This window comes from Hemiscyllium ocellatum, chromosome 6, assembly GCF_020745735.1.
Source record: "Hemiscyllium ocellatum isolate sHemOce1 chromosome 6, sHemOce1.pat.X.cur, whole genome shotgun sequence".
In the NCBI taxonomy this organism is placed as follows: Eukaryota; Metazoa; Chordata; class Chondrichthyes; order Orectolobiformes; family Hemiscylliidae; genus Hemiscyllium; species Hemiscyllium ocellatum.
This window is the reverse complement of record NC_083406.1, coordinates 36,901,010-36,973,098: the sequence shown is the minus strand read 5'-3', so window position 1 is coordinate 36,973,098 and position 72,089 is coordinate 36,901,010. Positions and strand designations below refer to the sequence as shown.

The 72,089-nt window shown below is 39.8% G+C and overlaps 1 protein-coding gene across 1 annotated transcript; it reads left to right on the top strand.

Moving 5' to 3' along the window:
* The first annotated feature begins 29,344 nt into the window (after positions 1-29,344).
* LOC132816678 (SLIT and NTRK-like protein 1) lies at positions 29,345-32,435 on the top strand. The gene is made up of 2 exons (XM_060826535.1): positions 29,345-30,112; positions 30,924-32,435. Exons 1-2 carry the CDS (start codon positions 29,419-29,421, stop codon positions 32,315-32,317), a joined length of 2,088 nt encoding a protein of 695 aa, XP_060682518.1. The 5' UTR covers positions 29,345-29,418; the 3' UTR covers positions 32,318-32,435.
* Positions 32,436-72,089: the final 39,654 nt, after the last annotated feature.

Sequence of the window (72,089 nt, the reverse complement as noted above, 5' to 3'; positions counted from 1 at the left end):
CAATTCAGACCTGATAGGAATCTTTTGCTGTCTTGAGTCTGAATACCAGCAGGAAATGCAATGGCCTGCCAGCCCAGATCCTCAAGAAAATCTTAACAGTTTGGCCGAAGCTTGGCATTGTTTTGGGGATTTGAAGTGGACTGACCTGGACTGCCTCTGTTCAGGATACATCTTGTGTGAGGCTATGCAATTACCTTCACTCAAGTGGTGTTCCCTAAGCTCAGAGGTAAAAACAATGACTGCAGATGCTGGAAACCAGATTCTGGATTAGTGGTGCTGGAAGAGCACAGCAGTTCAGGCAGCATCCTAGGACCAGCAAAATCGATGTTTCGGGCAAAAGCCCTTCATCAGGAATAAAGGCAGAGAGCCTGAAGAGTGGAGAGATAAGCTAGAGGAGGGTGGGGGTGGGGAGAAAGTAGCATAGAGTACATTAGGTGAGTGGGGGAGGGGATGAAGGTGATAGGTCAGGGAGGAGAGGGTGGAGGGGATAGGTGGAAAAGGAGATAGGCAGGTAGGACAAGTCCGGACAATTCATGGGGGCAGTGCTGAGCTGGAAGTTTGGAACTAGGGTGAGGTGGGGGAAGGGGAAATGAGGAAACTGTTGAAGTTCACATTGATGCCCTGGGGTTGAAGTGTTCTGAGGCGGAAGATGAGGCGTTCTTCCTCCAGGCATCTGGTGGTGAGGGAGCAGTGGTGAAGGAGGCCAAGGGCCTCCATATCGTTGGAAGAGTGGGAGGGGGAGTTGAAATGTTGGGCCACGGGGCGGTGTGGTTGATTGGTGCGGGTGTCCCGGACATGTTCCCTAAAGCGCTCTGCTAGGAGGCGCCCAGTCTCCTCAATGTAGAGGAGACCACAACGGGAGCAACGGATACAATAAATGATATTATTGGATGTGCAGGTAAAACTTTGATGGATGTGGAAGGCTCCTTTAGGGCCTTGGATAGAGGTGAGGGAGGAGGTGTGGGCGCAGGTTTTACAGTTCGTGCGGTGGCAGGGGAAGGTGCCAGAATGGGAGGGTGGGTTGTAGGGGGGTGTGGACCTGACCAGGTAGTCATGGAGGGAACGGTCTTTGCAGAAGGTGGAAAGGGGTGGGGAGGGAAATATATCCCTGGTGTTGGGGTCTTTTTGGAGGTGGCGGAAATGTCGGTGGATGATTTGGTTTACGCGAACGTTGGTGTGGTGGAAGGTGAGCACCAGGGGCGTTCTGTCCTTGTTACGGTTGGAGGGGTGGGGTTTGAGGGCGGAGGTGCGGAATGTGGATGAGATGCGTTGGAGCGCATATTTAACCACGTGGGAAGGGAAATTGCGGTCTCTAAAGAAGGAGGCCATCTGGTGTGTTCTTGGTGGAACTGGTCCTCCTAGGCGCAGATACGGCGGAGGCGGAGGAATTGGGAATACGGGATGGCATTTTTGCAAGAGATAGAGTGGGAAGAGTTGTAATCCAGGTAGCTGTGGGAGTCGGTGGGTTTGTAAAAAATGTCAGTGTCAAGTCGGTCATCATTAATGGAGATGGAGAGGTCCAGGAAGGGGAGGGAGGTGTCAGAGATGGTCCAGGTAAATTTAAGGTCAGGATGGAATGTGTTGGTGAAGTTGATGAATTGCTCAAACTCCTCGCAGGAGCCCGAGGTGGCGCCAATGCAGTCATGAATGTAATGGAGGAAGAGGTGGGGAGTGGTACCGGTGTACTTACAGAAGATCAACTGTTCTACATAGCCAACAAAGAGACAGGCATAGCTGGGGCCCATACATATGCCCATGGCTACTCTTTGGTCTGGAGGAAGTGGGAGGATTCGAAGGGGAAATTGTTTAGGGTGAGGACCAGTTTGGCCAAACGAATGAGAGTGTTCGTGGAAGGGTACTGTTGGGGACGTCTGGAGATGAAAAAACGGAGGACTTGGAGGCCCTGGTTATGGCAGATGGAGGTGTAGAGGGACTGGATATCCATGGTGAAGATGAGGCGTTTGGGGCTGGGGAAACGGAAGTCTTGGAGGAGGTGGAGGGCATGGGTGGTGTCTCCATAAGACATAAGACCATAAGACATAGGAGTGGAAATAAGGCCATTTGGCCCATCGAGTCCACTCCACCATTCAATCATGGCTGATGGCCATTTCAACTCCACTTACCCGCATTCTCCCCGTAGCCCTTAATTCCTCAAGACAACAAGAATCTATCAATCTCTGCCTTGAAGACATTTAGCGTCCCGGCCTCCACTGCACTCTGCGGCAATGAATTCCACAGGCCCACCACTCTATGGCTGAAGAAATGCCTCCGCACTTCTGTTCTGAATTTACCCCCTCTAATTTTAAGGCTGTGTCTACGGGTCCTAGTCTCCTCGCCTAACGGAAACAATTTCCTAGTGTCCACCCTTTCCAAGCCATGTATTATCTTGTACATCTCTACTAACCACGGCAGTAGGGGTGACGGAAGTCACTGAGCGTGTGGCATCAGCGATGATGTGAGGGGCAGAAGTGATGTCACGCGTGATGCATGAGGAATTGTGAGGGGCGGAAGTGGTTGTGGGAGTGGTCATGATGGGGGCGGAGGTGACATCATCAATCCACATGAGGGTGGCAGCTGTATCAGCCACATGGCTAATGGCGTCTGAGATTCCCCGAGGCCGGGGAATCTTCTGGAATGTTTGAATATGCCCTATTGTTGCACACTGTGTTGCAAGTCCACAAGTACAGGCTGGTTGAGTATGATCAGCACGTTGTTTATTGTGGACAGCCAAAGACATATGATGCTTGATATTATCAAGCTACTTTGATAGTCTCTGGTCTAGACTCTAATGCACTGTTCATTTCTATCACATAGCTCGGAACATCCAAGCCAACACAAATGTTGTACTTGTTATATTTTACAAAAGAAACTCAAGTAAATTTTGAGACATGCTACTAAAAAGCCATTCAACTGAGATCAAAAGCTATCCCACAAATTGAATTACCTTGCTACCTAAATCTCAGAATTATTTCAGAGCTACGTTCTGCACTGACCTTGAGTTTCTTCCTTCATGCTTAATTTTAGGCTTCTTTGAACAGTTACATTGTACACCCTGCATTGGAAATGACAGGGCAAGCATCAAAGAAAATTCTATCTCACTTTCCTTTATTTCATACATAGGACATGGCTATCATTGTCCAAACCAGCAGTTTTGCCTATCCCTAAAAATCCCGAAGAATATAAGCCACTGTTATGAACTGCTACACTCCATGGGAGTTAGTTCTACCCTCAGTGCTATGAGGAAAGGAGCCTCAGGACTTAGTGAAAGTAAGGATGGTGTATGTGGCTTTGAGGAGAACTGAAAGGTTGAGAAACTGCATGAAAGAGAAATAATCCTCTATCCCACCGTTTCCATGGTGCTATTTGTGGTATGCCTTTGATTTCATAAATTGTCTACAAGCAAAATTGAACTATTAGATTAGATTAGATTACCTACGGTGTGGAAACAGGCCCTTCAGCCCAACAAGTCCACACCGACCCTCCGAAGAGTAACCCACCTAGACCTATTTCCCTACCCTATATGTACCCCTGACTAATGCACCTAACACTATGGGCAATTAAGCACAGTGAATTCGCCTGACCTGCACATCTTTGGATTGTGAGAGGAAACCCACGCAGATAAGGGGAGAATGTGCAAACTCCATACATTCACCCAAGTCTGGAATCAAACCCAAGTCCCTGACACTGTGAGGCAGCTGTGCTAATGATCGAGCCACTGTGCTGCCCTTGCATTCTTTTAGCTACCTGTCTCTATAAAAAGAGTTGTATTTTATATTCATTTTGTCAAAATTTAAGTGGCCATGACTTTGCTTTTCATTTCTTTTCTGGTAATTTTGACTCTAGAAATCAGTTGGTCTATTGCTTCTGATCTCTTCCCATGCTGTGTTTGACCAGTAGACCTTTCATTCATTTCAACCACTCCTAATCCCAGATTCACAGGTAGCCCTCATAACATGGATCTTCCTCGCAATAATAATTATCATAGAAGAAATATAGGAGGTATTACAGCAATCTTTCTTTCACAAGGAGGTTTGTCATGATCTGGAATAGATAGTTAAGAGGTTACTGGAAGAAAACTATAAAATAATTGAACATGTTTGCGAATGCAAGTTTTGCAGGTTAGATTCCCTACAGTATGGAAACAGGTCCTTCAGCCCAACAAGTCCACACTGACCCTCTGGAGAATAACCCACCCAGACCCATTCCCCACCTAATGCGCCTATCACTATGGGCAATTTAGTATGGCCAATTTACCTGACTGCACATCCTTGGATTGCAGTTGTTGGGAAAAATATCTGGGGCTAGGATCACAATTGAATGGTTCTTCGAAAGAATATTACCAAGAAAAATGAATGGTCATGAGATGGTGATGAATATCAATACCAGGTTATAGTCCAACAGGTTTAATTGGAAGCACTAGCTTTCGGAGTGCTGCCACCTGATGAAGGAGCAGCGTTCCGAAAGTTAGTGCTTCCAATTAAACATATTGGACTATAACCCGGTGTTGCATGATTTTTAATTTTGTACACCCCAGTCCAACACCGGCATCTCCAAATCATGAATATCTACAGTCACATACGAGAGGTAGTCAAGAAAGAATGGAAGAAACTGTACTAGAGAACTGTGCTACAGAGATCAGGATTATTCCTGGTAATGTAAATCAAAAAAGTTGCAAAAGCTACCAGAGTCCAGCAATGGTCACTCTTAGATGGGGGAAAAACCATGGTGTTATTTTCCCAGGTGACAAATGTTGGCACCAGGTTTGACTTTTTAGAATGGATATTTGTGAATGAGAATGCTTTTCTCAACAGTGTGTAGTGTGCAACATAAGAAAATAAGGAATAGAACCTTATATCTTTCTCCGATATGCACAGGTACTCATGGATATTCAAAATAAGTGACATAGCTGAAGTGGGAAGGAAAGAGGCACTACAATGGCAAAGAGGTATGAAAACCTTTGGTACTGTGTATAGGGCATTACGTTACAAGAGAACTGTATGTGAATGAGGGCTGGGGGAATGTTTTATATTTCTCCCCTGTGAAAAGGCAAAGTCACCTTTTTGATCTGGTCAGGAGACAATTTTGCTGGAGACAAGGCACCCTTTGAGATCGTGAAATTGCATTCCTGTGCATAAAAACACACAAAAACACAGTGGGACTGTCAAATTTGTCAAATGCTTAGGCCCCACAAAAACAAAAGTGTGGATGTTTAAAAAAAAAGACAACTACTTATTTCATAGTGCCTGTCATATAAAACCCTTACAGGGTTTGTATTACAAGACAAAATTCCTAAATTACTATTTTCACAATGGGAATACCTTTTGCTGGATATTTCAAACTGCTTATTGGATGGAATTTTTTTGGCTTATTTGATTTCATACTTTGGTGATAAGTTTGTTTTTGCAAGTGACTAGTTGATGTAATTTCAATGTTTATTGTGTCAATGAGAGTGCTTTTTTTGGATAGTGACATCTGCAGACTAATAACTCAGGAGACATCCAGAAAGAAAATTATGTTCATGTTGAATAGTACATGTGTTAGCATGGAGAGGGACGGGCAAGGAGTGGTAGCTGGGGCATCTGGGCTAGATTGTTCAACATTGTGGATTTATTTAGTGTGGGGAATTGAGGTTAGAAAGGTTGAGGACTCAATGAGATAGGTATAAACGCACAGATTGTCATGCATGAGCTTGGATGGGAACATGAAGAGTAAGGGGATAAGAGTGGGAGGGCTTTTATTTTCATGTCTGTTTCTTTATTTTTAAAAACTTGAACAGTGCGACTAATCCAGCTTGGAAACTGACAGCCTCTTATGCATTTGTGGGTTGTTTGTTCTTAACACCAACACTCCAGCCCCCACTTGCCTGCCTTCCCAAGCCAAAAATATGAAGTGTGGGTGTCCATTTTTAAAATGTCAAGTTTGCAAAACCAGGGTTTTCTCTTGACTCTATTTACCCTATATGGGAGCAAAAAGCTGGGGATCTTTCCTTCTGATTTCCCTTTGTGTTCCCATGAGGTCACCAAGTATTGATGATATTGCAAAATAATGGGTGACTACTAACAGAAAAAAAAAGACAGTGACCAGCAAGGTTTGATACATGCGGTCAGGTAATAAGCTGCACGCTGTTGGAGTTGAATCGTTTTCTGTTAATATTGGCCGGTTATGGCTAGAGACAAGACTGGCCCCATGTGTGTCATCAATTGCACCCTGACTTTCAGAAAGCTATCTGCCCACTGGAATGAAACAGGCATAACATTCATCAATTGCTGTTTAGTGGAAAAATGCAAGGTTAGATAAGATTGATTTGGAGGTGCTGGTATTGGACTGGGGAGGACAAAGTTAAAAATCTCACAACACCAGGTTATAGTCCAGCAGGTTTATTTGGAAGCACTAGCTTTTGAAGTATTGCTCCTCCACCTGATGAAAGAGCAGGTCTTCAAAAGCTAGTGCTTCCAAATAAACCTGTTGGACTATAACCTGACACGTGTAATTTTTAACAAGGTTAGATAAAACATTCATCATATCATTTATTTGTGGACTGATTGTAATTTAGCTGATTTTCCTGGTGCGCATTGTAGTAACTTTGAAGGAAGCAAAGGTAATATAAAATAACAATAGTGGTCATCTCCACAACATGGGCATTGCTACAAGTCTTCCTAAAAGTACATATATTGAATTAATGGATCTAATATCCAATACGTAAAAAGGTTAAGATGTTGTGGTCTCCCCCATAAGAACCAATGAAAATAATGAGTGCAACTAAGTAGCACACAGCCTAAGTACAATATCAACATTTTACAGTGCAACGATAATTTTCAGACAGGAAAGCAACAAAATGATGACTCTCAAACTGCTTGATAGTAGTGCTGCATTCTTCTTGGAATACACTGTAAACGTTTTCACTGACAACAATTTTCAATCAATTATCAACACAGTGATGTAGGCATTCCAACATAAGTAACAGGATGAGTTTCCTGGTGATCTACTGAGTAACTGGCACCAGCAGAAGTTGACTTTATCTAAATATTGGCAGATATTGTCTGCACTACTGGAGGCAAACCTCAAGGCATCAGCCTGACTTAGGGAACAGATAATGATGTGGACTCAAGCCACATGGAGAGATTGCCAAATCCCCTGAAGGGTGTATCCTTGGATGCTTCCTTAAAAAGGAGGCCCAGAAATCTACAATGTTAGTACCTTTTCAGAGTTCAGCTCCTGACCTAGGATTTAACCCTCAATTGGATTGTAATTTGCACGTATGCATGAGTACTCAAAACCAGCGTACTGCGTTCAGGGTCCCGTCCACCTGGCCTCAAATTTGGTTTATCCTACTGAGTAAGGTAAACATCTCGCTTTAATAAAGTCTGTCAGAAACTGATTGAAATAGAAAGAAATTTATGTTAGGCAGAAAACATGCAAAGGTTGAATTTTACATTCTGAATTTCTCAATAAGCCTATGGTAGTTACAGAGCAGCTACCAATTAAAGAACCATCTGTAAAGTATAATCCACCATTAGTATGCCCAAGTTATACTGCAATTTCACACTAGATTTCAGAAACAAAACAGCTTTGAATAAACTGTGCTTTCAGATAGGGCTAGAGTTATATTATAATCTATGTAAAGTCCAAGTGAAATGTGTTTTCACTAATTTCATACAAATTCGCTCCAGAATCCAATCATGTTGATGTAGTTAAACTCCTCTGTCATAATGCCAAAACATACATATAGCTGCAGCCAAAACTTAGTTGCCTAATAGCCATGGCCTTTAGTACCAACTTTGTGCCACCATCACACTTTGTACAAGGGATGCAAAATACAATAGCAACATCTAGGGGCAGCAAATTGGAACTGTAACTGGGTCCTGTGTGTCTTTTATATCTGGTTAGCCAGCTGGGCAAGTAATTCTACCAACTTAATCTTTTGTGATTGCAAAACGTATTAGAATAACACACAGTGCTGCAAACTGCTTCTGAAGATTACATAGTGGAAGCTTGAAGTTGATCTATGTTCATTTGGACCATTCATTCAGACACTTATTAACAACACTTAGCAAGACCTCCAATGTCAAAAGGATTGAGAAGTTAGAAACACAGAAACATAGGTTGTTGTATTCTCAGTTTCCTGATATTTTCATGCTCTGAATAACAGCAGTCTTCATTCAGTTCTTACTATCCATATAGAAAAGAAAGTTCCTCTAACTCATATTTTTGATAGACATTTCATTAATTGAAGGATAGAGTTTTTACCAACTGAGAAAATTTTCTCACCAGTGATTGTAAAATTGAAAGTGCATTTGTAGAGAATTTCTCAAAGCACAGAAAAATCCATTTTATTAACAGTACCTTTGGGACAGCTCAGAGAAGAATTTTGAGTTAAAAACTCTAAGACAGGTAAAGGCCAAAAATAAATAGTTCTCTTTTCAGACATGTGAAATTCCATTGTTTTCTGCTCATCTTCCAGATTTGTATTTTCATTCTGAACACAAAGTGTGAGTAGGTTAACCATTATTCATGCACCCCAGCCTGTTGTATAGTTGAATTGGATCACTAAAAAAAATGTTTTTCATTCAACTTCATTTACCTACAATTGTTCTGCTGTCCTGAATATCCCTATCCAGCAAAGATCTTTTTCACAATTTAACTGACCTAGCATCAACAGATCCTCGGGAACAGTGCTTCAGATTTCCAATGCCTTTTTTATGAAGATCGATTTTTTTTGGTAACAAACCTGACTATCATGGTTCCAAATTTAAGGCCATGCCTCCCTATTCTAGATATCCTGGTTCAAACAAGTAGTTTCAATCTGCCCTATTAATTATTTTAATCTTCTTAAAAGGATCAATTAGATCGAATACACAGTAAAAATTACAAATTTTTATGAATCCAGAGAAAATCAAAAACTGTCTCATTCTGCTCTGCAGTTTGTGTAAATGATTGAATCCAATGAAATTAACCCAGTTCCAATGACTGATCAGTTGACTAGGAACAACAGGTTTGATTTAAAAGGTTTCGAGATTCATCTCCACGGCAGTTATGAGAGTTGATCTATCACAATGGTTGGTATCGATGAGTGTTCTTAGGGCAGTAGTCTTATATGGCTGTCCTCTCATCAGACAGAAATGGCTGGTGTTGGTCTAACTTGGAGATCATCATGTCACAGGCAATGGGTGGGCAGGGGGTTGAGAAAGAGAGTCGTTCAGAGTAACCTCTGTTGGTGTGGGAACTGAACTGATTCTGTTAGCATCACTCTGCATTGAAAATCGGCTGACAGCCAACTGATATAACCATAGTTTCATGAATTAATTCATTGTCAAAACTAGTATTAAATCAATGATATTTAGATTTTCAATCTAAATGCTCTCCCAACTTTTTCATTTGGCTCCTTGCAGCAGTATTTCTGGAAGATTATTGTCAGCATCAGAATTTGCTTTATACTTTTACGTGCATTTTACCGAATTGAAGTTGGTAAAGTCTGTTTCTGTATTTGATAAGCTTAGCTTTTCCTGAAGGTTTCTTGTGTTGTAGTGGTAGAGTTTCTACCTCTCAACAGGCCAGTGTTCAAATCCCATCTGCTCTAAAGGTGCATCATAAAACTTCTGAACATGTTGATTAAAAGTATTTACCTCTCTAACTTTAAAAAATAAACTGCCTCTAAACTGTTATATAAGGTGTTCTGCCCTTGCTTTAAGTTAGGTATAATCAGAAGCAAACTGAATCTATTAGTGTACAGAGGACAAGATCAGATAAGAGAGTAAACATTTGCACACTCTCTTAGGTAAAAGAAAAATTAGACATCTGGATCTCTGGACAGCCGTTTTGTCAGATACCAATAATTTGTAATCAAATTTGTTTCCACAGTATCCATTACTTCTTTCAGTTCAGTCACCTATTTTCAATCAATTACAGTATGATTATCACAGTTAGTACCTAATGAACTGGAATCAAGTTTCTTGGACTCCTTTCATAGATTAATACTTTACTGATGCAAACATGCTAAGTGGACAAATCACAACTGTGAGAGAAGAATTTAGCAAGAAGGAAGCTTCCATCAAATCAATAGTGTACTTCTCATTTCAAGAAGCCTTGAGCACGATACTAACATTATTGGTTATGCATTCCTACGAAGCTGCAAGGAAATCACAAGCTCTGTGGATGTGATGCTCATCCTTTGCAGATGGGGAAGAAGAAACGCTAATGACACCACAAATAAAATTTAATTACAGTCACAGAATAAGCATCATAAAAGATAGGATATACTTCCATAAGTATTTGTAATGGTAATTTGGTTTATCTTCCTGTAGCTATGGTTAGTGTCTCTTGTGTCTTTTGCTTATATGCCTCTTACCTAATAAGAGTATGGTCTGTCATGCATAACATTCTGTCTAGACAATATTATCTGTCATGCAAAAGATGCACATGATTAGTAAGGAATATTTTATATTGATACATTAATCAAGTATCTAATCTTGAGCTATTATTATGGAACAAACTAAACCAGAGGGTACAAGAAATATGCACCCAATTATCAGCCAAATAATACAAGGAACCATGACAAGATGTGCAATGAATATTGCCTTCTTTAAAAACAGAAGAAAATCTAAATGATAAAAGTTTGAAGACTGAGTGGAGAAACAGCAGGAAAAATGTGACAACATTTCCAGACCCCTCCACGGTACATTCACCATAAAAGGGTGGACTGGGAAATGTTACTGAAAGGAATGTCAATGGATAAGCAATGGCAAACATTCAAACAGAGAAAGGGTGAACTACAAAAACTGTTTATCTCTGTCTGGCACAAGACTGTGAAGAGAATTGTGGCCAAACGATGACTTAAGAGGGAAGCTAGAGAAATCTTAGATGCAAAAAAAAAGACAAGCACGTGGCAAGAGAAAACAATAAACCTGAGCATTGGGAACCTTTTATAAATCAACAAAGGAGGACTGAGGGATTGCTTTATAAGGGGAAAATAGAATGTGAGAGTAACCAAAAAAGGGAACAAAAAATCTGTGAAAAGTAATGTCAGTGCTTTACAGTTAGAAATGGGTGGAATTTATAATGGTTACAAAGAAATGGCTGACAAACTAATTTCATACTTCACTTCTGTCTTCAAAAAGGATGACACAAATAATGCAGTAGAAATGATCGGGATCACAGCGTTTTAGCAAGGAACTGAAGGCAAACTGTATTTGTAGATAAATGATGTTAGAACAATTGATGGGATTGAATGGTCTTGCATGGCCTAATAATCTACATCACAGGGTATTTAAGGAAGTGTCTCTAGAAAAAATAGATGTAGTGGTGGTCATCTTCAAAGATTCCTTAGATACTGGAACAATTCCTACAAATTGGAGAGTAGCTAATATAAGTCCACTGAAATAACTCCACAGAGGCCAGTATCTCATCACCAAATCATCTTTTATTTACACGTCTTTGACACTTATCCAGCTTCCTCAGAGCCAAGCCTCAGGGCAAACAGAAGCTTTGACACTGCTGTTTATATATATTTTTTTAATTTTTTGGCGCGTGTGTGTAGGTGTGAGACACAGTGAGAGACACAAAGTGCATGAATCTTTATTCAATTTCCACCACCAGGAAGATAGGAAAACACCCGGGTGGCCAGTGACAAGCAGTGCCCTTCACATCAAAGGGCAATGCTGTGTGATCAAACAGTGAAGGGGAGGGAAGGGATGAAATCAAAATAGAGTTGGAGGGGGAAATAATGCACTCCACTCCCTGCGGCGCCCACCTCTCCCTGAACAACTCCAGGGTGTTGGTGGACACCGCGTGCTCCTTTTCCAAGGACACCCGGGCTCTAACGTAACCACGGAAGAGGGGCAGGTAGTCGCTCTAACGATCCCCTCCATGGCATGTTGCCTGAACCTGTTTATGGCCAGTTTGGCCAGGCCCAGGAGCAGCCCCACGAGGAGGTCTTCAGACCTGCCTTCCCTCCTCTGTACCGGGTGCCCGAAGATCAGGAGCATGGGACTGAAGTGCAACCAAAAGCAGGGGAGGAGGTTTTTGAGAAAATCAAAAAGGGAGTGCAAACACCCACATCCAATATACGCATGGTCCAAGGACTCCAGAGCGCCACAGAACAAGCAGTTGGGCTGCGAGTCCGTGAACCACCGCAATCTGCGGTTGCAGGGGACCGCTGCGTGCAGCACCCTCCACCCCAGATCCCCGAGAGAAAGGGGGAGGACTCCTGCGTAGAGAGCCCTCCACTGGGGATCCCCACCGTCCGGTGGCAAATGGGCACGCCAGGGCGTGTCCGGATGGTGGATGAGGGAGAAGAGGTGGATGGTGTGCAGCAGCAGTCTATACAGGGCACGCCTTTTTACCCCCTGAAAGGGAACAAAATTAGAATTCCGGAGGCGGCTCAGGTTGTGGGGCACAGGCTCTTACGGGAAGTACGGGACCTCGGGGCCAATGTGAAATTCAGTCCGGGGTGGGATGAGCGCGGACAGGATCCCACCACACACCTGAGCATCCTCCAACTGATGCACTACGTCGGGTCCGAGCACCGCCGTGTAAGGCGTCGGATGGCGGTGGCCACGTACCGGATGTCTACCACTGCCCTGCTTGCTATGCCCTGCGTCTGCGTCCATTTCTTACACTTGCTTGTTCAGGACCACAGCACTGATCCGAATTTTACACTGCACAGGACTTGACCTTCCATTGACCATGCTTCTTACTCATGCAAGACCATTCCCACGGTTCCCACACTAAACTCCATCCCCTTAAGTAAACTGTCTCTCTCATTTAGCAGAGCTTTGTTTCCAGCATTGGTGTTCCTGATGCTGTTTCACCCTCCCCCACTAGGTCCGGGAACATCAGACCTAGTGCGGAGTCTTCTTTCCATTAGTACTTCTGCTGGAACTATCCCTGTCTTTACATGAGAAATGGTCCGATAATCAAATAAGAACTGGAACAGTTTGATATCTAGTGAAGCTGCAGGCTGTATTTTTAAGCCTGCCTTCAAAGTTTGGACCGCTTTTTCTGGATAAAGGATGGCATGGAGTTGTCCTTATATGTTGAATACTATTTGACTTCAGGAAATACTCAAGTTCCCTTCTGATAAATAAATGCACTTAATCTGTGCCTAACACTTCTGGGAGTCTGTGTATTGCAAAAGATACATGCAATTTTCTATTGTTGTGCTCACGTTTGACAAATGAACTCTTTGTACATCCAACCTCTTTGAGTGGGTGTCCCCAAAGAATAAGACCATTGAAGCCATGAAAGGGTCAATGTGTAACTGAGCCCAGGGATTACTTGGCCATTCCCATGAATTTGAGGGAGATGCTGGAGGTAACTTTTGTCATTGTTGGCAGTCTGGGCACTGCTGACTAATGCAGTGATGTCCATATCCAATCCTGGTCACCAGACAGAACCTCTCATCAACATCTTCATTTTGGAAACCCCTGGATGACCTTGCTGGAATTCAGCCAGTATATGGTGGTGACCTTTGCTCTTGCCCCCAAAAATAATATGCTGTCTTCTACTGTGATCTGGGCTGTCCAGGTCCAAAAAGGTTTCAACTCAATTCTGGTTGAGACAGCACATTGGTTACTCCCATCACCATAGCTGCTTCCATTTTGCCAGGACTGGATCTTTCTGCACTCAAAACCCTGATATTATCAGCTATGAGTGGAAGTGTGCTCAGAAAATTTAAAGCCATTATGGGCTTTTCCAGTGACATACCACCAGCAGTATAACTGCCAGTGGGATGTGGCTCAATCTACCCATATTTGCTACTTGGCCTCCAAGACATTGTTCTAACTTGGAATTATATATTCTTATTGTTAGAGACTACCTCTGAATTCAGCCTGAAGCTATGGGCAGCACTGCCCTGTCCTCTTTAAGTCGACCTAGCAGAAGTCTGTGGTCCGTTACTATTACAAATTTATACCCATAACGGTATTGGTGGAATAACCTAACTCCAAATATGATCGCCAAACCTTCCTCCTCTATTTGGGCATATTTACTCTCTCCTTTAGACAAGGTTCTGAATGCATACACTATTGGGCATTTCTCCCCATTGGGCCACCCATGAACTAATACATTCCCAATGCATGTCAAGCTGGATCTCATTTGGGATCATCACGTACCTTTGAGGATGATAGCTGTTTCTTCATTCCCTGAAAACTATTGCCTGGCTATGCAACCTTTTCCAGAGCTGGTCCTTTTTTAAGAATTGGTGCAAAGGTGCCAGGGTGGAGGCCCGGGTGGGGGCCAGGTTATGTATGAACTTTCCATGACAGTTCAACAGCCCAAGGAAAGACCTAAGCTCCAGTACAGACATGGGAGCTGGGGCACCTTTAATCATCCTCACTTTATCTTCCAATGGGTGTAACCCAGCCTTGACAATTCTGTAGTCCAGGTAGGTCACTTGGAGTGTCTGAGCACACATTTTTCCCTTCTAACACATACGCCCACCTGGTACTATTGATCTTCCCATTACTGCCATATCATCTAGACAAATAGTGACTTGGGGTAGACCTTGTAAAATGCTCTCCATTATCAGCTGAAAAAAAGCTGACATTACCCCAAATGGCAGTTTTGTGTATTGGGATAAATCGTTATGGGTATTAATTGTGCATACTTCTGGGAATCCTACTCTAACCACAATTGCAAGTATGCATAATTCATGTCCACCTTGGTGAAAGACAGCCCTTTGCCAGCTTTGTGTATAAATCTTCAACACGCAGGATGGAGAATCAATCCAGCTATGAAAATTAGCTTGTTGGTTGGTTAAAATCCGCACAAAGGTGAACTGACCCTTCTGGCTTCAAACTCGGTATGATCAGTGCTGCCCATTCCACAAATTGGACTAATCTGATGATTACTTTGCTTTCCAGCCTCCTGATTTCCACCTCTACTTCTGCCCAAAATGGCAAATGACACCAAGCCGGCCTTGCAGAATTGTAAAGTCCATCCTGGTCAACATGTCAGGTGGGTTTCACCCCTTTGATAGTTCCTACACCTTCCTGAAGAACTTCTGGGTATTTAATTTGGACTTCACTGAGGAAGCCATTTACAAACCAAAAAAATGTTGAACCAATCTAGACAATACTTTCTCAATCAAGATGAATCTATCAAGCTTGGGCCCAAGCCTTTTACAATAATCAGTGGTAACTGAACCCGCTGCTTCTCATAAGAGACCAGAACTGAAATTGTACCCTTAATCTGGTGCGGGTTCTCAGTCTGGCTGAGTATTTATGCAAATTTAAGAGGTGGAGTCCAGAGCGAATTTTGTTAAAGACTGGTTCTGCGATCACTGAAATGGTGCGCTGGTATCGACCTCCATTAGAACTGGATGACAATTTAATCAGACATTTAGTTTGATTGGTTCTTATTTGGATGTTGCTCAGTAATTTAATTAATTCCACATACCAAATGGTCTCTCAACATCTCATTAAGGAATAAGCCAACGTCTCATGCCTCTGCCAGTTGTCTTAATCTAGTCAAAAATCCCAATACAGATTCTCCTGGTTCTCAAATTGCTGAGTAAAACTAATAGCATCCCAGAATTCGAGGAGGCTTGGGTGTTGTAAAATTCCTTAACTAAGTCTGTCAACTCTTGAAAAGTTTTAATGTCCAGTGCCTTAGGGAATGTTAAGCTCCTAATATCTAAACAAGCTACATGTCCACAAGCTGTCACAAGAATTACTCATTGTGTTTCATCTGCTCCAATATCACTTGCCTGGAGAAAAAAAATGCATTCTTTTCACACACTGGGCTGAGTCCTCGACAGCAGGATTGAAATAACAGAACCCAAATAACAGCATGATACCAGAAATCCTTACCACAACTTAGGTGACTACTGTGAGTGAATTTCTTCAGGACCATGCTCTTCTCTCATCACCACTGAAGTAACTCCACGAATGCTGGAGTTACCAAGCTCCAAGTTACCCTTTATTTCGACATGGAAAATCCTTCACACTGATCCAGCTTCCTTAGAACCAGCTCCTAAGGTGAACAGAACCTCCCACACTCCTGTTTCTTCCTGTTAGCCTAGGGTCCCTGATTGGATCAGATTAACAGCCTCAATCAGGGAACTCATATTCTATGATGTCTATCTGGCTGACATAAATATAATCACTACACACACTATTTAACATTCTAATAGGACTGGGCAAGTTAGCTGCATGAAGGATGTTCCCAATGGCAAGTAAACCAAGAGGTCATAGGGGTCATAGTTAAGAGGAAGGGGTAAACTTTTTAGAACAGTGAGGAAGAGAAATTTCTTCATGCAGAGAGCAGTAAGCATGAAATTCATTATCAGAGAAAGTGGTTAAGGCCAAAACATTATGTGGCTTTGAGAAAAACAGAAATATATTTCTTTTGGCTAGAAGTTTCAAGGGATGTCGGGGGGAGGGGTTGCATGATTAGGGTATTGAGATCGATGATCAGCTATGATCATAACGAATGGTAGAGCAGGCTCAAGGGGTTGAAGAGCATACACCTGCTCATAACTTGTAAATTTCTATGGTTATATTTTTAAAATAGGCTCTTCTCTATTGTTGTGAGCATTTTAAAGCTGCTAAGGGCTGTGTAGGGACCCAGCTAATTCAGGATCCCACCATCTAAAGTTTAAAGAGCAATTGGCTAACATCCCCAAGCAGAACAAAGAAAATGTGTGTAGTAATTGAAAAAAATAAAAAAATTAAAGTGGGCCTTAATCGGGAACAGTGTAGATTGAGCACAACAAATTCAAATGCGAACTAGTTATGCCAAGTGCAGTCTTACAAGCACACAGAGTTAAAACAAAAGTAGCTTATAAAGCTGAAGACATAATTGGAATCTTGTTACGAAAATAAGACTAATGCACTGTCCTATTCATCTCGAGAACATAGCAAAATCAAACAACATCAACTAAGCGCCTACAAAAACTCCCGAGCACGAACTGGAAAGTTACATACACCCTATCTGATTTTAATCCTTTGCTGTACTGCTTCATACAAAAGCTGCTGCTCAACTGGATAAGCAACTGTGAAAATAACGATAGAAATTGGAAATGAGAGCCAATACTTTTGGCTTAGCTGAAGAGGACCAAAAAGATCCCTGAATCGTGCAGGAAGTGCTGGCACAGTAGCTTTGAGTCAGAGTATATTTCAGAGTTCATCACCTACAGTTGATGCCTACAGGTAATAGCCACAGGAAACAGTCAATCAATTTATTAGCAAGTGCTACGATAAAGGGAAGGCGTGCAATTTCTCATTATCTAAAATGTTGGAGTGGCTAATACTCTTGGTGATTGATTTGAGACATTCGAAAAATACTTCTTGAAATAAAAAAAAGGTCAGAGCTTTGACACAGTCTAAAAGATTGAAGAAAATATGAAACCATTGTTGCCAGACAACAGCATTTTCAAGCACCCCAATGGAGCTAACAGTATTGACACCTTAGCCAGAACTTAAAATTCAAATAAACTGTATAGTAAGTGCAATCCGTTGCAACCATAATTCCAGGATTTGTGAATGGCATGAAGTAGAAAAGAACAGTGGGACTGATATGTATAAATCTAGTACCTAAGTTGCAAGCAGATGTAGTCAAACAGAAAATGTGCAAAATGTGGGCAAACAAATGATAGGTGCAGCAACAACAGCAAGTAATATATCAGGGACCTTTGTGAAAAAATTAACAGCAAGAAAGGCCTGAGACAAGATCCAGAGAGGAACAACTTCCATTCAGAGAATAAACTAGCTTTCCACATTGAGAATGGAACACATACGGACAAAATCAGGTGGCTAATGTCTTTTGCCACAAGCAGTTTAAAAGCAAGTGTAATCTGGTAATCACAAAACTAATTGCATACAATGTGTTACCTATCAACTACAATGGCAAATTAAAAATGTAATGTAGTTATGGCAAGGCTTCATTGAAACCATAAATACTTTTGTAGTACACATGAATGAGTCAGAACCGGCAGGATTACCAGGGTATATGGATCTCAATATTGTGGCTATCTATGGAATTGCAATATCGTCAATTGCACCAGAAGAGACCAAGGACTTGAATTATTTTGAGGTTTATAACAATTGTTCCCAGGCAAAATCTGTCTACTGCATGTTGGCCAGCACTAAGGTGACTAACTTAAGTCAGAAACAGAAAACCAGCCTCACTATTAAATGTGACATAAAAGGGTGGCCTGATACAATAAACGAGGACCCAGCCAATTGGCCTTACACAGATGAGCTTAGTATTTTGAGAGGCATAATTTTCAAAAGAAAACAAGTATTTGTGCCTGACATTCTCAACTGGGGCATATTGTCCTAATCATACTAAGGGATTAAGGACAAAGAACAGACAAGATGACTAGCTGATGATATCATCTATTAGCCAGGGATTAATAGCGAGATTGAAAAGTTAATGAGGATATGTGAAACCTATCAGAGCTATCAGCCACAATAACTCGAAGAAAACTGCAACTGCATGAGATTCTTTCAGTTCATGGATCCAAGGTTGCCGCAGATCAATTTTTTATGAAATTGTGGTGACTTTACCTAAGATACCGATTATTTCTCCAACTTCCTGACTGTTAAAAAAGACACTTTAAATTTGTCCATGACAGATATATAGAGTGCCATGTTGAATTTGTTCTTTGCATTTAAAAAAAAATCATTTCTGGCAATGGGCTGCGGCATATGGGTAGACCTTTTAGGAGTATGAATACCAAACAGGATGTATACTACATGGCCACAGTACACCCTATCTCATAGTCTTGCTAAGAGAATGTTTCACACCTAAAATCACTTGCAATATGACACATCAGCGTTACACTGTATGGAGTTTGCACATTCTCCTGTGTCTGTGTGAGTTTTCTCCGGGTGCTCCAATTTCCACCAACAGTCCAAATGTGCGCAGGTTAGGTGGATTGGCCATGCTAAATTGTCCATAGTGTCCAGGGATGTTAGTGTCCAGGGATGTCAAGGTTAGATTAGCCATGGGAATTGCAGGTATAGGGTAAGGAGTGGGTCTCTTGGGATGCTCTTCCGGGATCAGTGTGGACTTGATGGGCTGAATGGCCTGCTTCCACACTGTAAGGATCCTATGATCTATACATCTGAATGCACCGATAGTGATAATATTTTGAAGGCAAGTCAGTACAACCTTGATAAGCCAAAGATTTTTTGCTATAAGTTCTGTGTCATATGGTCTTATACTCCACAACCACCTGAAGGAGCAGCGGTCTGAAAGCTAGTGCTTCAGAATAAACCTGTTGGACTATAACCTGGTGTTGTGTTATTTTTAACTTTCTCCAAATTCAGTGATAGTATGGTCTCACATTGTGGTCATGACATATCCTATTGACTCTAGGTTGTTCACATGCATGCATATGTGTAAACCAGCATCATATAGACCAATGTATAATTGATTACTTAGGCACAGAAAATTCCTTTAACTGGCACTCTAGTTCCTTATCAGAAAGGATAATGGCATTTTCAAGAACACAGGTTCAGGTATTGTTATGTTACAGCTGGATTTGCTCAAAATTTGAAGTCTTTCAAAGTAGATTTTCCCCCCAACACTTTAAAGTAAATATTGGGAGCTTGAATCTCACATCTCCAAAAGATTCAATACACTGGGTCATTCAACATGGTAGTATTTGATCATTAATCCACCATTAAATAAATAGACAGAATGTGAGATTTTGTCCTTAAATTTTTCAATGAAAACAATTTGCCATAGCTGAATGGATGGGAAGGAACATGTTCCTAAACTTGCTATTCTTGCTGCATAACTAGCCACTAAGATATAATCAACAACAGTCAAAACATTCTTCCTCCAATTACTCCTTTCTATCTCCATGAAAGGGTTGAATTTCCATTTTTTGTTTCCTGTAGCAGCAGCAGCATAAAGTGAGAAGACCCATGTGCAGAGGATCCAAGCCAAGAAGCAGCTACAATTGTACAGGAGACCACAGGTGAAGACATTACTCAAATATGGTTACTGTCAGGTGCTGAGCAAAAGCACTCAGAAATATTTGACATTGGTTTCATATATATAATAAAAGTAGAAGTTTGTATGGGCTTAGCTCTGTAGACAATAGATACACCTTCTGAGAGACAGGAGTTGTCAGGATATTGTATCTGAACCTCATTACCACTTTATGCATGAGCTGCCATGCCTATCATACATAAGGTAGGGTATGGCTGGGAGTATGATTGCCAAGTTGCTTGCCTCAGCAGGAGAGGCATAACTCAATAAGATTGTTACAGAAGGCAATAAAGATGTTGTGGGTGGATGGATGGGAGAGGTGTGAAGATAATTGCAAGAACTATGAAGGCAAAGAGAATTTCATAGTACATTGGACACTTCACACCACTGTTGAAAAACTCCCTTCGGCAAAAGAAAGAGGGCCTTAAGTGGCCATTAATTATCAGCTGCAGTGGGACAGGTTGTTTGACTGTAGGAACACCAACCGTGGTATTACCGCCAATTTTATGTACCCTTTACCAACCTGGCAATCTGCCCCAGCAACCTTTGTTACAATTTTTATTAAGTTAGAAAATGTATGCATGTTGCTATTCTGGAGATTCAAGGTTTATGTATGGTTCATTTTTCTTGTGTAGGATGAATCATTTATTTTTATTCAGGACAATACTCAAAGCCAAGCATCCATTACTTTCCAAAGGCAGCACCAGGGGGCACCATGTGGCCAGGACTGTGGACAGCACCACATGGTTTATCAATGCAGTTCCATAATTAGTCTCTGGGGAGCATAATACAGAAACAAATCAAGACAAGAATAAACTAGTAAGGGGCTAGTTTTCTGCTCCTGCAAAGTGTCATGCTGTGCATCTACAAAGCCTTGCAAATTGCAATCCAGCTATGAATTGACATAACGCACCCTGGAAACATTAATATTACAACAAAATCAGTCATAAAAAGTAACTCCTGTTACTTTGCTGCACAGTTGTTTTGTACTGAAATTAGAAAGTCACTGATTTGATTTTATTATTACTTATAATGAACTATTTAATCACTGTATGGGATGTTTAACAGATGTAATGATCATGACATCTATTTGAATGTTATATTGGACAGCAAATGGATTAATTACATTCGATAAATACAGGATATAAGGGTGGTATCTAACTCTTCACAAATAGATCAAATTTATAATGGTTTCCATTCTATGATACAATCTCCGTCATGTGCTCATATACTTAGATGAAGAACACTATGTTACAGAAGATGAATTTTCCAGGCAGCCTTTTCATTCCTGCTGGTAACATTTGTTTGGGCATCGATTGAAAATTTAATATTGCACCTTACTGCCTCTTTCCCAGTGAAATCCCAGTATATGCAATTTTTATTGGTTCTTCATACCAGCACTACATGAAAGAATTTGTTTCAATAATTAAGTAAACCATAATGTATAGAGATCCAAGAGTAGATCATTTGCATTGATTGCAATGGGATTGCACAGTACATTTGGGTAGCACAGATCTGAAGAGAAGGTCCTGTCGAAATAAATTCTGAAAATTTATATTGAATTATTTACTATCCAATCACTTTTTTTGATTTTTAAAGAAACTTTTAAAAAATTATATCTTTACTGCATTTTGTGATCTTGCCTTTGTTTTGTGACATCAGAATGATTTTTGGAATAGTTAAGCAGCTGTACAAGCAGATAAATATCACTTGCTAAATTCCTGGAAACCCACCAACTGCTATATATACCAAAGATAAACAGCAAAATGTGGCATGGAAAGGGGTCTTGCAATTCAAGCTTTATCTCCAGATCAATGAGTGACAGCTCATTTATCTGTAAGAAGCCCAGACCCATACTGGTTAGCAGAATAATTCCACATTAATAACTGCAGTCACTTTTAAAGGGCCCCATTTATAGTATTTGAAGGATAATGCTACGAACTTGAAGGAAGATGCAAGAGAGATCAGCAGGTGCTCCTGCTTGAATATCCTTTTATATCCACTATTCTGCCAACAACCATGCACTTACTTGCCAATAACTTGACAGACTCTAGATAAACAACAAGCCAGTTGCTAAACTATGCCTTCTCTTGTAAGGAAAAGTAGTCAATTTTCAGCAGTGACAAAGTCATCATCACATTCAACAATTGTGAATCCATTTTCTTTCACCCAGTTTGGGGACCATTGATTACTTGTAGAATTAGCTAATGTGTTGCTCACACAAGTACTGACAACGCATGAAACACAATCAAATCCATTTTTCCTTCAGTTTGTTCACTGCATAGCAGGAGCAGATAACATAGCTCACTGACTTCACCATTTCTTGACAGTTTTTATGAATTAAAGGTCATCGATGGTATCCCGTTTGCCATCAAGGAAGCAGGTTGCTACTTTTTCTCAGCTAATACCATATTTACTTCTTACAAGACTTCTCTTCAGCTTCTCCAATAGCAACGAAGACTCCATCTACCAAAAGCAGTTACCTAAAGTATTAGTTGGCTTTGTATTTCTATGTCTGAGTTTGTTGTTTCTAAACTTGATGTCCCTCATCTTCAAAATCTAAAATACAAGAGTATCATCAAAATAGGAGATAAGGACCCTTTCACGGTTGCTGGATGGATTGTTTCAATGTCTATTGGCAAAAGGTTAATTTCAGTTCAGATGATTTTGGTTATTCCATGTTTGTTATATGAAGCACACCACTGTCCTTGACTAGGCCAACATCCCCGGCATCAAGGCATTGACCACCGTTGATCGGCCATAATGGGCAGAGTACATCATCCTCATGACTGGCACAAGGCTGCCCAAGCAGGTGCTCTATTCCAAGCTTCGAAACGGCAAGCGAGCCCCAGGTGGACAGAGGAAGTGCTTCAGTGATACCCTCAAGGCCTCACTAGTGAAATGTGGAATTCCCACACACACCCAGGAGTCACTGGCCCAAGGTCATCCAAAGTGGAGGAGGAGCATCCAGGAAGGCATTGAGCACCCCAAGATTTGCCATCGGGGGAATGTCGAAGCCAGACAGAAACAGTGAAAGGCGTGCACTGCCACACCAATGCCCCACCCACCCTTTTCCACAACCACCTTCTTCCCCAAGTGTAACAGAGTCTGCAGTAGCCACATTGGTCTGTACAGCCACCCAGAGATTCATCCTGAGAGTGGAAGAGACATCTGCAAGGAATTACCAATGATGGTGATGATGATGATAAGAAGCTTAGATAAATTATGCGGTCAGTTGATTGCTGTGACTATTTTAAATCCATGTTTTCTTTGAAAACCCATTTCAATCCATGCAAATGCCCAATATTTAAATAGATAATTGAATATGAAAATCAATAGTCCATATATAACTGCTATCGCAATAACTTGAAGGTACAGGCTGCTGTAACTTGCTGGTAGTTTTGGACAGCTATCAATGTAAGCAGACAGCTCCAATCCAACAACAACAGAAAAGGGAGAATCATCAGAATGGTAGCCTGAAGTCACGTAATGCAGAACTTGCATTGCATAATACTGCATGTAATAAATAGAGTGAGCTGAGATTCTCGTCTAATCTTGCAAAAAAGCTGTGGCTTGTTTTGTCCTATTCTGTGCATGCTTTTCAATGCAAGGATGTGATCACTTTCAACAAAAGTGTAACATTTACAATATTTGAACCACTCCCATGTTTGGTTTATTTAATTTGTATTTCATGTCATCTTGTCATTGAAGTAGCCCTTGGATGTCACAGAGCAGAGATGTGCTCAACCTGCAACCAATGCTGAGTATCAATGAGCCATCACCATTGTATCAACAAGTCATTAAGTATTATGTAGTTAGGCTGCATTACAATTCTCATATGTGCAAAGCTTCTTGAAATCATTAATTCCCCAAGGCTTTCTTTTGCAACAGCTCGCTTTGCTGAAGAATGGATATACAGGGTCAACAATAATATGGCAGTGAGAGGGCTCAGCATGGGCCGGCAGTAAATGGGAAACAAATTGACAAGTAACACTTTCTGCAAATCTTGAAATTTAACTGATCAATGATCGTAAATGAAAACCGAAAGAATGTGGATGCTGGAAATCAGAAACAAAAGCAGAAATTGCTGGAAAAGTGCTGGAAAAGCTCAGCAGGTCCAACTGCATCTGTGCAGAGAAATCAGAGTTAACATTTTGGGTCCAGTTTCCTGAGGAAGGGCCACTGAATCTGAACTGTTAACTCTGACTTTTCAACATTTATAACTGATATTGTTTGGTAGTCTTAAATTAGCAACTTTCTTCAGAAGTGTCAGTCATTGTTTTCTGTATCTAACTGCAAATTATGAAGTCAGTGCATTCAACAATAATAAATTTTATTAATATTGTCTCACTGGGTATGCTGCAGTAATTCTCCCCAGGTCGATGTCTGGATTGCCAAAGAAAACATGCCTTCGTATATTCAACTCATGCTGCAGTATCTTAACTTTACAAGGCAGTAAACACTAAAGGGCAGTCTTAACTCAGTTCATCCAGGATAAACCAGCTGAGCAATTAATTTGATGCATTTAACACCCAATTAGGCTGGCTTCCCACAGCTTCCAATTTTAACTGGCACTTCTAAACAGGTGTCAGTGACACCAACTAAAAGCTACTGAATTTCTTTGGATATGCAAATCAGGTGCCAATGAACTCAATGGGCACAGTGAAAAATTTAACTGGAGGTCTTTCAGAACAACTTTTTAGAAATAACAGCCGAGGACAAGAACTTGTCTTGGATGCACAGGAAGAGTTTAGGCCTTTCCAGCCCTGAGTATCCTCTGGGGTTATGGAGAGGTGTGCCTCAGAGACACTAAACTCAGGGCTTTTGTTTGCTGCCTCTCTGTTTAATGTGTATGCTCTATATTGATTTTGCATTGCACACCCCACCAAAACAGGTGATTTATTTATTGTGCAGACTAGACTAGCCATTGGATAGAGTTAAGATAACTAATATGGAAATATTTGAAAAAGGAGATTAATTTTGAGAGAATAGATTGAGATGTATGTATGAAATAATTATACATGTTTTGAACCAGGTGAACATAAGATCTATGAATTCACACAATTAGATTGCATTTGGAATTTTAAAAAAAAATTATGCATTGAAAGTATTTTACATACATGTAAAAATGGTGCATTTCTGTTTGTCCAGATGAAAATGGCATTATCACAAAAAATAAGCCTTTTCAATCAATATCAAGTCAACCATCTGTGACAACCTGATTTTAATTAGCTGAGAACTAATTTAAAAAGCTTTAGTTAAGTAGTTACTAGTTATTTGGTGCCCACTAGTTAGTTTCTTCATAAATTAAATTTCACCAGAAACTTTTAAAACATATTTTAATGCCACCTTAGAAACCTACAAATGAGCACAATTAGCAGACACACACCATGGTGAATCACCATGATCAGAGATAGACCGATTCTTTTTGGAATTGGACGTGTTCTAGTATGATATTGTTTGAAACTGATTTAAAAAGAAACTAGTGGAAACTCAATTTGCAATGGAAATTGAAATAACCCATACTTGAAATTCCTTGAACTACTCACTGTCACTAAATTGGCTGGTTTTAGGTGAATAAATACATTAACCCACCAGAAAGCATGTCCCAGAACTCTCTTTGAAATGTTTCACGTGTTCACCTGTCACTTATTTTGGTGGAGAGCAACATTTATGTTGATTTCCCACAAACTGTAAAATTCCAAATTCTACATTTTATCTTAATAGATAGAAACCAGAGAATAATATACATCAACTATGATAATAAAAATTACTTTAATGCTCCATTCCATTTTTCCTGATTTATTCCCTTCATTTCCTGAGTATCCTTTGTCATTGTGAGGGTAAATGTTACCATCCTCAGTGATGTTCTACTTGCCTTTCCACCAGGAAGCATCCTTGCATTGTGCAAATGCGGAGGGTTACTTTTTTTTTCCCCATTTAATGATCTGTCTCTCCCTCCATTCCATCACACATCAGATCCTCTAAATAAAAATGCCAGGAAAGATCAGCAATCAAATTGTAAATGTCTAGCCTTAAATCTAATATTGCTGTTACCAGACTGTTCCAACTAAGTATTTCTTTAGAATCTCTCTGTCAGCTCAAATTGAAGTAGTTTAGCTATAATTAAGCTCACAAATACTTACTGATCTGAGCACTGGTGTGGTGAAATAAACTGAAGCACTGCATTAGCTGCCTTTGGCCGTATAAATCACCAGCTCTGAAAATAGTTAAATCTCGATCACGGTCATGGTTAATTTTAGCAGACTGCTTCAAAAGCCAATTCAATAAACCGTTTGCATCAGCCATGATGACTTTTGCAACAAACTACATGTTAATAGGCATATTTACCAGCAAGTTATATTTTAGCTCAACAGATGAGAATGTTTTGAGTTGCTTTCTGAATTATTTGCTATTTACTTTGGGTTATATGCATAAAATACAAAGAGCTGAGTAATGCAGAGAGGACAGCTTCCGTCCTGTATGAATTGCTGTTGTGCAGACTGCATGTGCTGTATCAGCCTCTACCCTCTCATTATTAACTTTCCTTGTTTGTCATCAATCTTCATTTGGTTCAGGTTGCCTTTGCAGTAGCTGCAGCAGGATGGCGTAGGCTGTTCTAGCATCTCTGTGTCTTTTGTAATCTATTCTTACGCTAGCATTTTTATTACAGACCAGAATTTCTCCACATCTTTGAAATATGTTGCATGATCTGTTACAAACCTCAAGTGCAAGATTAAAATGACAAAGCATTGTCTGCCAAATCGTAACAGACTTCAAAACTATAAATAATCTGCTGGGTAGTATTTACTTATACTGGTCAATATATTGATCTAATACTAAAGAAATGTCAGTAACTTAAATTAATGATATAGCAGGACAAATGCTTATTTGTGTTTTAAGCAGACGTTTATTATTTTGTGCTAATTAGTCCAACTTTTTCTCTTAACAGAAACTCCTTGGAGATTTTCATAAGTGTACATAAAAGTATAATCACTAGATTTGATGTTTAACAGCTTACTTTTACTGCAGAGGAATGTCAAAGCTCCAATTATTTTCACTGGTTTGCTGCTAATAACACTGTTCAATGAGTACTTCTGATTAAATATCATTTGCAGACACTTATTTTCAGCAGACAATATAATTTATTTTTCCTTTCTACTGACCCCCCCCACTTAATCCTGCATAGACCCTCCCCCACTCAATCCTGTATAGACAGTACCTGCAAGCCGCAGTTTGGATTATCAAATTTAATCTTGGCGTTACACAGCCGGCAGTCTTTGCACTCTGCAATCGGAATCGTTCATGGCGGTCTCTATGACTCTCATATATTTAAAAAAAACAGATCTGGTGATATGTTTTCATAGTGACAGGAAAAAAAAATGACAATGAAGAGCCACTTTCCTTTTTCCTCAGCTTTCAAAGATTGAAATAGCAATCTGTAGATTACTACAAAAAATAATGAGAGCATTCAATAGATTTGTCTGAGGGGCGAGGGGAAGAAGTTAATTGCTATTTTGCCTTCTCGTCCCATCGCGTCACCAACTTGCACCAGAATAGAAAGCTGTCAGATGGTTTGGTGCACGTCTCAGTAGTTGGTTCTTCGCGGTTTTCCCGTTATATTTGTTTTCGGGGGATGCAGTTATTTCTCTGATAGAGACAACAGCAAATTCAGTTTCCAGCGGCGATACGCACTGGCGAGGGAGGGAGGTTTGGGGAGGGAGGGAGGGAGGGGGCGGGGTGGAAGGTAGGAAGATACACTGTGCCAGGCGAGAACCAACAACAGCAGCACGCATATATTTATCTTTGAGAGAAAAAAAAGCAATGGAACTGAACGCTCAGTGTCCCGCAGAACTGTGAGCGAGAGAGAGCCCTGCTTCCCGCTGTAGCCGCCAGTTTTATTTCTAAAATGAGATAAACAACTACCGCTTTTGTTAAGCAAAAGCTGGCGTTTGCCGGTTTATTTGATATCTCCAAGACCGGGGAATGGGGAGTTTGTAAATTAAATATTTTTGAGCCCCCCCCCCTTTAAAGTGAAGTTGCTTGGAGTGCAACGCTGGCTCTGCCCACCTCCCAATGAACCGGGAAAAGTTGCTCCAACAGCGTAGTAACCACATCACCCCCCACCAACCCCACCGCCCAAGTTTCGTCTCATATTTAACGTGAAGGCGTCTAGTTTCTGTAGGACTGAGACACGCATTGGATGTTATACGTAAGGAATATAAAACTGCGTGCATGCATTGAACCCAATGTACATACGCACATAACAGAAGCAGACAAACAGAACGTGCTTTTTTTTTAAACACTCGCCCTGCCTGGCAGTTCTTGAGACAAACAGTTTCCTCTGATCCTGAACATTGCTGAAAGTGCCCGGGGAGAGAGAGAGAGGAGAGAAAATCCATGGAGTTTTCTGCATTAAACAGAAACGACGAGAGATATAATTACCCTTTTTTTTCCCCTGTCATTCAATTGATGTGCAGTCTGTGCAATTGTCTCCGGGATTTGAGTAATATACCTCGGCAAACAGCAGCGTGAGACCGCAGTGGACCAAACGTAAAACTGGGGAGAAAAAAAAGATTTCTACTTCGAAGTGAAACCATTCAGGTTGGAAGCGCAACGGTATTCATGCCCGTAACATCTGGCTGTGAATTGATTTTTTTTCTCTCTCTCGCTCTGTCCCTCCTCCCACTTCACCGATCAGACGAGATTTTGTGTGTGTGTATGTCTGTGTGTTTTACTGTGCGCGGTACTGGCTCTCGGTGGAGTGCATTAGTTCTTCCAAGTGAGGTGGCGAAGAGAGAGAGAGACCAAACTAAAATCATCAGAGAAGCTGATCACATCCTGGACAAAAAAAAGAGAGAAAGAGTGAGTGAGTGAGAGAGAGAGAAACGAGACGAGAGGCTCGCTGGACGGAATATGCAGAGATTGCAGAATTTAGTCTTCCAGCACATTGTGCACACCGATCAGTGGGACAGCAGGGCAGGCACCAAGTGCAACTGAACAGAGTCCGGATTTTTATGTTTATTTTGTGTGTGTGGGACGGAAGGAGAGGTGGGGGTAGGGAGGGTGAGGGGGTCGCAGCCTGACCACCATGGATTGCAATGCCTGATAGTGCTTTAGTATTTGTAGTATTTTTCTTGGTGTGGCGTGGTGGGTGGGAGGGGGGGTGGGGGGAGAGGGGTGGGGGGGTGGGGAGGGGGGTGGAGGTGGGTCTGCCGTTTTTGCGATGCTCTTAGGAAACTAGCGGGGCTTCGAATGGTTCAGCCTTTCTGCTGGGGGTCCATAACCGTGTACTTTTGCCTGCATTGACAGGCAAAACGGTCCAGGCCCTGGCACGCTGGACTCGGGTGGAGGGGGGAGGCTCTGTGATCTCGCCTCATTGGTTTTTTATTTCCGAATAAGATATCCCCCCCCCACTCCTCATCCTCCCCCAACCCCCCCCCCCCAATCTATTGAGACCATTCATGACATTGAGATATGGGAGACTGTTGTCTGAAGATGTGTCTTGTGCTGCTGCTGGGGCTGCAGATCCTGGTGGCTTTAGTGTGGGGCAACACGACCACGGACCTGTGCGAGAAGATGTGCTCCTGCACCGAGGTGGAAGGCGTGCTGCACATCAACTGCGAGGAGAAAGGCATCTCCGACCTGCAGCACTACAGCGCGCCCACCTCCCGCTTCTACCAGCTCTTCCTGCACCACAACTCGCTGTCCAAACTCTTCCCCAACGAATTCGCCAACTTCTACAACGCGGTCACCCTGCACCTGGAGAACAACGGCTTGCACGACATCATCCCGGGGGCTTTCCTGGGGCTGCAGCTGCTCAAGCGGCTGCACATCAACAACAACAAGATCAAGGGCTTCCGCAGGCACACCTTCCTGGGGCTGGACGACATGGAGTACCTGCAGGCGGACTTCAACTTGCTGCGGGACATCGACCCGGGCGCCTTCCGCGACCTCAACGAGCTGGAGGTGCTGATCCTCAACGACAACCTGCTGAGCTCCCTGCCGCCGGACCTCTTCCAGAACGTGCCCATCACCCACCTGGATCTGCGGGGCAACCGGCTCAAGACGCTGCCTTACGACGGCATCCTGGAGTTGATCCCCGGGGTGGCGGAAATTCTCCTGGATGACAACCCCTGGGACTGCACTTGTGATCTGCTGCCCCTGAAAGGTGAGCTGCAAGGGCCGGCATTGACACTCATGGGGTGGGTGGGGGGGGGGAGGTTGGGAGGGTGGGGGGGTGGGTGTGAGGAGAAGGGCAGATTATCATCATTGGTTAATATTAACACTAGATGGCAGAATTGGGTAAAACGGCGCAAGGAGCAGCGGTCCGTCCGACCGCTTTCAAAAGGCAACTGGAGCACCGGGTGCATTAAGTTCTGACAGTCTGTGCCAAGTCGAAGTGAACATGAGTTCACAGCGCAGAACAATACAGCCTTAACTGACCCACACAGTTTTCATTCAGAGTGGCTTTGAGAAGCAGAAAGGCGGCTCAGTCAATTGATGAGATTGTTGGGCTCCAGCGCATACTGCTAGAGTTTCAGTTGTGTTACTCCTTTGAGGATGTCCCTAATAGCCATAACACTTGGCAAACACTGCAGCATACAGAGCCTAGTGCTTTCTGTGCCATTTTCTTTCCCCGCTGTGATATTCTCCTTCACAATTGCTTTACTTTCATGGTTTGTTTCCTTAGCTGCTTGCCATTCAAAGAACTGGTAGAGATTTAAAGTTGGGGCGATGAAATACTGCAGTTTCAGAATGCCGTCAATTCACTCGGTTAGCAATTTTTCACAGGATAAAGTTGTGCTAATTACAGTGGGAAGTGGGTTTGGATTTGAATATGAACTGTTTATGTTCATACTTTGCTGAATTATTTGCTAAGATACTTTTGTGATACATTTTAACATTTGGCAGCAGCTAATAATGATTGTTATAACAAAATATGAGGATTATCTCCAATCTATATTATTTTTCCCTTCAAGAATGGCTAGAACACATCTCTTATTCAGCCCTGATCGGAAAAGTAGTTTGTGAGGCACCTTTGCGATTACAAGGAAATTACCTGAATGAAACATCCGAATATGATTTATGTCCTTGGAAGGTTGATAACGATTTAAGTCTTGTTGCTCCACCTGCTCAAGGAGCTACTGGACTGCCTGCAACCCCCATATTTCAGCATCCGAGATCACCAACATCAGCATCCATGCACAAAGGACAGTTGAAGCCAAGTGGAAACTGGCAGCAAAAGACAAGACCTTCAGCTAACCTTGTACCGAATGGCAGCAATAGCCCTCCTTTGTTAGCTGGATGCCCCACAGCCTGTAGCTGTTCTTTCAATAACCCTGAGTCAGGTCTTGAGGTTAACTGCAGGGGCAGCAAGCTTGAAAGTATGGCTGACCTCCAGCCCAAACCAATAAAAGCAGAGGAACTGTTCCTAAGACAGAATAACATTGAAATCATTAGGAGAAGTCATTTCGTGGATTACAGCAGTTTGACTTTGTTGGATTTGGGAAATAATGCCATAAAGTTAATAGAAAACAACACTTTCCTTAATCTCACTGATTTGCGATGGCTGTATCTGGATAACAACAACTTGGAAACTCTCAACCCTGATATGTTTGCTGGTCTGCAAAATACAGAGTACCTGAATTTGGAGTTCAATTTAATTCAGTTAATCCTACCAGGCACATTTAATTCAATGCCAAATCTGAGAGAATTGTTTTTACATAACAATCTGTTGAAATCTTTGCCTGTCGATGTGTTTTCTTCTGTCTCCCTCTCCAAGCTAAGTTTGCACACTAATTATTTTATGTATCTCCCAGTTACCGGTGTTTTGGATCAGCTAACTTCAGTTGTGCAAATCGACCTTCATGGAAATCCTTGGGATTGTTCATGTAACATCATAGCATTCAAGCAGTGGGTCGAGAGAATGGGCACTGACGTTGTTGTGAGTGAATTAAAATGTGCATCTCCTGACCAATTTTGGGACAGAGATATAAAGTCGATAAGTAATGAGCTGATGTGCCCAGAGTTGTATGCAAAAATCCATCTGACATTTTCCTCGTCAAGTAACATTACCATATCAACAGAGACAGGGACTCACGTGAATCCTTATTTGGAGACTAGCAGAGTTTCAATTTCAGTGCTGGTACCTGGCCTTTTACTTGTCTTTGTCACGTCTGCCTTTACAGTTGTTGGCATGCTGGTGTTTATCTTGAGAAATCGTAAGAGATCGAGAAAACGGGAAAACAACTCTTCTGCTTCAGAAATTAACTCCTTGCAAACAGTGTGTGACTCTTACTGGCACAATGGGCCTTACCACGCAGAGGGACCTCACAGAGTATATGATTGTGTTACACACTCCCTTTCAGACTAGGCTTCACAAAATCAAATGCTGAAAAATATAGTGTGTGATTTTAAACAGCATATTGTGTGGAGATGAGGTCATTACATTGACAGTTAAGCTCCTGATGTAAATAATGATGCTGTAGGCTTCTGCTAAAATTCTGCAACAGAATGTTGAACTCAGCTTTCTAATGAAAATAGAAAGTACACATGCTAAGAAAGTACATATAACTCTTAGAACTAACAATTTTTCTCCTGCTGTGAAACATACATTTATTTCAGAAGAAAGCACAGACACTACTGTGCTTTTCAATGGTCTTTTCATGTTGATATTCCGAATGTAAATGACAATTAATCAGTTGTATAAAAAAAATATAAAGATGATTTGTTGTTGTTTGGAGATATGGAAGAATTGTAAAAAAGAATACACAAATGGGGAAATAGATTTCAGCATTTAGGTTTTATGGTTGTAAAGTTGCACGAACGCATGAATGTATTGTACAGAACTGTCTAATTAGAATCAAGTGATGCATGTCATGCATGAACTCAACGCCACAGGGATACACCACATAGCTGGAGGAAATAGCTATTACTATGCTCCATTCACGAGTACTAATTGTATTCTATGAAGTCATGGATCCAGTATTGAACCCTGTTTATTTTTCCTGTGATTATAAATTGTGCAGTTTGTGCTATTATTGCTTAGATAAGGTGTAAGCTGCAAATTCATCTTGTTTTAGACCATATTTGTTTGTGCATGGTTAGTAACTATTTATTTTATATTATGAATTTTTCCATGTTTTTTGGTGTTATTTTGTATTTGCTAATGCCTATTTCCATCTAAATTTCAGAGCAGTTACTATGTTTTGTACCGTGCTATAGGAATTAAAATGGCCAATGGAATATTCTTTTTTTTAAATTTTGGGAATAAATATATAAAGTACACATAAGCATGCCCAATTTATGTCACTCAGTTGCTCAAGTTGCATCAGTGATATGATGTAACCTGTTCAAGTCATCACTATGTAACATAATAAAACAGAACAAACTATGGAGGTGCACTTGGAGGACATTTAATAGGATTATTTTAGAGTTTTATAACGGCAAATTTTTCAACATTAAAATGGTTGGTTTAGCCTGAAGACTTATTAAGTTATTTAGTCCTCATGGCAGCAAAATTCCCATTCTTTCAAAGAGTATGCTCATATTTATGGGTAATTTAAATGTTTAGGAATCTCCATTTTGTTTGAATATTTTGCAGTTGTTTAGACTTTAGGAGACCCTGAAATTTTATTCAGAAACATCATGATATTTTTCCTCGACTGCAGAAACTAGTAGCACAATGGTGCAGAAAAATGATTGTAAATATCCAAGGCTGTATATGGGATGATCCTCTATTTTCGCATTGATCTGTGAACTGCCATGTCAGTTAACTGGTCAACACATTAGATTGACAGTGCAAAGTGCTGGAAGTCTTGGCAACAGATACCATGTTAATAGAATATATTGGAAGTAAATGGTGTCTCAGCTCATAAAATCCCTCCTTTGTTTTAAAAACAACCCATGTTCTTGCAGTGTTCAGAATTTTTTTTATAAAAGCAGCCCTCAACCACATCCTGTGACTTTTTTGAAAGATCAATCAAGCATCAATCTGACAACTTACAATATTCCATTCATGTAAAACAGCTAAATGCTAATGTCAAATAAATGGTCGCTGATGTAGTGGTGTGGTTTTACAGGCACTGGTTACCCTACATTAATTTGTGAAAATCGCCTTGTTTCTTATGTGGGTTTAAATGCTGCTTGTAAACTGTCTGACCACAGGGAGCTTCACAAATTTCTGGAATCCTTTCATCATCTGACATCCATGCCCTCATTTTCTAGTAATTGGCCTTGAAGCAAAAATTCTGGATGACCCTACATTTTTGCAAACTAGGGTGCTTGGGCAAATTTATTACTGCTGCAGCAACCCTGGTGGAATTACCAAACAAGGACAGATTAGAGATTAACTTCTAAAATACCCCTGTTCAGCATGGTTCTATACTGCACCTGACAGAATGTGACCTCAGAGAACATCAGTAGGACAAGGCATAATTCTTCTCTAATTTGATGTTTTCATGATTTTTTTTGTACAAATCAGGAATATATCTTGGATTGTCTATATATTTTAAGAATCATCATTATTAAATTATGCAGTGTGAAAATTAGTGTATGAGTAACACATTTGTATGAAATTCCCTTGTCTGTTCATTTAATAGCCATTCTAATGTTTTAATAATTCTGTTAACATATCAAAGAAGTTTTATTCAACCTTGCTAAGTAATTATAGGATACTATAAACACAGCATAATTCTAAAGCCCATCATATAATACTGTTCTTTTTAAATTATTTTAAGAGAATTAAGGAATTTATCCCAGTGGATGTGGAGGAACCTTAAAGACATTTTATAAAATGAGAACATTTGAGCTGTGTAGAAAGTGAAATTAATGCCCAAAATAGATTCCTTTCCAAAGTAGGAATTTGTACTGAGACATTGTATTCAAGAAAGATAATGAGGAATTGTTGACTAATTATGGGAAAAAAAGATTAGTGATGAGCCCAACATAGGAGAGAAACTATTGCAGATGAACCTGAGAGAAATGGTGAGCTAGATGAGCCTATCATTTCAAATCTACCTGTCTGAGTGTTGGTTCAAATGCTGTTAAGCTGCATCTCAGTCATTTCTGTGGCTGCATTTGGAGGGAGTGCTGTATGTGGAGCAGCAAAGAAGTAGGTGGTATATGTCTAACAGGGCTATAGGTGGTGGTGGTGGTTGGGGGCGGTGCGGTTATGGAGAAAGGTGAATATGTGTGTGGGGTGCAGGGATATTTGAGGGAAGGACAGATAATGTGTGTGATGGGAATGTGTAAAGAATGGTGGTTTACAGGTGGTGGAGTCTATGGATGAGTGGGTGTAAGTTTAAAAGCAGATTGTTGGGAGGAAGCAATGTATACATGGGAAGTTTGTACATGAGGGGCAAAGATATGGAGGGAAGGGTGGTGTGTTGTGTAGAAGAGGGGATTGTGAGGAGGTGAGAGGGTGTGTGGGAGAAGCAAGTGGAATGTTGGAATTTCCCAGAAGGAGAAAACAGTCAAATTGGCAAGTGACACACAATGATGCAACTCATTTTGTTTATTTCAATGTGGAGGTCCAGTATACTCAGCAATTACATTTCAAGCATTACTGTTTCTTTTTTCAGTGCTCTTTCTCTTTAGGTTTGAGGAGGCTGGTGTAGGGAAGAGCTATGTAAGATGCAAGCAAATGCAGTATTCTTCTGAAACATGCGTTACAGTTATTTGTAACACTTCAAACTCGCAATTTTGTTTTCTAATCAACCCGCAGAACTAAATGAAAAAATTGTAAAAGTGAGAAATTTTGAATGAACAGCTGACTTTTTAAAAAAATAACCTTCTTCTGTGAATTCAAGGTTTCCTCAAGAGTCATAGAAGGTTGGCTGATTGTCAAAGCTTGTGATGAAGGTCTGTCCTCTTTAACACTAGAATAGAGCTTTTAGAGGGAAATAGAATTTCTTCAGATAATTGGATGCCTTTGTTAATTAGACATTTCATTACCAATTAGGAAATTAGTGATGTTCTGATTTTTGTAATGAAGTGGGGATAGATTTGACTTTTTTTGTCTGTTCACAGTATCATCATTCTCAGAACACATTGATAGCAAAAGTCCATTAATTAGGACACTGTGGTTGAAATTAAATTGCCCTATTTATCAAATTGCTTGCATTGAGTAAAAATCAATCAGTCTTGGTTTAATGCACTGGGAGCCCATTGGTTCTTGAGAAACATCCCTATTTAGCACAACTAGCAGATAGACCAGGCATTTTAACATATCAACTGAATCCTTTACCAAAACAGGATAAAAAGATATTAAAAATGAACAGCTTTTTGAAACGTACAGAATATAGAAGGGATGAATGGGAATAACACAAAGAGACACAAAGAAATATAATTACTTACAAAGTGCACATGTGTGAAATAGAAGAGGGTTAAATGGCTGTTAGGATTAATATTACTAATACTGAAAATATAAATTAAAAACAGAAGAAAAATGTTTGATTAGTTGGGGTGTGTTTTTTTTTGTTTTCATATATCATCGCAAACTTATCTTGGATAATAGTATGAAGTATTGGAAGGATTTCCAATCTGATTAGCACTCTGACAGGCTGCAGTCTGAACACTCTTTCCATGTCTGCAATTGTCTTTCTGCCAGCCAATAAGGTCGTTAGCCTTAAGTGGCACACGAGTTTCTGAAGAGTGAGGCCTGAACCCTCAAAAGTTGCAGTCATGAAAAGTAGAGAAGGAAGCATGAATGATTTGTGAAGTAGACCGCAGGAGATGGGGAAAAAACTAGGCCTGGGTTGTATTATCCCTAAAATATTAGAACATCTAAACTGTACATCCTGTTTTAGATACTGTCTTTTAATTGAATATATTCATCAAAGTTATAGGGATCAATATAGACTGTGATAAGCAACTATGTAATTGGATACAAGTCTGGATCTTGCGAGGATGAATTGGGAAAAGTATAATGTTATCTGTGGATACCACAACCTAGCAATTCAGCAACTTATGGTGCAATGGTGAGGGTGGATGTGCATTCCGATATTATGTGATTATGTCATGGGATCAGAAAATATTTCCAAAATTTTGCACCATCACATTAAATGTGCCAAGTAGAGTTTTTCTATGGCTTGTAGAGAGGATGGCCTTGATAGCCTGAAAAGCTTAACATAAATATTTGTTGATATTTTGTTCTGAAGATGTTGGATGTGTGATATTGATGAACAATTGCTAGATACCTTTGTATATTTTAGATTTCATTTTTTTTTCTTTCATTTGTTTCTCCTTTGTTTCTCTTTTATTTTTACGTTATGCTAACCTATACTGAAAAGAATCATTAAGAAAATATAATAATACAATGACCACTATATGCTCATTATTTTATCTTTCTGAAATTTAATTCAACATTGAGAATTATAATGTGATTGTATGCTTTATTTTACAATTCTCTCTTTATCTTCCAAAGGCATTAATTGTTGATGATCTTACGTTCATCTTACCCAAATGGCCATTTTACAGGGATAAATTAAAATGGAATAAAATTACTGACTATTTGAACATATGGGGCATTACATCATGCTTAATTTTGTCCTCTTCCAACATCTACGCAAGCATTTTCTTTTTAGCATGCTCTACTCAGTACACCTGCAACCACTGAAACATATGATAGTTGGTACATCCCTGAAGATTTCCTGGCTGACATGAGCAAAATTAGGATTACACTTGGAGACTCTTATGTTCCATTGGGCACTGAACTGTGCAGTGGAGTTGCTCATGAACTGCGATTACAACAACATCTTTGATACATCATCTTAACCATAGAACATCTAAAGATTTATCATTGGAAACTTATCAGATAAAAGTTGACACCAAGCCACATAAGAGGAAAGTTAGGACAATTGGTTTAAAGCTTAAGGGAAGAACTTTGTTATAAGAAGAAACCAACCAGGAAGATGAGAATGGGCGAAGTTGTAGATGGGAATGCAAAAACCCTAAGACCGAGCATCTGAAGGTATAGGTGTCTCCTGTGGAGCAATGAAAATTGGGGATGTGCCAAAAAGGCAGGAGGAATGTTATGATCCTGAACAATTGTAGGAGAATGCTACAGAGACAGTGAGGAGGTCATAGAGGAACTTGAACAGAAATTACAATAAATGCAACAATTTTCAAGCAACTCGATCCTTTGGAAAAAGTACACAAAGTGCTATTTTTCACATTAATAATAGGGAAATTATTTGCCTTAAAAAGAATAATCACCTTATTTGTGGAGGTATATTTGGACAAGGAATGCATTACCCTAATGTATCTTCCCAAGTGTACTATCTCCACTAGTGCTTTAGTCAGTCAATGTACCTGGGTTGTACATTGAACAAGGGTTAATTTCTTGATCCCTAACTTAGGGGAACTCAAGTCAAAAGCAACTGATATTAGTTAACCTAGAACTGACTGAAATTAATGAAAAACCTTTTGAGGCACAGTGGTAGTGTCCCTTACTCTGGACCAAGTCCCACCTCCTCCAGAGGTGTGTAACAACATCTCAGGACAGGTTGATTAGAAGTATAGGTTAAATGATTGGAATGAATGAAATGGCTCTTGTGGCATGGTGGTAGTGTCCCTAGCTCTGAGCCAGGAGGCCTGGGTTCTAAGTCCCACCTGCTCTGGAATAGTGTCGTGATCTCATTGAACAGAAGATTAGAAAATGCCTTAGAATGGATGGGAACTAACACAATTTATAGATCACTCTTCCATCAACTCAACTAACTGGTTTATTTGGGTAGTTAACGTTTGGCACTGTTTAACATTTGTTTTCTGGCAGTTGATTTCAGTACAAAATACTGAAGACAAAATACTGAAGCAGGGAGTAAGACATGGTGACACTAACATAATTAACTCACATATAAATTCTACCTTTGCTAAACTGGAGAGGGAAATTATTTTGTTGTTATAATAGTGAACAGTAGTAGATTGAGCTAATTTGCAGATATGAATAAGTAAACAAGGATATTTCCTCATAATTCAAGAAACCACCACCCTGTAGCATTATTTCATTTTCTAATGAACTTTGAATCATTCCTGTGTGATAATTTGTCTAACCTGATTTAATTTGCATGTGCAAAGTGCATCCAGAATTGGAGCATATCCTCTCTAAGTTTGATTGCAGTAGTTCCCCCTGCATCCATGGGGGATACGTTCCAAGACCTACCGCAGATGCCCAAAACCATGGATAGTAACAAACCCATTCATTTAAATGGGAAATTTACCTCTCTGGCAGTCCCCTGATTCCTGATTCTGGAATGTTACGTGTAATAATTTCGGGCCATGGCAAACCCCGGATAACTGAAACCATGGAAACCAATTCCACAGATATGGCAGTTGCCTTGTACTAACCAAATATCTCTCCTAAATTTCTTTTTGAAGCTTTCAGACATTTTTTAATGTTGTTCCTAACATGTTTTTCTCATTAGTAAAATTTAAGACAGTGTAGCTATTTAATAGTCCTGTTCTTTTAGTTTTATTGCCTGAGGATTTAGTATGTGTATCTCACAGTGATCCTACTCCCGTGTTGATTTTTCTTCAGCTGTTGTTGTGTCTGAAGAATACATTGCCATTTCTCTCTATATTCCATCAAACCTCTGCAAACCTTCAAGAAAGGCAGCACAAATGATTAACTCAAATAAAATCAGTGCTATGTCTCCAGTTTGCCACTTGGAAAGGAATTGAACCTTTTGTGGGTTGGGAGTTTTCTGGGTTGGGTAGATTTGGATGTTTGAACAACTTTATTCCACTAAGTACTTTTGAATATTTGTTGACTAATTTAAAAATATTTGCCTAACAATGTAAAAATCATTCAGAAACAATCTGGCACTGAGATCTGGTTATCTGAGTGAGTCAGCACAGGGTCTTGTGATTTCTTGGTTCAGATCCACTGCTGATTAATGCAGGAAAACTTTACTCTTTTTGCTAGTTAGCTGTGAACAGTATGTGGGCAGTTGCAACCTTGTTCCCTCTGGGCATTAAATCCATCTATTACATTTCTAATGGTAGAAAAGTACTGACTGTTCTGTGAATTCTTTCCAAACAGTCGACATTTTACATAATGTCAGATACTGAAAGCAGAGCTTTTCACGTGTATTTAAATAGCATTTGGTCTGGTTGCTCTGTGCAGGGAATTGAATTAGAATTATTCCAACAGAATTCATTATCTCATCATTATGTATGTAAATGTGAAACAGGATGTGCATTTACCCAAGAGTTTTTTCTTTTAATTTGCAGAACAGTCTAATAGATGAAGGTGATAATATATATTATAAACACTCGATGGCAGTCCTTTTTGGAAATAAAAGTCTATGAAAATTATTTGAAATGTTTGACAAGTGAAAATTTGGTTTGGATTTTTTGTTCTTCGAAGTATTTAAAAATTATATGATGATAAATGAATATTGGATTAGTTTCTCCTTATTGTTGCTTTTGCAAATAATATTGACAATAGAACATTCTAGTTTGATTCATAGCATTAAAGAAGTCTTTTCATCGGTGGCCATTTGGTCCATTACATCAGTGCCTATTCCAAATCAGATCTATTTATTTCAATCCTGTTCTGTTTTTTTTCTACTCAGTAGATTAATTTTTCTTCAATTACATTAAATTTAGAATACAACCATGGTATTTAAATCGTAAAACAAAGCAAACTATGTACGTATGAGGAGCAAGGCAACAAATGTAAATGAATGGGAACCTAGACATAAAGATGCGGTAATAGACACATAAATGACAAAAAGGTAAAAATACAGGATTAGAGGCTTTTTAAAAAATTGAGCAAAGAATGATAAGGAATGTAGTAAAGGAAGAAAAGAATAAAGGGATATGAGAGTAAAGTAACCAGAGACGTAGAAAACAGACTATAGAGGGTTAGAAAAACCCAACACTAGGTTGTAGTCCAACACGTTTATTTGGAAGCACTAGTTTTTGGATCCATCCATCATGATGAAGTAGCAGCGTTCCAAAAACTAGTGCTTCCAATTAAACCTGTTGGACTATAACCTGGTGTTGTGTGATTTTTAACTTTGTACACCCAGTCCAACACCACCACCTCCAAATCAAGCCATAGAGGTTTTGCTTTGTATGTAAGCAGAAAGAGTTTACTGAGAATTAACATTGGAAGCAGACTGGTAAGTATTGCCAGAGACACCATACCCAAATATCTTGTAGCTATCTTCATGATAGAAAGCTAACAGTAATCAAATCATGGGATGCACTGTTTCACCTTTTTGATTATATATTTTTTCATTCTCCCAGTCAAATAATTACAGATTTTGCTCCTTCCCCAAATCTCTACCTAAGCTGTCTATAGCCTTTTTGGCCTCCTTATGTCCTCTTTATATTTTACTTTACGACCTACTTTGTGTTGTCAGCAATATGTAGCAACCATCCTTCCATTCCTTAATCCATTCACTTAGCCTGTAAAAAAAGTTGAGGCTGCAACACTAATTGTTGTGGTACACCACTTTTTATATCTTACCGTCCAGAAATTGACCCATTTACTTCTAGTCTCTGTTTTCCATTAGTTAGCCAATCATATCCATGACCATTTGTTATCTCCTACACAATGAGCCATAATTACTGCAATGTGGTACCTTGGAAAATGCCTTCTGAAAAGTAGATGTTATAATGCCAGCTCATTGTTAACATTCAGATTCCAGAGTGAAACCTGGCTTAACAGATCTTAAGTTGTTTCTTTGAAAATTAGTTACCGTGTTGGCCAGTCACTGAGCATATTCACATAAGCTGTCAATGTATTTTTTAACAAAATAACATGAATTTGTTACACTTATAAAAAGAAACAAAAACTATGATAATTAAGACAATTTGGCAATTTCGTCATAAACAGCAAAAAGAAGGATTCAATCCATCCTTTGCAGACATTCAATCCTGATGAGGTAGCCTCGTGACTTTTTTTTATTATTTATTACTAAATTGAGGTTTCAAGCATTTATTTGTGGTGACTTTCTACACAAACAAGCAGTCACAGGCTAACTCACTGACTTGTCATCTGGGAGAAAGGGACACAGGCCTTTCTTCAGCCTATCTGCTTGCACTGCTGAAAAGAAATTAAGACTCCTTTCCAGCTCCAGAGACCTGAGGACTTCAAAAAGCTAAAAACTGCCCCTCTGCTAAAATGGATTATCTCTTTTGAACTTAATCTATTTGAGAACATATAGCCACCCAAGAGAAAAAGAAAATTCTTTCTTGGCATTGTCTGAAATCATAGAATCCCCTTATAGAGTGGAAACAAGCCATTTGGTCCTCCAAAGAGCTTCCCACCTATCCCTAAATTTCCTATGGCTAATTCACCTAACCTACACATTCTTGGACTGAGGGGGTAAACAGGAGCACCTGGAGGGAACCCACACGGACATGGGAAGAACATGCACACTCCACACACAATCAGTGAAGAGCGGAATCGAACCTGGGACCCTGACACTATGAGGGGGCTGTGCTAACCACTGAGTCACCGTGCGACTCAATGGGTGACGCCTTATTTTTAAATAATAATCCCAGTTTCAGCTTCATGCACAAATTGAAACAACCTTTCCACTTCTGTACTGTAATTCCCTTTAGGACCTTATTTGTTTTAAGCAAAACCATAAGGATTCAGAGATTTTTGGCGTCCCACAATTCCAATAACTTATGCAATACCACATTCTTGCTTATTATAGTTTTCTTGAGCCCCTCCCTCCCTTCTATCCTCTGATTTACAGCTATTTCTGGGATATTACTTGAGATCCCTTTTTAATGAAGACTCATGTAAAATACCCATTCAATTCTCGATGTCATTATTTTGTATTATAAATCCCTGGACTATAGGATTAATGCTCACTTTGTTTCTTGAAGTATCAGTTGAAATTCTGACTGTTTCATATTTCTAGCTTTTTCTGAAAGTCTAATTTTGCTTAATATTTTAGTTGTTCTTTATTGTTTTTTTTATATTCTATTTATCACCCATCCTTATGCAAATATATGCTTTTTCTTTATGTTTGATCTTTTCTTAACTTTTTAGCTAACCATGGATGTTGGGTTCTCCCTTTTTTTTCTTGCTGCAATTTATCTATCCTGTGTTTTAAGACATATCCCCTTAAATTTCTGTCATTGCATCTCTATTCTTGAATCTTATTTGCTAGTCCACTTTAGTTGACTGTTCTTTCACTACTTCATAATTGACTTTAAGTTTAAAATACTAGACTTGGAACCACTCTTCTGTCCTTGGAGAAAGTGAGGACTGCAGATGCTGGAGTAAATGGTGGCACTGAAAAAGCACAGCAGGTCAGGCAGCATCCAAGGAGCAGGAGAGTTAACGTTTCGGGCACAAAGGAATGTCATCCTTCTCTCCATCAAACTGAATGTGAGAATCAAATGTATAATGATCACTGCTGCCAGGGGCATGTACATTGCAAGATCATTGGACAATACTATCGTACTTAACACTACCAGGCCTAGTACATCTGCTTTCAGGTTCAATCCAGAAGGTACTATAAGAAGCTTTTCCCAAAAATATTCTCTAAGCTCCTAATGTAGGCCAACTTTACCAATTTGATCTTTCTAGTCCACATGTAATTTAACATCCACATGACTATTGCCATACCTTTCTGACAAGCTTCCATTCTTTCTTCACTTATACTTCAACTGACCTTGTTGTTACTGCTAGGGGGCCCAACTGTCACTCCAATGAGTGACTTATTGCCTTGATAATTTCTCTTCTTGACCTAAAATATTTCCATCCCATCCCTTTCTATTGTGCTAATGTCATTCATTAACAGAGCTACCCCTTCATCTTTTACGAACTCTTGTCCTTCTTAAATATCCCACATTCTTCAATATTCAGGTCTCAGTATATACCATCCTGCACCCATGAGTAACTTATCACATATTATTTATTTCTATTTGCACTATCAGTTCATCTGTTTTGTTTCAATTGCAATATGCATTCAGATACAAAGCCTCTGGATGGCTCCTTTTTTTTTATTTTTGGAACTTCTCCACTATTGGTTAACTGTTAGATTTGTACTCTTTATTCATTCCCATCACAGACTGTTTATAATTTCCCATGTTAGTACCTTGCTTTAATGTCTTTTTTCCAATTTTTTAATTTATCATGTGCTCCAAAATTTGATCCCTTGCCTCCACTCTATACTTCCTACGAATGCATTTCTTAAACACGATTCCCAACACAGTTCAAATGAAGCCCTTTCTCATGGTACAAATCCCACATTCCCTCATACTGACATCAGTGCCCTGGAACTTACTTCTCTCACACTAACCTTTGAGTCACATGGATTGTAAAGTTTTAGTATGCAAAAATTATAACTAATGATAGTGGGATGTTTGTGTTTCAAGTGATCGGAGTTGAATATAAAAGTATAGAGGCTTTGCTTAAATTATACAGAACATTGGTGTGACCACATCTGGAGTATTGTATATCAATCTCCTTATATAAGAAAGTATATAAATGTGTTGGGAGCAATTCACAAAAGACTTACCGGACTCATACTCCAAATTGGCAGTTTGTCGGAACAAGCTAGGCTTGTATAATTTACAAGAGGAAAAGGTAAATTAGATGAAACATGAGATGAAGATCTTGAGGATTCATGCTGCAGTCAATATAATAATGCTTCTCTTGTGGGATAATCAAAAATTAGGGTCGCTGCTTAAAAATTAGTCACTATATAAGACAGAGATGATGATAATATTTTTTCACAGTCCTCAGAAGTCTTCTTCAACATGGGGAAGCAATGTCTAATTATTTTTAAGGAAAGGGAAATAGATTATTGCTAAGTGGGCAAAAGGTCATCAGAGGGAGGCAGCAATGTGGAGTAATCCAAACGGTCGTTATTTTGGTGAATGGTAGAGTAAGTTCAAGGATTTAGTGGCCTACTCTAGTTCCTAATTCTGATATTTGTAAATATATTCATATAAAAGCATCCTGAAAGTAAGGAGGAGCCAAAGGTCAGAGACTTAAGGACATTCAAAGAAATAATACTATAGAAGTTACTGGATCTAAAATTTGACAGAGTCTCTTTTCATGATGTTCATAACCTCATTTGAAACAAGGTGACTTACAGCTATAGTGAATGATTTGATTCTGATCTTCCAGAACTGCCCAGATTCTAGAATGATCACTGTAGATCAAGAAGTCACAAAGAGGTTGGAAGAAAACAGGGAGCCTTGTATTATTTATTCATTAAAAAGATGTGATACGATCACTAGGGATGCGATAACAAGATGATTACAATGTTATAACAAGGTTGGGCAGAGTTGCCTTGGATTTAGAACAATGAACTAAGAAAATTCCAGCACAAGAACAGGCCCTTCAGTCCTCCAAGCCTGCACTGATTCAGATCCTCTATCTAAACCTGTCGCCTATTTTCTAAGGATCTGTATCCCTCTGCTCCCTGCCCATTCATGTAACTGTCTAGATACGTTTTAATAAGGCTATTGTGACCACCTCTACTACCTCCGCTGGCAATGTGTTTCAGGCACCCACCACCCTCTGTGAAAAGAACTTTCCATGAATATCTCCCTTAAACTTTTGCCCTCTCACTTTGAACTCATGACCCCTAGTAATTGAGACCCCATTCTGCGAAAGAGCTTCTTGCTATCCATCCTGTCTATACCTCTCATGATTTTATAGACCTCAATCAGGTCCCCCTCAACTTCTGTCTTTCTAATGAAAATAATTCTAATCTATTCAACCTCTCTTCATAGCTAGTACCCTCCATATCAGGCAACATTCTGGTGAACCTCCTCTACACCCTCTCCAAAGTATCCACATCCTTTTGGTTATGTGGCAACCAGAATTGTACACAGTATTCCAAATGCAGCTGAACCAAAGTCTAATACAACTGTAACATGACCGACCAACTCTTATACTCATCATACTGTCTGATGAAGGAAAGCATGCCAAATACCTTCTTGACCACTTTATTGACCTGCGATGCCACCTTTAGGGTACAAGAACACCCAGATCTGTTTCTACTTAAATTTTCCCAACGCTTTTTCATTTACCATTAGTTCGTTGTAGAATTGGATCTTCCAAAATGCATCACCTCACATTTGCCTGGATTGAACCACATCTGCCAGTTCTCCACCCAACTTTCCAATCTATCTATATTCTGCATTCTCTGACATTCCCTTTCACTATCTGCTACTCCACCAATTTTAGTGTCACCTGCAAACTTGCTAATCAGACCAACTGTACCTTCCTCCAGCATGGATCCCTGTGGAACACAACTGCTCCCAGTTCTCCATTTTGAGAAACTCCCTTCCACTACTACTCTCTGTCTTCTGCCCAGCCAGTTCTCTATCTATCTAGCTAGTGCACCCTAGACCCCCATGGGAACCTTATCAATGCCTTTCTGAGGTCTACGTATATGCCATCACTTCCCTCATCAATCAACTTTGTCACTTCTTCAAAGAATTCTATTAAGTTGGTCAGACATGACCTTCCCTGCACAAAATGATGTTGTCTATCACTGATAAGCCTATTTTCTTCCAAATGTAAATAGAGCCTATCCATCAATATCTTCTCCAGCATCTTCCCTACCACTGATGTCAGGCTCATACCTGGATTATCCTTGCTACCCTTTTAAAACAATAGCAATTCCAAACATTAACAATTCTCCAGTTCTCCTGGACCTCACCTGTGTTCATGGATGTGCAAAGATATGTGTTCAGGCCCCAGCTATTTCCTATCTCACTTCCCTTAGTAAACTGGGATGGATCCCATCCAGACCTGGGGACTTGTCCAACTTCATGCGTTTTAGAATATCTAACACTTCCTCCCTCTTTATGCCTAGAGTAATCAGACATCTATCTCTAACTCAACATCCGCCACCTCCCTCTTCTTGATGAATACTGATGCAAAGTACTCATTAAGAATCCTACCCATCTTCTCTGACTCCACGAATAACGTTCCTGATTTGTCCTTGAGTGGTCCAACCCTAACTCTAGTTACCCTCTTGCTCCGTATATTTGAATAAAAGCCTTTGGGATTTTCTTTCACCCTGTTTTCTAAAGATATTTCATGACCCCTTTTAGCCATCTTAATTCCTCATTTCAGATTGGCCCTACTTTTGATTTTCTTCCAAAGCATTACCTGTTTTCAGTCGCCTAGACCTCATGTTTGCTTCTTTTTTCCTCTTAGGTCGTCTCATAATTTCACCTGTCATCCTAAGTTCCAAAATTTTGCCATTTTTATCCCTCATTTTCACAGGGACATGTCTGTCCTGCATTCGAAGCAACCTCTCTTTAAAAGCCTTACACATATCAAATGTGGATTTACCTTCAAACAGCTGCTCGCAATCCACATTCCCCAGCTCCGACCGAATTTTGTGAGAGTTGGCCTTCCCCCAGTTTAGCACTCTTCCTTTAGGACCACTCTCTTTTTTGTCCATGAGTATTCTAAAACTTACGGAATTGTGATCACTATTCCCAAAGTGACCCCTTACTGAAACTTCAACCAATACCAGGCCCAGTATAGCCCCATCATGAAGGGGATATTATTTTTGAATATTATTCACATTTTTTGAGACTGGTAGCATGTATAAGAAGGGATCAGTAGATATAATGTATTTAGAATTGCAGAAAAATAGAATTACTCAGTGCCAAATACAAGTTCTCTCACAAAAATCAGAGTCATGGAGCTTGGGGTAACATCCTAACATGGATTTTTGATCAGTAGACAGTAAACACAGTAGATTTTCAGGTTATCAGGCAGTTGCTGGTGGAGTATTGCAAAGAACAGTGCTTGCTCTCAGCCTTTTATAATCTACATTATTGACTTATATAAGGAGATTGAGTGTAATTTATCTATGCTTGCAAATGAAACAATATCAGAATAGAAACAAAGCTATGAAGAGAATCAATGTAGTTGGTTTTTGGTAGGTTAAATGTGTGGACAAGCTTCTGGGGACTCCAGAAAGACATAGAAAAATAAGTTATTTACTAGGGAAAATAGAAAATCAAAATAGACTTTGAATGGCAAGAGGGAGGGAAATGTAGTTATTGAGATGAGCTTGAATGTTCTTGTACACAAATAAATTTAGTTTTATATTTCCTGAAAGGTAGAAGAATAAGAGGTGATTTTATTGAAACCCTCAAGATTTTGAAATGACTCAATGATATCGACACTGAGAGTTTGTTTCCCTGACTTAAACGTCTAGATTGCAGTGTCAGGGTGATCTTTTAAGACTAAACTTAAGATAAAGTTCTTCACTGAATTATCTGGCACAAGGAAGATGATTGTGGTTGTTGGAGATCAGTTATTTGAGTTCCAGGAGATCTCTGCAGGAATTCATGAACTACCAAAGTCTGTCTGCCATGAATAAGGCATAAGTCAAGCTTAGAGTGGTGCTGGAAAAGCACAGCAGGTCAGGCAGCATCCGAGAAGCAGGAAAATCGACATTTCGGGCAAAAGCCCTTCATCAGGAATGAGACACGGAGCCTCCAGGGTGGAGAGATAAATGGGAGGTGGTGGGGCTGGGGAGAAAGTAGCTAAGAGTGCAATAGGTGGATAGTGGTGGGAATGAAGGTGATAGGTCGGAGAGGAGGGTGGAGCGGATAGGTGGGAAGGAAGATTGGCAGGGAGGACAGGTCATAAGGATGGCGTTGAGCTGGCAGGTTGGAACTGGGGTAAGGTGAGGGGAGGGAAAATGAAGAAACTGGTGAAGTTCACATTGATGCCCTGGGGTTGAAGTGTTCCGAGGTGGAAGATGAGGCGTTCTTCCTCCAGGCATTGGGTGGTGAGGGAATGGTGGTGGAGGAACCCCAGGACCTGCATGTCATTGGCAGAATGGAAGGGGGAGCTGAAATGTTCAGCCATGGGGCATTGGGTTGACTCTGATCTCCAGCATCTGCAGTCCTCACTTTCACCATGCATAAGGCATAAGTCAGTAATGTAATGGAATTTTCTCTACTTGCCTAAATAAGTGCAGCTCCAAAAATACTCTATGAGCTTGACACCATTCAGATCACAAGTCTGTTTGCTTGCCACTATATCCAGAAATATTCACTCTGTCCATCATTAGTGCACAGTCACAGAACCTTGTACCACTTCCAAGATGCACCACAGAAATTCACCAAGGCTCTTTATCAAGGACCTTTCAAACAGGACCCTCTAGTATCAAAAAGGGCAGCAGATAATAGGCACACCACCGACTATAAGTTCCTTCTAAACCACTCCCAATCTGACTTGGAAAGATAGCACCATGCGTCAATATCAGTGGGCCTAAATCCTGGAACTCTCTTCTTAATAACATTGTGAGTGTACAAATGGACTGCAGCAGTTCAATAATGTAGCTCATCACCACCTTCTTAATGGCAACAGAGGTAATAAATATTGGCCAATGCAGTGAGACCCATATCCCATGAATGAAGAACAAATTCAAACAGCAGAGATTTCTTGGGATTCTTTACTCCAAAGATTAGTGTATAGGTGGTTGCTCAACACATTTCAGGCTGTGTTGGACAGATGTTTGATCTCCTAAAAAAACAAATTGACAGACAGAGAAAACAGGAAGGTGGTGACAAAGCTAATACTCAGCCATGGTCATATTTAATGCCAGTGCAGGCTCCTTAGACGATGTGGCTTGTTCCTGTTTTTGTCTCTTACATTCAAGTAAACACAGAATGTTGACAATGGCAGAACAATAATGGTGAAGAAAGCAAATGTTACTTTAGCTTTATTAGAAAACAAAGAATTGCATTATAAGAATAAAAAAGTCATTATCCCAATTATATGTGGCCTTATTGAGATTACATCTGGAATACTGTGTGCAGTTAAGTCTTCTTCCCTCAAGAAGGATGTATTTGGCTTAGAAGGAAAGCAGTTATGATTCACTAGATTGACTTTTGGAATGAGGTGTTTGACCTACAAGGACATTTAGATTACACTCAGTTGATCTTCCCTGGAGTTTCGAAGAATGAGAGATGATCTACATATAAAATTAATTCAGAATTGGACAGGATAAATGCTAAGTAGTTGATTCCTCCTCACTGTGGAGTCCAGGGCTAGGGGTCACTGTTGTGTCATGCACTGATTAAGACTAAGACATGCTCAACTGCTGGCAGCCATTATTGAACAACATTGTTTAAACTTCTCTTTGAGAGAGGGATATAAAATAATACAGATAGGTCTTGTCATATGTTCAAGTCTTCATCTTAAATCAAGGGTAGACTACATAGGCCTGAGACAAGAAATTCACTGAACAAGTTGTAAACTTTGGAAACCTCTACTGCGGATAATTGTAAATACTTAGGCACTAAACATATTAAGAGTCAAATAGGTTTTTGCACAGTAAATAATCAAGTGATGGTGTCACTCCACAGGATGGTGTAGCTAAAGTAGGTGTTATCTTCTTGAATGCTGAAATGGACTCAAGGAACTAAATAGTCCCTGTGTCTTACATTCTTATGTATTGATAATTCTGTTGAAATGAGATGAAGGAGTATAATTTCAATCTTGTGAATGATCTGACCTTGAAAAAGAAGTGGGCTTTGGTCAGCATTGCTGATGAGACAGTTTGCGTTCATTACACATCTACCACTAGTTAAGTAGATAATATAATTAAATGAATGTAAATTAGCTACAAATGTTAAGTTGGGTAGCAGTATGAACTTGTGCATTGATTCTAATTTGATTAATATGAAATACTTACGTTTTATTTTCACCATACTGCTATTTACAATTACACTGCAATCTGCAATAAATATGAAAAGTAGTTCAGTAAGGTAGTGGGCATGTATAATCTAAATATGTATATTGACGTTTCATTTGAATAGAATTTAATTGCAGGTTAATCTATCTATTGTTCAGTTGCTCTTCAGATAGTGCCATTTTCTTGCAATATGCTTTCAGCTTTTTTACTCGCTTTCCATCTTCAATGTTACACTTTAATTAAAAAAGAAAACTAAGCAGCTAAGCTACTAAATAAATGAACACGGTGGCTACTAGCACTAAAATTGATTGACCTTTGTAATCCCTTATTGCTGTACAGCACAGCAACTTTGAAGCAATCAGGATTTTCAGCAAGCTCAGTGATCATTAATAACAACATTGCCAGCGCTGACTATGCAACACGTCTCTTTAAGGAAGAGGTCTATAAGCTTATAAATGATTGATGGTGATATTAGCACACAAGCCTTGAGTGAAAAATTGCCTCTTATAGTGCCACTTGTGTACTGATGTATTTTGCTGATCTCCTTGTGTCCTCCAAAACAATGGGTGCTTCTTGTGTGTCCTGCATGACCAACATATTAGTGGAAGGAAATGCATAATGCATGTAGTGTGAGGTTGTGAATGGGTCCTATCTTGAGATCCCACAATTTAATTGGCTGTTATCACACCAGGATTTCATAGGGAAAAAAATGTCCAGGCCAGAATCTTCAGGGTTCAGTCTGCAAGCTACAAGCTTGTAAGGCTGAAAGATGGGCCAGTACAGGCATCATTTAAAGGATTGAACATCCAAATTGAAGGTAAGTTAATTTAATTTGATCTTCTTCCATTACAACATTTCTTAAAGTCCGGGAGGTCTTCTGATGAGTTCTTACATTTGCCAATGTCTCATGTTCTCATTGGAATGGTAAAAGAGTAGGTTTCCTTTTCACACAAAAGCTAAGAGAGCAGCTGCCCCAGTATGTATCAAAGCTAGAGATGAAGTAGAGGCTGTAGTGAGGAAGTTTGAAAGCCACAAAGGGATCAGTTTCATGTTTTACTTCTCTTTCAAGGCATACTGGGGACTCAAGAGTTAAAAATTCCACTACCAAAGAGACTCACTGCAGTATCAATTGCATGTCTTGTCCTCTTACAGAATAGACAGAACATCTCAGTAGGGAGGAGGCAGACTGACTGTTAGGGAAGGAATCCATTGGAGCCACACATGTGGATTCCTCTGCAGCCTCAGATATTTGACCTCCCCAGACAAGACTGATAGCCTTGGGCACAACCCTGTTAAACTGCCTCCTGCACCCATTATCTTGCTTCCCCTCTGTGTTAGCATAGGTATATGAATCCCCCAATGAGAACAGGCAAAACCTTTCTGTTTTAATCTCTTCCCATCAACACATGATCATGCAGAATACAATAATCTGTCCTTGTAGTCCATTCACTCGTTATCACAGGACATCAACATTTACTGGGCTTTGTAAAATTATAATTGCCCATCTTAAACAATGTAATGACAATCAACCATGAGACTTATAAACCTTTTGTATTATTCCCATAATAAGTACTGCCTTTGTGTGTAGAGCAGAGATTTGTGCAGAAGTGTCATCACAAGCAGAGACATGACCAGTTTTGGGGATATTGAAAATCTCTCGTCGGCTCTCCGATAATAAAGCATTTACCGTTGTGCTGAAACTTGTGTCGTCTAGATTTGTGGAGCAAAGTATATGTCAACATTTAGTGCTGTGACTCGGACCTTACCATCGGGAACATTTCACTGGGCTGAGTAAGTGACACGAAAGTCTGAATTGAACAAAACAGAGTGGTAAGGGTACCCCGGGCTATTTTAACCCAGACTGCTTCTTGTGTTCAGCCAGACAATCTGTCCCTCACACAGTGGAACCGGTACCTTGAAGAGGTTGAATGAACCATCCAGACACAGCTTGACAGGTAGGAAAGTTTTGTCAGATTGCTCTGAATTGCTGCCGGGTGACATTGGCTGCTCTGTATGTTTTCCTATAGGAAAAAGATCGGGACTGGGGATCCCAGTCAGGGAAGTGTTCATTTGGTTTAGGGAGCTGCTTCTTTCAGATTTGGGCAGTGGAACTGAATATATAAAAAGGAAAGCGGGCAAACTCGGTAAATTTCTCACACCGCAGTGTTGATATTGCCGGTGAAAATTGTTGATAGCAGAGCAAAAGTCATAAGTTAAAATGGGACAGTCCCTCTATGTAGTTTGGAAGGGGGACAATCTGTGAGAAAATACCTGATCAGGAAAATGGTTATAGGGGTTGTAGGCCCCTCTGAGCGATTGGCCATTTTAGTAAATTGCTATATACAAATTAAAGGATATCCAGATTGAACTTTTGAGTGGTTGTGATGGTATGTGTTGTGAAAACTTTCATTTGAATGGTGAATTAATTCCAAAACTATGACTTTTTAGCACTTTTAATTACGATCAAATAAGTCTTGTCTCACTGAGAAGGGTAGCCAAGCATCAGTCTGCTGTCTCATGGAGGACACAGAAGTGCCCCGTTGCAAAAGTAAGGTGCGGGGAGAGGAAATATAGAGGGTGGGTGCAGAGAGACTTTGTGGGATAGGATTCATGTGATCCAATGCCTGGATGCATTTGGGAAGGTGACTGAGGTTCATCAGTCTCCTAAAATTAAAGAGATCGCAAAAGCATCCGAGGGCTCTTTCAGGATGCCCTCCCACCACCCTGGCATCCTATTCCCCTCAGTACCCCTAAAGTTACCGTCAGTGCTGAGCAATCTGAACCACAGGTGGACCTGCTCACTGTTTTGGTTGCTCCTGGCCATGCAGTGAGAGACTTTTACAATTCTCAATACTGGGCTACAAGTTACTCGTGTCAGTACTCAATGGAGTCCTAATGTCCAGATGGAAAGTGCTGGTGATTTGTGAAGCTTATCTGCTCATTTCTTAACAAAAAAAAATCTAAAACTAACATTGAGGAAACTCACCTCAGACTTTAACATTAATTCATTAAGTGGAGGAATTACATTGAACTTTATTTAGTTTAATTAGAAAATTGTAAAGCAGAGTATAACGGTCGATCTAGATATACCAAACCAACAACATTGTTTTCGAAAAAGCGACTCTGGTTGAATTGAATCTTTGTTGCAGACCCGTTTACCTTCACTTAATTTTAAGACTGCTGCATCTCCTTTGTTCGTATGGAATGCCATTCATAGCTTTATGCTCTATCAATTTCCTCCTTGAGAACTGAGGTGTCAGTTCAACATTATCTTGCAAAACAAAATCATGTAACAAAAGTTAACAGACTGTTGTAAATATCTATGTCTTTGGGTTAGTCATTATTTGTGCATATGAAACATCTTGACAAGACTTTCATTACTGCTGCTGCAGTCATTTCACAGCCTAGGACATTACAAATGAGCAATGACTGATCAGAACTGCTTGATAAAAAGTCAAAATTGGGGATTTACATTGAAAGACTAGAACCAGGTAATTATAATGGAATTCAGAGTTGGAAACTGTGCACATTCTACATTATAGCACTAGATTTTGATTAAATGAATTTTCAGTTTATATTGAAGACTCTTAACAAATCTCCTACTCGATAGGTAAAAAACTTGTGATTGGGTCAGCTGAGTAGGATATGCACATACAATCCTGCTACAATTTCATATGTATGGTCAAAAACAACAAACTCTATGATAACCTTATCTGGACTTTCCTCATTCTGTCAAATAACAGGATAAAGGAGAACCTTAAAGATGTGAATGGAGAAAACATAGGACAGTGAGATCATCCTCGATGTTCTCTGTCACATTAGATGCCATGTGTTTCTCTGCAAGCAGCCCTACAATACAGAGAACCACCTCTTTGAAGATGAGACATCTTACATTTGCAGCAGTTATGCTGAGTTCCCTTATACCCTTTTCCACTTTGTCCTTCAGAGGTTGTTTCTTTGGTGATATACCATAGCTGAATAGCTAGAGGCAATGAAAGACAGATGTAAGCCTGTAGGCTTTTGTAGGAATGTGGGGATTTAGTTAGAATTTTAGCTGTGAATCCTATGTGCTTGGGAGTTTTGTTGTGTAAGTGACGGGATTGTGGTGTACTGAGCAGGTAGGATGGGCAGGAAACTTCATGTGAAGGTGACCATCACTGAGCATGTGAGCTCAGGGCTTTGACCCTAACCTCCATGAGTTCCTGCTGTCAGTCTGTGGACCTGTCGGGCTACCAGAGCACATGGAAGAAAGAAATAAAGCAGTGTCATAAAGATGGCCCACCACTTGGCTGACACTAACAGGCACCAGCTCAGATATTGTCACTGAAGGTACCCACTGATGATGGTGAGGAGTTGGGATCAGCATGTAATGACTCATTAGATACAAGTGGGCAGCAAAATGATTCTATGGTTAGCACAATTGCCTCACAGCATTAGGGACTTGGGTTCAATTCCTCCTTCAGACTGCTGTCTGCGTGGAGTTTGCATGTTCTCCCTGTGTCTGTGTGGGTTTACTCCAGGTACTCCACAATCCAAGATGTGCAAGTTAGGTGGACTAGCCATAGGAAAATGTAGGGTTACAGGGATTGGGTGGGCAGGGAGTTTAAGATGGGATGCTCTTCAGAGGGTTGGTGTGGACTCAATTGGCTAAATAGCCTGCTTCCCTGCTGTAGGGATCCCATTCTCTTCTAAAGATGGTAATGAAGGTCTCCTAGCTCCTCTTGAGAGGTGGTACATCTGCATTGTCCACCTTCACTAGTAATGTTTCCTGTGCCACACCTATGGCACTAGAACTTTTCAAAGATTTAAATTAAAACAAGCTTTTTCTGCAACTTCTCTTTAAATTAGAGCCTGCCTTTAAAAACAGCAGGCTTGCTGTGCCACATAATCTTCATAAAACGCTGCTGGATTACCCTGTTATGCACAGAAGCTGTGAGCTGCAGGGGTGATGGTGGCATTGTTGTATTGTCACTGGACTAATGATCCAGAGACTAAATTAGTATTACAGACACGTGGATTCCAATTACACCACAGCAAGTGGTGAACTTTGAATTCAATCTTTAAAAAATCTGGACTTAACAGATGTTTTAATGGTGACTGGGTAACCATTATCAGAGAATCATGGAGATCTACAGCAAAAAAAAGGCCCTTCTATCTATCATGTCTGCAGCAGTCAAAAACAACCACTGAATTATTCTAACCCCATTTTCCAGCACTTGATCCGTTGCCTTGTATGCCTCCGCATCAAAAGTATACCTCTAAATATTTATTAAATGTTGTGAGCTTCTGCCTCTACCACCCTTAGTGAATATGCCCCAGATTTAGTTTTAATTCCACCAGATCCACTCAGATTCTGATGTCATTATAGCCTTCATCCAAACATGACCAAAAAAGCTGAACACCAGAGAGCGGGTGAAAGTGACATTAATCAAGCATTTGACCAAATGTGCCATCACTGAACCCAAACAGAAACAACAAAACAATGGAGATGGGGGGAAACTAAGGAAGATGGTTGTGACTGTTGGACGTCAGTCATCTCAGCTCCAGGATAGCACTGGAGGAGTTCCTGAGGGTACTGTACGTAGCTCAACTATCATCAGCTGCTTCATCAATAGAGCATAGTCGTGGAGTCATAGAGATGTACAGCACGGAAACAGACCCTTCAGTCCAACTTGTCCATGCCGACCAGATATCCTAAATTAATCGAGTCCCATTTGCCAGCACTTGGCCCATATCCTTCTCAGGCCTTCATATTCATATATCTTTCCAGCTGCCTTTTAAATGTTGCAATTGTACCAGCCTCCACACTTATTCTGGGAGCTCATTCCATACATTCATAACCCTTTGCGTGAAAAAGTGGCCACTTAGGTCCCTTATAAATCTTTCTCCTCTCACTGTAACCTATGCCCTCTAGTTCTGGACTCCCCCACCCCAGGGAAAAGACCTTGTCTATTTAACTTATCCATGTCCCTCATGATTTTATAAATTTCATTAAGGTCACCCTCAGCCGCCAAATCTCCAGGGAAAACAGTCCTGGTCTGTTTAACCTTTCTTTATCATTCAAACCTTCCAACCCTGGCATCATCCTTATTAATCTTTTCTGAACCCTTCAAGTTTCATAACATCTTCCTACAGGAGGCAGACCAGAATTTCATGCAATATTCCAAAAGTGGCCTAATTGTACAGCTGCAACATGACCTCCCAACTCCTATACTCAATGCTCTGATGAATAAAGGAAAGCATACCAATGCTTTCTTCACTATCCTGTGTACCCTCCATCATAAAGTCAGAAGTGTGTAGGTTTGCTGATGATTGCAAAGCATTCAATACTATTTCCAACTCCTCAGATACAGAAACAGCTCATGTTCATGTGCAGCAAAATCTGGGCAATAAGTAACTATGGGCTCACATGTTGCATATCCGTCATAAGGCACAACTCCCAGGCAAGTACCATATAAAGCAGAGAGAATTTAATCATTGCCTTTGATGTTCAATGGCATTGCTGTTGAAGAATACTGCAACACTCTGGGGCTTACCATTGACCATGGACTCCCACATAAATACGTGGCTATAAGAGCAGGTCAGAGGCTGGGATTTCTGTGACAAGTAAATCACCTCCTGATTCCTCAAAGACTGTTCATCATCTACAAGGCACAAATCAGGAGTGTAATTGAACATTCTCAACTTGCCTGAATGAGTGCAGCTCCGTCAACATTCAAGAAGCTTGATACTGTGCAAAAACAGATCAGCCTGCTTGATCGTTATTGTATTCATCACTTTCCATCTTTATTCAATCTGCTACCAAAGCATAATGGCAGCCATGTGCACTCTCTACAATATATCCTGCATTAATTCATCAAGAATTCAGTGATAGCACCTTTCAAAACTGTAACCTCCCCCACCTAAGAAAAGCAAGGCTAGCAGATGCACAAGAATACTGATTGCAGGTTTTCTCCAAGCTACACCATCCTAATTTGGAACAATGTCACTGTTCCTTTATTGCTGTTGAGTCAAAGGCCTGGAACTACCTTCCTAACAGTATTTCAGTTGTACATCCTTCCCCAACACTTGTAGTAGTTTAATAAGACAGTTCACCAGAATCGTCTCAGTACAATAAATGCTGGCTTAGTCAACACCATGAATGGTTTATTTAAAAAGAAAAGAAGCAGCTTAGAGGAATAGACAAATGCACTGAAATAGATTCAACAGTTGTACATTCCTGATGAAGGGCTCTGGCCCGAAACATCGAATTTCCTGTTCCTTGGATGCTGCCTAACCTGCTGTGCTTTAACCAGCAACACGTTTTCAGCTCTGATCTCCAGCATCTGCAGACCTCACTTTTTACTCAACAGTTGTACAGCCAGATACATGAAAATAATGTGGCACCCACTTCAACCTCAATGGACGTAGGCCATTCTTCCATGACCAGAAAAAAAGGTCAACTCTATTTTTATCTCATTAGATTTAAGTTGCAAAAAATTGATGTTGCTAGTCTCTAGGCTAGAAAGATATATGAACAGTGAAGAAGAATATAAGGAATTTAATGTAAATCTGAAAAAGTGTGTTCTCCAATTTTTAAATGACAGTGTCTCCAGAATTCAGGCCAATGTAAGTACACTGGAGCAGAGACCTTTGAGGCTGGAGTCATTTGCATGGCTGACATAGGTTTATCTTGCTTGTAAGTGCAACACAATGGCACCTAACCCAAAATACCTTCAAATCCCTGCTCCTGAAAAAACAAATAGGTCTGTTTGGCAACATTGCCAATCGACCACGTCAACCACATTACAACTGTAAATTTTTCAGACCTTTTTACAGGTATTAATGCTGAGCACAAGGAGGGCATGAAGGTCATGATTTCCTCTGAGAAGCCCAAAATCTATCAGGCAGCCTCACTTGAGGAAGTAGGATGACTGTTCATCCATGCCCTTCCTAGAATGATTTAAAAGGGCAATTTATATGGGCATAATCCTGGCAAAATTTGAAAAGCAGAATACTGTAGATACCAGAAGTCTGAAATCGAACTTTTAAAATGTTGGAAATACAAGAATTACAAACGTTACTTTTCTCCCCTGTCCTATCTTAAGTGATGCTCAAAATGTACGACATTGCTAAATTTTCACAGTTTGATGAAAGGTAACTGAACTGAAACTATACCTTTGCTTCTTTCTATACAGATGCCATCTGTCCTGAATAGTACTTTCAATATATTCTATTTTTGTTTCAGAATCATAATCTGTTTGTCCCATGCAGAATTCAGCCTCTCTGCCCTCTATGAACGAAGTAAATATTAGATGACTGAAATAATGCATTTAGGCTGAAAGCACAATTGAAAGAGCCTACATCACTGCTCTTTTTATGTATCAAAAGGCTTAGTAAAGAGACATGTTGTATTAAGGAAACAATTTTATTCCATATGTGGTGTGAAATCATATCATATAGTACCAGCATTTAGACTGGTCATGCATTTCTGCTGTTTAATGAACATGTTCATTCATTTATTATAAGTAGGTTAATATAGAGCAGACATACTTTTAAGATAACCAAGCTACATTTTTTTTATTTCAGACATTAAATTACATAAAACATACAAAGATATTTAGAGATTTTTCTTTCTTTGTAAAAAATGTGACACCAAATCAGAACAACATTGGTCAGAAATATGCAATTTGACCATTTACAATAATGAGATTAACTGCACAACATTGAAATACACAACCCATTGGGTTAGAATACCATAAATCAAACACCCTCTTTCTGCAGTTGTACCAAATGTTAATTATTTTTTAAGTGTGCAGAGTACACCAATTTATGTGACTTTCACACCAAAGTTGGTAGAAAGCACAGACCAGATTTCTGTACTAAACAAGAATTGCTATTTATTGTAAATTATTAGATAGTAGATACAGGTAAGATCATAAGAAATAGGAACAGGAGTAGGTCTTTCAGCCCCTCTTTCTTTGCCATTTGATAGGATCATGGCTGGTCCGACAGTTCTCACTTTCTTGCATTTTCCCTGTAATCCTTGATTTCCCCTACAGATCAGGAATCTGTCTATCTCAGCCTTACATAGGCACAAGGACTCTGCTCCTAGATGTCTCTGGCAAAAATTTCCAAAGACTCACAACCCTCAGAGAAAAAAATCCTCATGCTGTCAGTCTGAAACTGGTGCCCTGTTATTCTGAGACAATGCCATCTGGTCCTAAACTCTTCCATGAGGGGAAACATTCTCTCAGCATTTAAACTGTCAAGCTCATTAAGAATCTGCTACATTTCAATTAGATAATCTCTCATTCTTCCAGACTCCAAGGAGAGTCCCAACCTGTTAGGTTTTGCTCATAAGACAATCCCTCCATATTGGGATCATCCTAGTGTACCTCTCTGAACTTCCGCCGATGAAATAATGTCTTTCCTTAAATTAAGGGGAACAAAACTGCTTTCAATATTCCAGATGTGGTCTCAGCAGCACCTTGTACAGTTGCAGTAAGACTTCTTTCATCTCACACTCCAATCCCCTTGACATAAAGGCCAACATTCCATTTAACTTCATGATTACCTGCTGTGCCTGTATTGGCTTTTGTGCACAGCTATCCTTAAGTCCCTTTGTGTTGCTGCTTTCTGCAGTTTTTCTTCACTTAAACTGCTGTTCTTTTGTTCTCACTTCCAAAAATGAATAACTTCGCATTTTCCCACATTATACTTCATTTGTCAACATTTTGCACACTTACATAACGTACCAACATCTCTCTATAAACTGGTTGCATCCTTCCTGCAACTTGCCTTTCCACCTATGTTTTGCAAATTTGGCTACAGTACATTTGCCTCCTTCCTCCAAGTCATTAATAGATATTGTATATTGCAGTCCCAGCACTAATCTCTGAGGGAATCCCACTGGTTGCCGATTGGCAACATGAAAAAGAACCTCATACCTGCACTCGTTATGTCCTGCCCATTAGCCAATTCTCTATCTGCTAGCTCCATGTGGACTCTTAATTTATAACTTAACCTTTGGTGAAATATCTTGTTGAATGATCTTTGGAAGTCTTATTGGAAGATATAAACTACTGGCATGTAATACTACTAATTAAATCTTTAATCCCTTATGAATACATCTTACACACATAGAGACAGACAAATATGGAAAGTAGACTGTAGTGAAGGTAGAAAAACACTGGAAAGCTGGATCAGTGGTCTTTGCTTCTTGATCCTAATTTTGAAATAATCCTTCTTTGGCTAGCCAGATCATCAATATTCAGTCGTCCTTCTATGGAAGTTGCAGTACAGAGCAACTAATTCACTTGGAAAATGTCTCAGGTTTATCTATTCAAAAGTCACCGCTCATGGCAACTTCTGCAGGAAAGTAACTGGTTTTCTTTTTGCTTAAACTGAGCGATCAAAATATCATTGCAACTCCAAGAGCCTGAAGCTTGATAAAGTTATTCACTCCAGTGATGAAGCTTATTTTTGCTTCAGAAAAAGATGAAACATATCATTAAGAAGAGGAATATGCAAGTGCCGGTTGATAGGTCCAGGCTCTGCAAGTGGGCATTAAATAAAAGCAAATAACTTTCACCAAAGCACACACAGGGAGGAACTAATAATGGTTTAATTGGATAAATAGTTGGTGACAAATGCACTTGTGTCACAGTGATAGTGTCCCTTCCTCAGAACCAGGAAGCCTGGTTTGAAGCCCCATCTACTTGAGACATGTATCATAACATTGCTAAAGAGGTTGATTAGGAAAATGTCTATTTGGTGTCACTCTGATTGAATTGATAAAACTATTGTCTGGAAGTCAGAAAATTGTAGTTTCAGATGCCACTCCAGTTATTGAAGACATAAAATTAGGGTGATGTTCTAGTGTGGTATTGAAAGAGAAATTGTGATGAAGTAAGTGATAGGGCTGGGACTGCCTGAAAGGAAGAATGCAGGAAGGCCCAAGTCCAGATGGAAAAATTTGGTGATTATAGACTCATACCAAGTGGGAATTGATTGAGCAATGGGTGAGTGACAGGAGGAGATAAGTGATCAACCAGTATTGTGGCAACTCCACTTAAAATGGGATAAGTCAAAAGAAGAACATCCATGTGTAGTTTGGGGGGATTGCAATCATGTCAAATATGTGATCTGTCCAATGAGAGGTGAAACCCTAAACCCCTCCGGTTTCATAAAAATAAAAGCTTCCATAAATCAATTTTGAAGAACATGGAGAGAGTGGAATGGAATGTCCATCACAAAAAAACAGATTATTTGGACATTAACAATTGCTGTATCTGGGTGTTTGCTAAGGAGCAAATCAACTATTAATTCCTACATTAAAAACATTAAAAATTTAAAATCACCTTATTGGCTATAAAGTCTTTGAGGATGTGGTTTTCCCTTTGTCCATCACAGGAAGCAAAGTTGGAATAAAGTAATCAGCTTCCATGCTGATTCACCTCTTTTGTTGAACCCAAATAGAATATGTAATAAATATCCTGTCCTTGATGACCAAGCCGCAAAAATATTTCTTAGCTCAGCTTCCTAGTTCAAAACCAATCAGGGGGCAAAACTAGAATATTCTACCTGCTTTGTGTTCATCACACTCATTTTTTTGAACAAAAACATTTTCTTTATTTTGGTTTATTTTCAGTGTTCTCTTCTTATTTTCTAAGTGACTTTCCATGTTTTCGATGCACGAGTTATCCTTGTGGACGGAGGATGAATGAAGGGGATATTTCATTTGGTTGGAAGTTATTTCCCAACACAGTGAGAAACCATTGTCTACATGAAGCCCCCCAAAAGCTGATGTTTATTTTTCACTTTACTGATATTTGACACTCTAGTCAACAGACCAGAATGGTTTAATATGTACCACTCACTTAGGCTCAAGACTGACTCCAGGAGCTGTGTGTAACACCATTGGCACTCACACATATTTAAATTTCTTGCAGTGCATTCTCAAGGGACCAAATGGCTACTTCTCCTCCTAATTTGTATGTGATTGCTACCTGATTATTAACTAAGTAAGTGCAGCAATAAATAAATGAAGATTTCCCCAGTACCATTAAACAGTCAATTGGAGGTTTATCACATACACAGAGTAAGGAAAGGGACAACTACAAAGTGACTTGCAATGAGCACGAGGTAGAAACAAACAAAAAGAAACTCCTGTTTAGTAGGTGCCTACAATCATTTTAACAAGTAAAAATCACAATGTTCTGGAGGTAAATGAAGCAAGAAGTAGTAATTGTCTGCATTTATTGCACATTCTGTGATAAAAATACACTTACTCCTACACACTTCAAGCAATACAGCTTTGGAAAATCAAGATTTTAAAAAAGTGCCTTAATTAGAGACTGCAATTAAAGATTGCAGTCACCACATTATGTTTGTCATCTGAGACACCAAGCTGTTGAAGCAAAAGAAGGTGCTGTGAGCTGACTGTGATGTGGATTTATCCCATGCTGCAACCAGATGTTGGTGCTGCCATGTGTTCATGAAGTTACATATTGGAAGGTTTTTTTATATTCATTCATGTGCAGATGCATTTTAAAGAAATGTCTGCTATCAGTAACTCAGCAACACTGGTCTTAGTCTGCTTACATAATTGAAAAAAGAGGTTTATGATCAGTCTCTTAATAACTTGATAACCAGATCTCATTGAAGCAGTCCACGTATGCATGAAAAATCTATGTGCTTACAGGAAGCAGTTATTGGATGATGGCAGTGAAACTAATGAATATTTACAGCCAAGTTTACTTCAAATATAATTTTAAAATATTTTTTACACTTTTAATTTCCTCATTTCCTGAAGAAAATGACTCATGATGTTCCAAAGCACCACTGTTCCTGTAGTCTCCAGTATTTTGGATTAGTGTACACTCTTCAGTATGATCCAAGACTATAATTGTTGACAAGCTGTTTGACAAACTGGGTGAGGACAGGTGAATCTAATTCTACTTTGTCAACACTTTTTTTTGCAATGATGAAGAGATAGTGATTGGGTCTGAATACTCTTGCAGAGATATGACTCCAATTTTTTTTAATATTATGTGGACACATGAATATGTCTTTAAATCAAAGGATACTTTACTCAGGATAAGGCATTTGATACCACAACAATGTTGCACCTGCAATGGAAAGGGAACCCCATTGGAGCCAAAGGTCTGGCAAACTTTCAGAAAGAAATCACATGGCTTAATTTGCATGGAATAAGATTATTTTTATTTGTCCATAAAATGTGTACATCATTGGCTAGGTCATTTTACTGTCCATCCATATTTCCCCATGAGTTTGTGGCTTGTTAGGACCATTTAAAAGGCAGGTAAGAGTCAAATACCTTATATACTTATTTAAAAAAAAATTATATGAACTTTTTTGACTACTTTTTATAGTTAAATTTATGCCCATCAAAATTCATACCATGTCATTAGCAGAAGTCCAATTGATCTCTAAGAAAAAACAATAAATTATGGTAATTCTGAAAACCTGGAGCGGAGCTTGAAATCCAGCACACTGACTCATAAATGTTGATCTATTATCTGTGAAGGACTATGGTTGACTTTTACATGAGATACAAGGTAAATTCCAGATTTTTTTGGCTGGAGGTATATGGTACATTGAAGTGGGTCCGGAATCACATGTAAGTCAGTCCAAGCAAGGACAACAGTTTCCTTCACTAATGGACATTAAGATATCAGTTGAGTCTTTATGACAATCAGTAATGGTTACGTGCTCCTCATTAGTTTAGATTAATTTTATAACATTTTTGTTAATTCAATTTTCACCATCTCCTATCATGAGATTCAAACCCGTATTCCTAAAGCATTAATCTTGTTTACCCATCCAATGATATAACTAGTATGGCACTGTCTCTCCTAAAGACAGCATTTTGGAGCTCAGAGAGAGAATTTGAGATTGGTTTGAGATACAACAGCATGTTGCTCTCTTTCTCCTTCTTTGCAATTTCTCTCAGCAAACTGTGAGGGCTGACAACTCATCATGAGTCATCTTTACCAATTGAGAAGAGATCCTGAGCAGGATTTTCACAGAATCTATCCCACTTTCTGAAGCATTGAGAATTCAGCAACAATTTTCCTAGGGACACACACCAGTCCAGGAACCTGTCTGTACACAGAATAGCTACAGGATCATAAAATCAGTTGAGATACCCTGACTCATCCTTATTTCTTGAGTTTAACTTAGCTGAAGTGCTTTAGTGTTAATGTTCTGGAGAGTTTTTGTTTTGTTTCTCCTGAGACTTCTGTGTGTGCATTTATCTGACTTTCTTTGAATATTATGAATACATGTCAATAATAATTCTTTGTTTAAGTAAGTTTGATGACTTTTTATGATAATAAGCCAGTAATTTGATTTGATTAAAGAAATCTGGCTGACATGTTCTTAATACTTAAACTGACACAGTCTGACACCAACATACCTGACCATACTGGATAAATTTAAAATTTGTGATGACCATTGGAGGCAACAGTGATGGCAACAAGAGTGAATGGAAACAAATTATGCTCAGCACCCTTTTTATTATTTAATCTCTCTTCCCCCATAACAGACTAACTATCCTTTACACCTTTCCCCATCCTTTCACTTGTTTCGTTTTCCTAATTTCGTCAGAAAGGTGATCAAGCTGAAATTTTAACTGTGCTTCAGTTTTCCGATCTGCCTGACTTCTTGAAGTCTCCAGCTTTTTCTGTTTTTCCAACAGTGACTCATCTTGAGTTGGTATCTTCTGTATCTGAATATGACTTTCAATATATCCCTTTTCACATCAGTTCCTCTTCAAGTCTTTCATCATTTTGTTGTTCCTTTTTATGCACTAATTGTGGGTTAGGGAACATATTTAAGCCCAGTGAGCCCATCATCAGTGAAAAAGCACAAGGTAAAAGACAAATCCGGCACATACGTGCAGAGCAGTGGGTTTCTCAACCTAAATGGCTTGCCTCTTTAGAATCTGCAGAGAGCCATCAAGCCTAAGATTATCAGACAAGAAAAGTCTGACTGGTAAGAAGCCGAGGTTTTGCTTTGGGGTTATCACAAGATGGGGATAGTGGGAAGAGAGTGTCAAATGCAAAGGCAGGAGGACAGTCTCAGTGCCAACACCCAATAACCTGGAACCTCATTTGGCAAGGTTAACTTGAATGGGGAAAAAAACATTGGGCTGAATCTTATAATATTTCAGCAAAGTGTCACTTTCATCAAGTTTTATGAAGCATTACTCGCTGTAAATGGTGATGAGCTCTCTTGTACTATTGTCCCAAATCATTAACTAACTTTCTGACCGCTATGGCACCCCTCTTGTGTGATGAGAGTTCGATTCTACCACTTCACTGGAAGAATCTACCATGCCCACATATCATGGAATGGACGAATATCATGTCATAGTGCTGTCTTTAAAAGACTGCTGTACACTCAAACAAGTGCTGTCAGTCTGGATTTGCTCTGCACAATTTATGACATTTACCCATGTATTGAAGATGAGGAGAAATTTTTGCTCTGGTTTGTGTGTGAGGAGGTTCTTGTGAATAGGTGATGCAGAGGAGGATATCCTCTTATCCCTGGAGTAGCAAAGAAAGCCATAACACTACAGCCTGCCAGTCTGGTCTGATGTGCCCACATGGACCTTGCAGTCTTGCCATGTGAAGGAATGCATAGTCATGTCATCAGAGTGTGAATTACATTTTCTGTTCCACTCAAGTAAATCCTACCAACTTTTCTGTTATTTCACCTACATCCCACGAAGGCTCATGCTCTGCCACTCACTATCAAATGCAACACCGTCCCTCATTTGCTTCTGCCCACTCAATCTCTGCAAAAAATCCCTGCATAGCATCCCCACTACCTACTCAATTGCTCAGAATACCTGTCTCCATCTGCATCAGCACTGACGGTACAGAGGACATGCAGGATTTTCAATGTGGCTTTTTGTAGGAGCCAAGTTGAGAGTGGTGAAAATGAGTGAGGGAGATAGTGCATGCAATAGTGAGAGTGGTAGAGCATAAACTTTGTTTGAAAGTAAGAGAAGTAGCAGAAATAGAGTGAGTGTGTGTGTGCAAGCAGGATGCTGTAGATGGCAGTTACACTGGAGAGCCTTATTTGCAGCATCTGGGGCAAAATCACAAATTGTACAGTTTGACTTCAGACATACAGTGTTTGCCTGGGTGCAAACAGCCTTTTAAAAATGGTGCCAGGGAAAATAACTTACTGCAGGATATAATGGCAAGTTCTTCCAGCTATGGCAAGTGGCAGAATTGGGCTAGTATTGCAGCAGATGAGTGTCATGGGACAGGGTATGCAGGTAAGTTTAGAACAATGGCATTAGAAAACTCTCTAAGCCTCAAGCAGAGAAATTCTATGTCAAACTCGACCAAATTGACAGCTAAAGGAAAACAATATTCAATTCAGACTACCACAACAAGAAGCCTTGAGAAACACTGATGATGTAAAAATAGTAGCTTATCCAGGAAAATCAAGAAATACATCAAACAAACTGTAGATTGAAAATGCTGAAAAAAAAGGCCAGAAAGTTTGATAGCAGCTCCCCAATTACCTGCATTAACTTTAATGACAAGTCTGCAGAAATAACATTCGAGGTCATTTACGCTGCCTCACTGGGGGTTTTCACTAGTTCTCTGCCAAAGTTTCGGTGGGAGACCAGGAAACTACTGCAGTGATTCTACCCTAACCATTTGTTTTTCAACCTGTCATCTTGGTCTAAAAAAACCTGCTTAGCAGGCCAGCTTTGCATGCTCCTAATGTACCTATTTTATATGGGTAAGTTGTGCCCCAGTGCACAATTATCATTTGTTGTCACGTCATTTCGCACATTGATCAGGCTTGCACAGAGTTCTGTGTTGCCCTCATAATTACACGTCACAAGATGCGCAATGAAGCATATGCCTGAATTATACCCTATATCTGTCACCAATGTTAATGGACCTCTCAAAATCATACAGTCACCAGTGGAACTGATATTTATATGTTGTACCTTTTTAATCCCACTAACAAAACTCAGAGGAACAACATCAGTTACTCTCCCTATACAAATGTAACAGGAATTACACTACAGCCTTGGTTTAGAGAAAATGTTGCTGTGAATAGTCAATAGAAACAGTCTAAAAAAGTCTATTCTTGGATAATTATTTATTGCATATTTACTGTCTGTAATAGTTAGATAAATTATTCTTATTTTAAATTCATTCTAAAGTAATGAATTATTTCACATTTGCAGACTGCTGCTTTCAGATAGTGATTTATTTCACAGCCACACTCCATCATGATTGGATAATTAGTGCTATATTTTCAATCTTTTCTTAGGTTATCAAATGTTTTATGTTTCATGTCTGGTCACCTTCATTTTGTTTTGTTTTCATTGGCTGTCTTATGGCAGATATGTGTTTTGGTTTCATTTATTCTAGAGATGAAGGAATGGTTTTGTTGTGCTAATAAAGGGGATAAAGCACTGTGAACAGTTTATGAAATACGCAACACAAATAGACATTTTGTGTTTGTCACATTGTATTCCCCATGTTTTATGGCTACTTCACATTTAACTACAGGAAAAACCTATGATGTATTAAAATATTGGATCCGCAAGCTCTTTCTCCTTGCATCGGTAGATTTCCATCTTCACAATCATATGTTTTTGCGTCTACCTTTTTTCATTATTAATCACCATTTTCTCCTGCTCTTGATTTCTTCCCAACTAAGCTTTGGTTTCAATGCTGAGTTCCTTTAATGATAGCTCAGTAATGCCTGGCTTCTATGACCTTTTGGATATACAGACAGTTCCTTTTTTCTAATCTTACTTCTTTCTACCCCCATTACAACAAAAGCCTAATTGAATTAATGCTTTTCCTCAATAAACAGCCCTCCATTCACAAGCCAGAAAGATGGAGGGAAGCTGTTTTCCTTCTGAATGAAGGTTAAAGGAGAGTTGGTTCAAGGAATAGAGACCACCACATCTCCATTTCAATGTGCGATATTTGTTGATAAATGTTGATAAATTCATAAAAATAGGGTCAGAGTTTAATGCTATGAATCTATCAAGGCTTAGGAAGTGATTATAAAAATGCAGGGGACTGAAGGTACAACTAATGTCCTGAGGCATTTAGACATGATCCCTGAATTGGAAGCACTGGAGACAAAAAAATAAACAGGTTGTGTCAAATAAATTGATGACAAAATCGTAGAAATTATGTGGGAAAAAGGGATGGTAGTTTTTAATGTAATGTACCACGTAATGCAAATAACACATGTTTATTTTGGCTTCAGTCTTACTCATTAATTTATGCAACTCTATATATCCACACATAAACATTTAATACCTAGCATCTTTACACCATTTTGTTTTCTGTGAGCATCAAATGGAATTGCTTTCTCCATTTTTATTTTCCGAGTTTTTGTGTACTGGCAATAAATGCAGAAGCAAAAGAATCGGCAAAAATGACTTCATGTATGATTTGCCGTATCCTATCCATTTCCACCTCCATTTTCCTTGTGCTTCACAACTACCACCAGCTGTGATGAAGAGTGCACTTCATGGGAAATTACAATTGACAATGCACTATTCCAACTCACAGCATGTTGAAATCCTGTTTGGTCTTTTTCCTACATTTGAACATCAAATAATAGTCACTGGCATGATTGTACAGTGTAATCTGGACACCAAACAGCTTTGCTGTTGAAGCCACATCACCTCAGTTTTGAACAAAGCTCTTAGTATGTGACATTTGCATTGTGTGGCTTTTAACACAACCACATGCCATCTGTGTAGTCTGACTCGCTGAATGCATGCCATCATCACATTACAGATTTCAACAGACTGATACAGTAGTACAATTACAAAATTGACCAATCAACCTGAAATGAATGATTTACCTTATGTTTCCTGACATAACCAGAGGTAAGAAGCAAGATCAGCTCTGAGCTATCAAAAAAAAATGAACAAACTGATATACAGAGGTGGTAACAGAGGAACTTCTGTGAGGAAGGGGAGAAGGACAGGCCCTACCTTGAGACAGTATTGTGGGAGCTCTAGTCCTATTTCACTATGTGACAGGAACAGAACCTCAAGAATACAATTTACTAAGGAGCTAAAGCACACTGACTGAGGTTACTACGAATAATTCTCCTTTTCAATCTTTCCGTCCAACGTGAGCAGTTGGTGACTCCCAGGTTAAGCCATCACCAGCTATCTCTTTTTTTGAGAGAGCAACTCAGTGATCCACGAGAAGTCTGGCAACTTGACTTTATCTCAATTAGACAATTATGTCACTTCCTTTGATAGGATTAGAGCATCAAACCAGTGGAAGTGTGACCCTGCCAATGATTGAACATTACAGTCATCTTTTCATGTTTTCTTCCAGATAGGAGTTAGTAACTTTAGCAATGCACTGAAATTGTCTGTCCTCAGAATCAGCAGGGTGGTGAGAGGGCCCCTCGTTTGATCCAAAGATCAAGAAGGAATTGCTGATAGTTTTCTAAAAGAGTGACTTCCCAATGGTAAAGCATACCAACGATGCCCCCCCCCATATGGATCTTTGGGCCTTTCTTCATCAATGGAGCATGATAACCCAACTGTAAGAGTTAGTGTTCAGTCATATGCAGTTGATGTGAAACATTATCAAAAATTCATTTCAGTTCATTCCCACTTTCCCAATAATTGCCAGGTTTTTTTTATTGTTCAATAGTCACACCAACTCCAGGCACCCAAGACAGAGAATAGGCAAGGTTCTACAAATGCCTCATGAAGCACTTCCAACACAGGAGATCAAAAAGCCATACATTTACATGAAACACCATGGATTGAACAATTAGGGGTATGAGTTCCTTGATTGGGACTTCTAGTCTGGTTCAATCAGGGAGACCTGGCTGACATAAAAGGCCCTGAATGCCTGACTCAGTGATATGCAGTGCTATTGTCAAAGGTTATATCTTTGCACATAAAGGGTGATTGGTAATGATGATCTCTGAAGAAGGATAGGTCCTCTGGTGAAGAGTTATATTATTATAAAGAAGATGCTTCACTCTGAGGATGGGAAGGATTACTGCTGTACATACATCATTCATGTTTATGATGGTGCAATGCATTCTCCACAATCTGAATTATCAGGATTTAGTCAATATCTTCTGGGATGGGTTGGGGAGGAGAAGGAGGACCATATAAAGCCACATTGACCACTACAGGTGGATGTTTTGAGAAGGAGTTCATGGCAAGGACTCACTTAAAAGAAACCATCATCCCCACAACATGAATTCACAATTCATTTATCATGCACCCAGTTATGTACTATCCCTTTGACATATCTCCCTCACAAGAGAATATCAACAGTACTTTCAATGGTAGCTTTATCTAGCAACATATAAATAAAACAAGAAAACTAAAGCTTGCTTGTTGTATCCCCTGAATACCTTCCTGCATGTATCCTTGCCTCACCCAGAATCTCAATGCAGTGTTGTCCCAGCAGCTGCTACATGGCTGGTGAATACCTTCTGGCTACAACAGACATTGGAAGAAAGTGCAAAATGCTTTCTGTATGGAAGAAACAAAAACAGAAATTGCTGGAAAACTCAGCAGGTCTAACAGCACCTGTGAAGAAATACAGAGATGACACTTTTTTAGTCCAATGACTGAAAGCCTATAGCAAAACATGGTATTTATGCTGATGAAAGGGTGGGGGTAGGAGTGACCAAATAGACGGAGATGAGCCCAGAGAGAGAGAGAGAGAGAGAGAAGGACAAAGGGATTGTTTATTGTAAGCCAGGGAAAAAAGCAAGCCAGGTTAGTGATAGTGGGGACTACAAATAGTTACAATAGGTTGGCTGTGCTGAAAACAACCCATTTCATGACAAGACTTGGTGTAGTGGGGGTAACAGACATTGAAGGAGGTATTCATGCTCTCAAATAGTTAAACTCGATGTTGAGTCCTGAAAACTGTAAGGTCCCCAAAAAGAACATAAGATGTTTTTCATTTATCTTGCATTAAGCCATGCTGGAGCACAGAGAAGGCAGCAGACCTGAGACACAAATATATGCCATGGAACATGTTGGTGTTTTGAAATGGCAGGCAGCTGGAAGCTTGTGTCTGGAGGGTCTGACTGCCAACAGCATGATCTCGGTTTGGGTCGGCAGTTTTGATAGCTTGCTGAGAGGAAACACCAAAGGTATCAGTCAGGTTTTAGCCATATTTGACTTACATTTTGGGAAATTTTGTGGGGCCATAAAATAATGCATACTTTTATTTCTGAGATGCTTGTGGGGCAAGGGTGTAATTGGCTGGGCCAACACTTATTGTCCATACTTGAGAAGATGGTGGTGAGCTGCTTTCTTGAACTACTGTAGCCCATGTGCTATAGGTTGACCCACAATACTCTTAGAGAAAGATTTCCAGGATTTTGATAGAGTTACAGTGAAGCAACAGCGATATATTTCTAAGTCAAGATGGTGAGTGGCTTGGATGGAAACTTGCAGGTGGTTCT

What these genes read in the sequence shown, in the direction of transcription:
- LOC132816678 (XM_060826535.1), top strand. Translation starts at nt 29,419, where the DNA reads ATGGGAGACTGTTGTCTGAAGATGTGTCTTGTGCTGCTGCTGGGGCTG. An exon ending in TGATCTGCTGCCCCTGAAAG is followed by an intron (nt 30,113 to 30,923) that starts GTGAGCTGCAAG and finishes TTTCCCTTCAAG; the next exon opens with AATGGCTAGAACACATCTCT.